Source organism: Hyperoodon ampullatus (assembly GCF_949752795.1).
Source record: "Hyperoodon ampullatus genome assembly, chromosome: 19".
Classification (NCBI taxonomy): domain Eukaryota; kingdom Metazoa; phylum Chordata; class Mammalia; order Artiodactyla; family Ziphiidae; genus Hyperoodon; species Hyperoodon ampullatus.
This window is the reverse complement of record NC_136932.1, coordinates 18,004,707-18,056,013: the sequence shown is the minus strand read 5'-3', so window position 1 is coordinate 18,056,013 and position 51,307 is coordinate 18,004,707. Positions and strand designations below refer to the sequence as shown.

Here is a 51,307-nt window from a genome sequence, read left to right as displayed (position 1 = left end):
TTTCTAGGTGCTGGCCGGTGAAGGCTCCTTCCCGGTCTGGACCCAACAGCCTTCCACATAGGCCTCAGGGTATGGAGGCTGCCCCCAAGGACGGGCTTCAGGAATTCAGCACCAGGTGCTGTGGGTCAACTCTATTTCCCCTACTGTCTTTCTTCTTCGCATAATTCTGGAATGTAGGATGGTGGAATGAAGGAAAAGCCTACTGTTTTTGTTTCTCCAGACCCTTCCAGGGCTCTGTCACTGAACAGTGTATGCTGAAGACAAATGCACTGTAACCGAAAACTTTATTTCCTACCACTCCCAAACCCTGCTTTGGTTATTTTTAAAAACCAAAGAGTGGACAAAGTTTGTAAGGTATCATGCCAAACACAGGCCTAATATTGAAAAACCAGGGTTCCAAGTTTTTGTTTAGGATGCATTTAATACTTTTTTAGAAAACGTACAGTGATATCTGATGAAAGCCAAGATGCTGGAAGGAGTGTCTTTTTTTTTTTTTTTGAATTGCTTATTTCTTCTTTGGCTGCGCCACACAGGGTGAGCTTAATCCTGCTGCATCACATAGTACTGGGGGGACACACAAAAGGAATTTTAGCCGCAGCTGATGAAAAATGCCCCACAGCTATAAAATGTGGAGTGAGGTTTATCTCTTGGCTCCTAGGTTTTGACCAGGGGGCACTTTCAGCCAAAGTGTTTGGGCCTTATTTTTGTCACCTGTCCACCTTGTTTTAAAATATACAGTTGACCTTTGAACAACATGGGTTTGAAGTGCATGGGTCCACTTAGATGCGGGTTTTTTTCAATAAACGAATACTGTGGTACTACACAATCCGAGGCTGGCTGCAGAAACCAGAACCACAGATATAGAGGGCTGACTATATGTTTTTCTTGAATTTTCCACTGTGTGTAGGGAGGGTTGTTACCCCTAAACCCTGAGTTGTTCAAGATCAAGTGTGTATCTAAGAGGTCCTATTGTGCAGACAAACTCAGTACACTTTATTGACTTTCAGATGAGTAAGAATGAAAACAAGGACAAGACAATGCAAACAACCCAACCCCAAATCAAGTTGCTTTATTTAAAATGATGAACAAGTTTCATCCCAGTGAAAAGTTAAAAATGCCAATCCAGTTGCGGGCCCACCGGCATTTGGTGGCGGACCCCACGGGAAAGACCCAAGCAGAACTAGGAGGCGCTCAGGGGGCTCTACGTGACCCTGGAGGAGGCACCAGGCGCTCAGCAGACAGTCCCAGTTCCTCTGTAGTGTCCAGTCCCCGCGGGGAAAGCAGGCAGGCGGGGCCAGTTCTCCTGCTCCCAGGAGAGCAGAGGATGGGGCCAGATGCTCCAAGTTTTTGAACTTGAATCATGAGACAAAGTTGAGAGCCACCTCTGCAGTTTTGCTCTGTACAATGTAACATCTGTGTAACATCACGACAGAAGCCGGGGAGGGGTGGAGTATAAGGAGAAACCAGACTCCACATGGAACCATCAGCGGGACCCAGTACACAGCAGGAACGACTTATCTGTGGAAATGCTACATACAATTCAAGAAACCTACAGCTGCGTGCTTATACGCCTACTTCCTAGACAGTGCTTTTTACAACATTTACTGCAAAACCCCCGTCCCACCCCACACTCTTTTCTGGAGTCCTAAAGCATATCAAGGCGGAAACTCTAATAAATGTGTAAAGCACTTGCACCAGCAACCTTCTTGCTGATCCTTTGTTTAAATACCTTTAGCTGATTCACAAAGAAGCTGTGTCCTAAGTTAAAAATACAGCTATAATTATAATTATATTCTTTTATGAAGATCTCATAAACTTGCATTTAGTAAGGACTGAACTTGCTTTTCTGGTCACGGAGATGGACGTGCACGGCTCTACCAGCTCTGACCCGTGGCCCTTGTGAACAACAGCCAAGTTCACTGTCTGTGAAGCTCCACGAGGTCAGGGAGCTGGGTTTGTCACTGTGGCGTCTACAGCACCTAGAATAGTGTCTGGTGCTGAAACATTTGTTGACTGTTTTAATAATTAACAAATGGGCATCTGCAAGCGTGAGCAAAACGTGAATAACGTCCCTGCTTTTGGTGGCTCTCCCCTCAAAGGCATCACCCTCAACACAACAGCACTACTGACCCCAGAGGCGTCTGTGTGCAGCACTGGCCACCTCGGGCTGACAGTAAAGCCTTTGGTACCTCCCTCATCCCCAAAGACCCAGAGCCCTCCTGAAGTCCTGGGTCCCCCCGCTCTTGTCTCGTCCATCCCACACCTCCTCTACAGTAGTTATTAGTCCAGATCCTTTCTTCCAGGACCCAGCTTGTTGGTTTTAAGATCTGCTGTCGTCTCAGAAAATAATCTCTAAAAATAGTTTAATGTTGTATCTTTCTCCTTACCATCCTTGACACCACTCAAAGGAGTAGCTCACGCCAGGTGGGTAGAAAGGTTAACTTTAGAACAGATGGACGCTTGGTTCCTGCTTCCTACCTCACCGTGATCACCCAGCCACACTCCACTGCTTTGTTTTCCCACCTCGGCCCTGCTCTGCTTCCACATGGTGTGTTTGCCTGGCCCACAGTGACAGCAAAAGGGGGGCTGCTGAATCTCTGGCCTGGCTAAGCCAACGAAAGAGTGTCCCACAGTCATTCGTGTGGGGTGGCGAGACCCAAACGTAATCCGTGCTACCCAGGCACTTTCAGGAGCGGTGACTGCGGGCCTGTCAGACGGGCTGGATCCCTTATATCTGGGTATTGTTTTTCAAACAGGAATCACTTTTGGCATCTGGGGAAGTAAAACTGGGTGGCTTAGTCTCTCAAACCAAACTTCCACTTTACCATCCCTCCTGCTGCAAATGCATCCCACCACGCCCCCTGGTGGCAAGAAGCCTGTTTGGTGGTTTCATCGTTTAAACTGAAGTGGAGGGAGGCGCAGTTGGTATGGATTTTAGAGGAAAGGGAGTGAGTGTGACAGCCCGGTAGCAACACTGGGAAAAGGAAAAAACTATTTTGAAGATGTCAAGAAAAGCTTTTTAAAAACGAGGAGGAATGCCATTCAAATATGAATAAAATCTCTCAGGGTTTGGATCTGCTCACAACCACAGACACTGGAGCCAGAGGGCCAGGGAGGGGGAATGGCAGGTAGAGCGATGCTAGGAAATGAGCAGACGGTCCATCCAACCCAGACGCGTGTTTTGGTTGGCATTTCAGAGTGCAGAAAACTGGACGAAGACAAAATAGGGGACCAGCCTTCTAGAGTAAAAGCCACACGACCGACCCAGAGAGTCAGGAAGTGATAACTGGTCTATCAAACATGGAACATGTGGCAAAGAAGCGACCAGGGTTCCCCTGATCACACCCGCTTGAAGGGAGGATTTTTTTTTTTTTTGCGGTACGCGGGCCTCTCACTGTTGTGGCCTCTCCCATTGCGGAGCACAGGCCCCGGACGCGCAGGCTCAGCGGCCATGGCTCACGGGCCCAGCCGCTCCGCGGCATGTGGGATCTTCCCGGACCGGGGCACAAACCCGCGCCCCCTGCATCGGCAGGTGGACTCTCAACCACTGCGCCACCAGAGAAGCCCTGAAGGGAGGATTTTGAGAGACAACACCATACAACTCCAGCCACCTGCCCACACACCTCTGCACCAGTGAAGCTCCTTGGCTCCAAGCTGCTGGTGCCCTTCCCTTCCTCATTCCAGCCCAGAAAATGCTTTTCACGGGGGCACGCCCTCAACAACCCCCTCTTAGGGTGAATTTAGGGACAGATGAAGGCAAGCAGGTGAACTGACAGGGCAGGAGATGGAACCCGCTGGGCAGTGCCTACCAGAGTTAGTTAGAAGCCTAAACAGATCCCAAAGGCCAGAGGTACCACCTCTGCATTTATTCCCAGCAGGTAACACGATCCCCACCTAATGTCTGCAGGTCCAAGAAGTGGGGACACTATCATGAACCCTCTTACAGAGAGGGAGCTTCTGACTCATGGATCACGTGGTGGGAATGATGGCGACACATCTTTAAGAACTTGGCCCTGTTTATAATTTAAGTTCTGTGATGACAAAATTATCCCTGGACTCTAACAGCCTCTCTCATTGTGGAGAAAAAGCAATGAATCCTAAGATAGCACTAGGCAGTGGTGAGTGGCCGGGTTACTGCCACCGAATGCGTTTCTGGACGGACGACGGCATACAGGAAGGCGGCACACTCGTGGTCCTTCTTACACGTAATTGCTTCACACAGAACTCACCGCTCACCCCTCTCGGCGTCTCTGCTTGCGTGCAGCCGGCCACGTGGACAGCTGGAGTCCCTCACCAACACCAGCGAGGCAACAGATGCAACAGGCATTCAAAGGACCAAAACCCTCCAGCCTTGCGGTCGACCAGCTTGGTTTTAAAGGAGAAGCACGGCACCTTCTCGCCTGACATCACGGAGGCCTTCGGTGCTTCACTAAGCATGCGGAGTTTTTTAACTTCTTGACAATCTAGTCTCAGTAAGCAGAAAAAAACAGCATTTGACCGGAGACAGGAGCTTGGGCCAGAGAGGATTATCCAAATTCAAAGAAGACAAAGGAGAAGGTAGGAGCAGAAGGCAGGAAAACTGAGTTGGGTGGCTGCCAACAGCTCACGTGGGAGCCACTTCAGGGAGAACTTCTGCTCAGGGGTGAGCACGGCCTCCACAAGTGTCCCTAATCCTGCCAAGGAAAGTACAACTGCCTGTAATCAGCATGTAGACAGCACAGCTTCGGCAAAGCTGGAAGGACGTGTTAAAAGCAGGACCCCCAGGACCCCAGGTTGATGTAATGGCAGGGCTTTCTCTAAAAACTTTTCTCACAAAGTCACACCCCAAGGGCAGATATAAGTCTACAATATAGAAAAAACTTTAAAAAGCAAGAAGAGAAATCTAAGTATGCCTGGGAAAAGGACGATTTGTGTTGAGAAATGCACAATCTAGTCTGATAAATCCACTTGATTAATGAGACACCCGAATTTCCCCCACGGAATTCCAGCCAGACCCCAGAGAATGAGGAAAAGATGACAGAAAGGAACGTAGGTCCTGTTCATCACATTTAAGCAAGCGCTAGGCTGCTTGGAGATACAAAGAACGTAACAGGAACGTCAGCTGCAGCAGTCAGGGACGTCAGACAGAATCCCACAGGCTTCAGTATTTCAGTATCTTCTTTGAAACCTCACTTTTTTTTTTTTTTTTTTTTTTTTTGTGGGCCTTGCTGGGCGGCATGCGGAACTTCCCCAACCAGGAATCGAACTCGTGCCCCCTGCATTGGAAGCTCGGAGTCTTAACCACTGGACCACCAGGGAAGTCCAAAACCTCACCTCTTAATGCTACCTGTAGTTGACACTTCAACTAGCAGCACATGGACGACAGGGTTCTGGGGTTTAAAGACCCTGGATGCACGCAGAGTCACCAAACTTCAGTGGGAGCCTGTCGTGTGCCCAGCACCAGAGCAGTTGCTTGCAAAAAGATTAGCTTATGGGGCTTCCCTGGTGGCGCAGTGGTTGAGAGTCTGCCTGCCGATGCAGGGGACACAGGTTCGTGCCCCGGTCCGGGAAGATCCCACATGCCGCAGAGCGGCTGGGCCCGTGAGCCATGGCCGCTGAGCCTGTGCGTCCGGGGCCTGTGCTCCGCAACGGGAGAGGCCCCAGCAGTGAGAGGCCCGCGTACCGCAAAAAAAAAAAAAAAAAAGATTAGCTTATGGATTTTTATCTCAAGTTTTAATTTATTTAGATCCTATAGGGTTTAAAACAAAAACAAAAACCCATTGGAGACATGATTAAGATTTTATAAGGAATTTGCAAGCACTCAAAGCAGCAGTGGCAAACTGGGAGAATAAGCAGGAGGCCACGCCTCAGGCTCTTCAGAAGATATGGGGTAACTTCTCAGCATTCTCTTCCTTTACTGCGGTAACTATCACTTCCCCATCAAGGGCACCCACCAGCGGAATCACCATCTCCTTCCAAGATCATGACAAGAAGAGCAACAAGGGGAGATTCTGGTATTCTCCAGGAAAAATATTTCCAAGATATAAAATGAATTTAACTTTTATTATTAAATAATGTAAAGGGTTCCCTTGGCACCATCCACGTAGATTCTCGCCCTTATGCATAAAACAAGCCACGTTCACTTGCATCAGTAGCGGAGAAAAAAGCTACTGTAGCAAATGCTAAGTGACTGGACTCCCATTCCCAGAGCATCCTCATTCTCTGGCTTTCGCTGGCCCTCCCGGGTCTGCAGGATCCACAAGGCTGCCCCCCAGGGCCCTGCCGCAGGCTGCAGGCACGTCCTTGCACACAGACGACAGCCACGCGCAGTCACCTGGAGGAGCTGCGCTCTTTGCTCACACAGTCGTCCTGGGAGGTGGTGTCCCCGTTTCCCACTGCGCTGCACGTCCTCCTCTTCTTCCTGCGGTGCATCGTCCCCTCGCCTTCAGAGCCGGACTCACACTGGGCACGGGAGGAGAAAAACAGGGGTTCGGTCAGATGCAGCCCAGTTCTTCGCTAAACGAACCTCTGCCCTCAGGAGACAGCACGATACTGTCTGCTCCTCCCTGAGGCAAAAGGGCCATTTAGGACACAGTTGGGATATCCATCTCCTCAGACCCCAAGGGTCCCTCCAGTGTTCTCTAACAGAAGGGTTGTTTGTTTGAAATCAAGATCCCCCTCTAAGACTGTGTGAGAGCCAGCACTTTGCGATGGCATCGTGGAATTTCACCGCACAGCACTTAACACTCATAAAACACATGGCCTCCTCCAAAGAGGAGGCAGGATCAGTGGATCACAGTCATGAGACAGGCATTTCATCTCCTAAAAGCACAGATGCTCTTACCCAGTGTTGTGTTAGCTTAAACAAAGTGACTGAATTTGCTGAGTTTCTAGGCTTATAATTTACTATCCACGGGGTAGATTCCTAATGTGGGCTTTGAGTTTGGAGAATTCTTGGAGGTTGAATCCCGATACCACTGTCCGCTAGCTGTGTGATCCCGGGTCATTTACAGGATCCCCAGACACTCCTCTCACCTCTAGAGATTATTGTAACGATTCACTAATATGCGCAAAGCTATAAAATGGGCAAAATTCACCCCACAGCAAGAATGTGGGCAGCTGCAGTTCTTGGAAGAAAGCGGAACACGTTCCCATCGTCCTCCCTCCCGGGTAGGAGGTGGGAAAGTCACAGCTGGTTTTCAGGGCGACCGGTCCCGGAGGCCCGGGCCGCGAGCACGGACTCACCTCTGAGTCCGAGTCAGATGAGCTGGAGCTGGAGGAGCTGGACGAGTCGCTGGAGCTGTCGGAGGCGATCCCCGTGGACTCCTGCAGGTCGACGGAGTCAGCCAGCACTGCCAACTCAGGGTGCTCCTGCCTCAAGATCCTGAGAGACAAGACCCGGGTCCTCAGTGCTGGGACAGGCAGCGACGCCCTCACGCAGTACCCCAGACTCAAGAGCTGAGCCCTGTCTCTCCTAGACGCGCCTGTACAGCGGTGAGGACACGCGGATCCACAGGCTGGGGAAGAAACCCCCCAGGCTGCTCAGGCTTTCCTGAAAGGAAAACTAGCCATACACAACTTGCTACCCACTGTGCAGACGAGACAGACGTGCTGCTGAGACGTGAGGCAAATCTTCCTTGAGTTAGTCTTAGTTCTCCCCTCGGGAGAAACAATCTCTCTCGCTCGTAGTTTTCCCTGAACCTTTCCTAGCTGCTGTTTTTTAACCTCTCCTTTCCACAGCACAGTACTTAATGATGGGAGCTGGGCTTGGTGACATTGGTTTGTAAGAGACAAGAAGTATCAAGCAACAGAGAGGGTCCCCCCTCACTGGAAGATGAAGCTGAATGGGACTGTCGGGGCAGCAGGCAGCCCTCCCCTTTGGAACCTATTCTGGCGGCCACTGCAGCCAGGGACAAAAGACCTGCTGTTCAGGACGGCCTTCAGCATGACCAAGTGGCAGCACGCAGCAGCCTGCTGGACAGAGTCAGTGGGCCTCGGATGCCCGAGAGTCTGGGGAGAACAAAGCCACCACCCTTGCTGGCCCTCTCAGCAGGGAGGCTGAGCACTGAACAAGCCAGAATCCCTCTCTTACCCCGAGAGCTGGTCCCTCCAGGTCAGGGTTGGGACACAGTGGCACGGGGTGGCTGGGGGTGGCTTGCACTGCCGCTGCCCGTGCTGTATCTGTTCTGTGGATAAACAGAGGAGCTAAGTCTCCAGGGCAGTCACCTCGCTCACAAGAACTGAAGGTCATAAGTTCAAATGGGAATAATGCTTTGCGGTAAGAAAAAGAAATAACCAAAATAAAACCCAAATAAAATGGCTTCCTTTGCTAGTGCTAGCTTTGGGAAACAAAACACAAAAACAAAAACGAAAACAAAACAGAAAACGAGGAACAATCCCAATTGTGACCATGTTTTGACTGACTGGCTTCAATCAAACATGCAGTCTTACCCTGTCACCTCAAGGCTGACAAATATCCTGAGAACTAGCCCTGACCTTGGACCCACTCTCCTCTACCCGTGAGGTTTTGCGGCCCCAGCTTTTCCCAGGCCTGTCTAAAATCAGCGCATGTTATGGCACCAGTGGACTCTTTCCATTTTATCTCTGGGGTAGAAGTTGGAACAAAGCAAAAATAAGAAAAAGTCTCTCACCTATACCATTTCCTCGATAACTTTGGTCTCCCTCTTACCGTCTTGTGCCAGACAACAGGGAAGTTGGTGCTGCTGGCAAAATTCTGGGTAATGGCAATGGTGGTGTCAAGGTTGAGGACAACGTGCCACCAGCCTCCTGAAATCCAACAAGTAAACAGTTAAACAGGATTGGTTCTACACACAGTCGCTCCATGACATAAACTTCACATAACAAATAACACAGACTTCAGAACCTGGGGATTCCTGTCCACAAGGGACAGCTTTAGAGACACAGGACCCAGCGAGGTAAATGCTCCTCCTGAGGGCAGGACTCACCAACGACCTGTTTGTATAAAGTTTTACTGGAGCGTGGCTGCACCTGTTCATTTATGGATTGTACATGGCTGCTTTCCTGCCACTTGGGCAGAGCTGAGCAGTTACAACACAGACTATCCAGCCCGCAGTGCCTAAAATATCTGTTCTCTGGCCCTTTTACAGAATAAATGTGTCAAACCCTGTTAATCCAAAGCTGTGACCAAAACTGTAAAGGCAGCAAGTTCTTCAGTTTCTAGATGGAGGATGCCCATCTTAAACACCCTTACTTCCAACACTCAACCTATCAAAACAAAGTGTAGTTTTCAGGTGTAGGATTTCCTGCCTCTTGGCTCTTAAGTCACTATTTCCTGACTCAATCCACCCAGTGCTACACTGATCAAAAACCCCATTTCTAGAAATAAGCACAAGTCACTGAACATATTCAATAAACAAAGACACTAAGTATCTACTAGGAATAAAAATGAATAGGCTCTCTACATACAGGAAGTTTATCAATAGTCATTATACATTCAGGTTACAAGAAACGTGGACAGCAGCCCCCTGAGCACGTGACCACACAGCAACACATCACGGTCAGAGGCGGGAACCAGTCAGTTCACCCAGAGTCAGCGTGCAGAGGGATTTCTTTGACTCCCCCTACATAGTTGTGTTCCAAAATTACAAATTACTGAAATCAAAGAATGTACTTTCAGTTCATCTGTACCTGGTACAAAGACAGTCTCTCCTGGTTTTTGTAAGATTTCCAGGGGTTTGAATTCGGGTGGCCAGGTTGGAAGCTGTGTCCGGGGATAGATGATATTAAACCAAGTAATAGCTTCATCTTGCTGGTTCCCTCCTTCTTCTCGGGTCACCTTGATGAGTTCCCTGGGCGTGCTGGTAGGGAACAGGCACCAGCGCTTGTGGCCCTGGACTAAGGCATTCCAGGCACTGGTTCCCAGAGGGTCGATGTGAATTCCGGTTCCAGAGCGTGGTGGCCCCATCACAAACCACCTAAAGGATGGAAACATCCAAGATGTGAAGTGTAATTTAACCACACATACACACCACAAAAGAAGCTTTAATTTTACACAAACATGTTATCATTATTTCAAAGACTACACAAATTCTGGTACACACAAATGCTGAGGGAATTGTGCATGGACTGACCCCTAACAGAAAAAGGAAAAATCACCGACATGTCTTACTGCTGGACTTGAACTATAAAAACGTCCCTTAGAGATCACTGGTTCAACTTTGGTTGCACGTCTGAATCACCTGGGGAGCTTTCAGAAATCCTGATGCCCAGGCAGGAGGCCCTGGGCAGGCACCAGAAGCCCTCTAAGTAAGTGCCATGTGCAGCCAAGAGAGAACCACTCACTGTTTTGGAAATAGATTAGCTGACTGCGCTCAGCTGCCCCTGCTGCTGTAGACAAGATTATAACCACATCACTGCCCAGCATTTACCTGTAAGGGGGCCTGCGCTTCTCCCCCGCATACTGGAAAAGGTCATCGGTGAAGAACTTCGGCACCTTGTAGTCTTCCAAAAGTTTCCTTCTTTTGGGGTGCTCCCCATAGCTGCTGTCAAAGATGTAAAGGGGGCTGTCATCTCGGGTGCTCTCCATGTACTCGATGTAGTATTTCATCTTCATCTTCACGGAATAGCCGTCGTTATCCTCACCACACTTGAATTTTTGGTTCCGGTATTTCCTTTTGAGGCGCTCCAGAGTCCATTTCTCCTGCGCGGACCAGCCCTCTTGGGCATTCAGCAGAACCACGGGCTTGTATGGTCTTTCGTAACGTTCCACAAATTCACCCACCGACAACTGTAAGGCGTCTGCCCTTTCCACATTGTCCTGAGGGAATCAGAAAAGACCTATCGCATTAAAGAAAAAAAAAAAAGTCCGGCGGCAGTTAAGGGTGTCCCCCAAGGCCAATTAGCAATCACATACCCAAGGAGCCAGATTCTATTTCCGGCTCCTCTTAGGGAGGGGAAAAGGACCTGCGTGCGTTCGGGCACTGCGCACCCAGCGCCATCAGGGAAGGGGGGCTTCGCGTCTTCCACTCGTGGCTTTTGACAGCCAGGGTCCCAAGGGCCCCGCCGCCCAAAGGGATGCAGGGGTGACAGGCGTCGTGAAGGGCATCAGGGGCGTGGAACTCCAGCTGCCTCGGCAGGCGCGTTTGCGGCGCATAGAAGGAGGCCCACCCTGGGATCTGGGCCCCGATGACCCCGACCTCCGCGGGGTGCGGGCGAGCCCATCGTAACTCCAGGGGCTGTGCTGGGCGCGGACCCCGGCCCCGGTAGAGGTGCGCAGCTCCCGGGGATGCCCGTGCCCCGCCCGGCCCGCGATCGCGGCCCGCTCACCGCCACGGCCGCCGGGTTCAGCGAGAAGCTCTCGTAGTAGTTGTGCCGGATCCAGTCCAGCGAGTCCTTCAGCTCCGGCCGCGCACTCCGCTTGGCCTCGCGGATCCGCTTCTTGCTCTTGTGGTTCATTCTGCAGGGTCACCAGCTGGTTCCGCGACGACCCCGGCGCAGCTCGCTTCCTGCCACCAGTGCGTCCCCCACCCCGACCCGGGCGGCGGCGGCGGCACCAAAACGTCCTTCCCTCCAGCCCGGCGCCTTTAAAGTCGCCTTCCAGAAAATTCACTCCCTAACCACCTCCCGAGCCTCGGGTTGGGCCTGCGTCGGCCGTCTTCTCCGCCCCCCACGGCCTCTTGCGATAAGCTATTGGCCTCCGAGCCTCTGGGGTCCTCCCTCACACACGCCGGGTCTCGCCATGTTGGGAAGGTCAAAATGGTCGAGGCACCACCTCGCTGCGGCCCCGCCTCTCCCGCACCCCCTTGCGGTTCGCGTCACTTCCGGAAGCCAGCAGTTCCTTCGTGGCAGGTTTCCGTCCCGCTCACAGCCGGGGCCTCCTGCACTGTGTGTCGTTGGCCGGGTTTCGGGTCTGTTCTCGCCACGTGGCCATTTCGTCGCCCGAGGTGTGCTTACCCCCTTTTGCCGTCGGGTAGTAGCGACCCGACGTGGCGCCGGGAGACGGCCCTAGCCGGTCTGAGAGCACCTGCGTGTGCAGCTTGGCAGCCTGGCGACCCGGCGCACTCCCCTGCTCCCGGCCTGCCCGGGGGCCACCGACTCCCCTCCGACCGAGCGTGGCCTCCGAGGGCATGTGGTCCGGGCGAAGCGTTTTCGGTTCTCGGAGGAGCCGGGCTTGGGAGCTGAGGGGGCCGTGCTGGAAGTCTGCGTCCCGCAGGTGCGTGCGGAGGCACTCGCCGGGAAGCGCAGTGGGGCTGGAGCGGTTCTCAGCCGACCAGGGGCTATAGGGAGGGGGGTCCGCGGCTTCCCGCCTTAGGGTGGACCACAGAGCGAAACGGTTTGGTATGAAAACGTTTGGCAGATTAAATATCTTTCAGTAAGAAATTTGAAGACCCTGCTAGGAAGGAGGCCTTTCCATACCTAATATTTCTTGCCAGAAAAGTGGCATTCTTGACACCTAATATTTTTTTGATCTTGTTGAAGGGCTTCTTAATTCAGTTTCGGGGGGGGGAGGGGAAGGGATTTCCAGCCCTCACTAACCAAATAAAGTTTATCAGGCTGGCATTGCTTCCTTTCAGCTCATGGCTGCCCCCGAACTCTCTCAAGAGCAATTATATTTTATATACCTCCAGTTTTTCAAAGCACTTTCACATTGCAGTATTTCATTTTTTTTTTAACATCTTTGTTGGAGTATAATTACTTTACAATGTTGTGTTAGCTTCTGCTGTATAACAAAGTGAATCAGCTATATGCATACGTATATCCCCATATCCCCTCCTCTTGAGTCTCCCTCCCACCCTCCTTTTCCCACCCCTCTAGGTGGTCGCAAAGCACAGAGCTGATCTCCGTGTGCTATGCGGCTGCTTCCCACTAGCTATCTATTTTACATTTGGTAGTGTATATATGACAATGCTATTCTTTCGCTTCGTCCCAGCTTACGCTTACCCCTCCCCGTGTCCTCAAGTCCATTCTCTACATCTGTGGCTTTATTCCTGTCCTGCCCCTAGGTTCATCAGAACCTTTTTCTTTTTTTTTTTTTAGATTCCATATATATGTGTTAGCATAAGGTATTTGTTTTTCTCTTTCTGACTTCACTCAGTATGACAGACTTGGTCCATCCACCTCACTACAGATAACTCAATTTCATTTCTTTTTATGGCTGAGTAATATTCCATTGTATATATGTGCTACATCTTCTTTATCCATTCATCTGTCGATGGACACTTAGGTTGCTTCCTGGCTATTGTAAATAGTGCTGCAATGAACATTGTGGTACATGACTCTTTGAATTATGGTTTTCTCAGGGTATGTATATGCCCAGTAGTGGGATTGCAGGGTCATATGGTAGTGTTCTATTTTTAGTGTTTTAAGGAACCTCCATATTGTTCTCCATAGTGGCTGTATCAATTTACATTCCCACCAACAATGCAAGAGGGTTCCCTTTTGTCCACACCCTCTCCAGCATTTATTGTTTGTAGATTTTTTGATGATGGCCATTCTGACCAGTGTGAAGTGATACCTCATTGTAGTTTTGATTTGCATTTCTCTAATGATTAGTGATGTTGAGCATCTTTTCATGTATAACAGCACCTGGTGGTGTAGGTATTGGCAGTAGCAGTTTAAATATGAGAAACAGCTTAAAAGGAGGAGTGGAACCCATTTCTGGCAGTTTCTAAATGCCTGCACGTTGAAATACCCCTTTGGATTTTTTTTTGCCGCGCCACGCGGTGTATGGGATCTTAGTTCCCTGACCAAGGATCCAACCCGTGCCCCTTGCAGTGGAAGTGTGGAGTCTTAACCACTGGACTGCCAGGAAAGCCCTCCTGACCTCCTTTGGATTTCTTCCCAAATTTAGGGAGTGGGTGAAGATACGCCTTGTGAAAACAGATACACTTTTTTTTTTTTAACACCTAAATCTGCATAACTCACTCCTCAGGTCAGAAATCCTTCATTGTACTCCTGGGTAAAATCCACCAGGGCAGGCATTTTAATCATGCCTAGCATATTTTAGGCACCAATATTTTTGTTGAGTGTATTGAATGATTAGGTTCAGACCTTCAGTTCCTTCACCTTTGATATTTTTACCTCTTCAGCCTCCTTTCCTACCTCCCCAGGAGGGGCACCCTTTGCTCTAGCAAACAGTTTTCATTGAATCTTCCTAACCTTTCTATGAAGATAGTATTTTGCAGTTGAGGAAACTGAAGCACAGAGGTTAAATAACTTGAGTGAGGTCACACAGCTAGTAAATTATAGATCTCAAGTTGGAATTCAGGCAGGCTCATTCCAGAGTCCTGAGCTATGTTACCCTGTCTCCCTAAATACCATGCTCTCATCATTCAGTGCCTCCCCAAAGGCTTTGTAAGTTGCCTACCTTCCTAACTGCGGGATTCAGCTCTTAGTCAAACCTCTTCTAGGATGTCATCCTAGAACCCCACTGTTCCTCCTTAGCATTACCAGGTTATGCCTGTGCTTAAAACCCTCCAGTATCTTCTCACTGCACTTAAATAAAAGCAAAGCTTCCCGTGCCCTACAAGACCTCACAAGTCTGGCCTCTGCCTTCCCTCTGACCTGTGCTTGTACTACGCAGCCCTGCCTCCAGCCCTCAGGCCCACACTGCCAGGGCTCTCTGTGCCCAGCGAGAGGCTTTTCAGTTCCTGCTTCAGGGCCTTTGCCTGAATCATTCTCTCTCCCTATCTTGAGGAGACACCTTGTGGTCACTGCCCACTCCCATTTCTCTCACATTACCCTGTTGTATTGTGCTTGTTGCAACCAAAAATATCCACTTGCTTACTTGTTGCTCGTCTCTCCCCAGTAGGAGATAAATATATGTGTATGTAGTTCATATTCCAAGAGAGTTACATCCTCAGCCTATAATAGCCACTAAGCCACTCAGGCCCTGGATAAACTCTTGTTGAGTAAATGAAGGTATGAAGAATGCTTATCACATGGTATTGCAATTTTATATCCCGACCCTCCCCCCACCATAGGATGCAAACTGGAGAGAGGGAACTGTTGTTTTTGTAATGGATGCCAGGGCCAAGCGCTCAGTAATTGTTGTATAAATATTCTTTTTTAAAAAACAAATTTATTTATTTCTGGCCACATTGGGTTGTCATTGCTGCGCATGGGCTTTCTCTAGTTGCGGCAAGTGGGGGCTACTCTTTGTTGCGGTGCTCGGGCTTCTCATTGCGGTGACTTCTTGTTGCGGAGCACGGACTCTAGGCTTGTGGGCTTCAGTAGTTGCAGCACACAGGCTCAGTAGTTGTGGTGCACAGGCTTAGTTGCTCCACAGCATGTGGGATCTTCCTGGGCCAGGGCTTGAACCCGTGTCCCCTGCCCTGGCAGGCGGATTCTTAACCACTGCACCACCAGGGAAGCCGTGTATAAATATTCTGACTTCCAGCATGAGTTATTTATGGCATACAAAAAAATTCTTTTCAGGTCCTGCATCTTCAATATGGAATGTATGTTTGGCCCTGTGCTGTGGTCCTGGCCCAGTACCTGTGGTTTCACAGAGGATCTCTGCCAGGAAAGGCTGTCTTAGAGGTACAAGTGCCCTTGAGGTTTGCGAAAATCCTAGATTATTTTCCAGTTTAAGTCTATATGCTGGTTATTGGGTTTTGTTAGATATTTTTAAGTCAGGGATGATCTGGCCAGCTTGTGAGGCAGGTGAGCTAAGAATGTTTTTTAAAGTGTTTAAAAAGAAAGTATGCGCCAGAGACCATATGTGGTCCACAAACACTAATATTTACTGTCTAGCCTTTTAGTTTTAAAATGTATCCCATGCTCTTTCTCACCACTCCATCTGGCTCGACTGCTTAAGGCTTACAGCAGAAATACTATGCTTAAACCCAAAGACTAAATACAGAAGCTTAAGAACACCTCTTAACTTTTGCAAAACCATGTAAATGAAATGGAAGGCATTTGGTGCTTACTTCTGGCCCAAAGTAGTGATGATTGTCAGCAATTGGGTAAAGGTCGGGAATCTCTATGCCCATCCTCAAACAGGAAGCATGTGTTTCAACTGATATGAATAGTAGTATTTATGAAGGCACCCCTTGGTATTATTCCTTAGTATGTTTAAGCTCCTTGCTGCTCTCAAGACCCAACTGGAAAATCCCGTTAAACATAAGAAAGTCATGTTGCAGACCTGTCAGGTTTTAGCCACATGAAAGCTATTTATAATTGGTAGTAACAACTGAATGGCTGGTTGTGCATCCACATCACCCACTGAGATTTTAGAGACCTGGTGTCGTTTATATTAGCTCCTTATAGATCACAGACCCTCACAGTTCAAACCCGTTTAAGGGTTAACTGTCAGTTGCAGAATTGAGGGCCCTTTAAAATGCAGAAACAGACTGTAACTCCTTTGACCCAATTAGAACTGCCATGACAAATTTGGAGGAAGCTCCACATAGTAAAGCAGTGTTAAATTATGGCATGTTTTATAGATATGGCAAACTATCTTTACACATTGACCAATGCAAGCATGAAATGAGAAATCATTTGCCAAGATCCATTAATTCTTTGCAGTTCTAAGCAAAACCTTTGTCATTAGATTGGAGCTGGAGTGAGCCTTCCAGGAATCATGGCTGCAAAATGTGGTGCTGAAGTAATACTGTCAGACAGTGCAGAGCTGCCTCACTGTCTAGAGATCTGTCGGCAAAGCTGCCAAATGAATAACCTGCCTCAGGTGCATGTTGTGGGACTCACATGGGGTCATGTATCTCGGGATCTTCTGGCTCTACCACCACAAGACATTATTCTTGCATCCGATGTGTTCTTTGAACCAGAAGGTAAACCTTTTTTGCTCTTCTCAGTAGTAAATTTAGTCAGAGATACAATGGAATTAAAGTCTATTAAGAAGTTTTTTCTTCCCAGACTTTGAAGACATTTTAACTACAGTTTACTTTTTGATGCAGAAGAACCCCAAGGTCCAATTGTGGTCTACTTACCAGGTAAGAAGGTAAGCCTGAAGAATCCTGCTTTACTCCCAATTTTATTAAAAGTTAACCCAAGCCTTATTACTATACTCATTCAGTGTGTAGTTTAAGGATATAATGAGAATATATCTAAAGCAAAACAGGAAAAGCTTGGTTTTTAAAAAATAATTTATTTTTTTCAGTGCTGACTGGTCACTTGAAGCTTTGCTCTACAAATGGGACATGAAATGTGTCCACATTCCTCTGGAGTCTTTTGGTGCAGACAAAGAAGATATAGCAGAATCTGCCCTTCCAGGAAGACATACTGTTGAAATGCTGGTCATCTCCTTTGCAAAGGACAGTCTCTGAATTATACCTAAAAGCTGTTTTGGGACAATGTCAATACTGATTAGCAACCTGGCAAGCCAACCGTGTGACTCAGACCACTTCAGCTTGAGTACAGTGGATCTGAAGATGGTCAGATCTGTTGGCTTTAGATTGTGATGGGTCACATAACCATTAAAACAAAAATTAAAACTCCTATAAGAAAAAGAACTTCGATTGTTCCTAAGTCATTAAAATAGGGCATAAATTAGGTTATGAGAAGGGGGTTACTCAAAACCTTAACAAAGTGCTACCTTAGAGCATTGAGGATAGTAGGTACTGAACTGGCATTTCCACTTTATAACTTAGGGGGAAAAAATCAACTACTAAACATTTCACTTTCATTCTATACAGTCAGCAACATTCACAAGATAATTGCACAGGTCTTTCAAATAAACGGGGGAAAAAAGACCAAGACATATTCTGAGAAAAGCTAACACCAAGAAAACGTTTTAATTAAACTACAGAAACAATGGTTATAGTACAGAATATTCATGAGCAAAAAGATACACCATGTTATAAGTACTTACAAAGTTACAAACCATTTGTTTCCTTAACATTTTCCACATTTTAAGTTCATACATGAAGATGATCGGATTTACCATTTTTGGGGGGGAGAGGAAGAAAAAAAAAAGGTGTATTTATCATCGCTAGATGTGCTCACTGTATGCTCCGTTATTTATATGCAAGGCCCGGGTGACTGGAAGTGCAGTTGTCAGGCATTTTAATAAACTGGACAGCCATTTGTTTCTGCACGACAAGGCATCTTTACACAGGAGCAATCAGGAGAAAACAGGAAACAGCCAAGCACTCTGCACTGCAACACGCCACCTTAACAGCTAACCAGCATTACTCAACTGCTACACAACTGCGCCTAGTGCACAAAAATACATAAGAGAAGAGATTAGAATTGTGTTTGGTAAACAATCCTTTAAAAAAAAAAATCAAGTCTTTTCACCTGAAAAGTCTTTATACAAATTTGGGTTCAGTTTACCATTTAGACCTGAAGGTAAATAACATATACAAACAATTTACACCAACTTTCGTAGGTTTTTAATTTTAAGGTATGAAGGCAATGTTGAGTCAATCTCGACAGCTTTAGGCTGTGTGTAATGGCTGCACACGTTTCCTTAAAAGTCAGGAGGCCACAAATTAGGTTACCAATCTGTTTAATTTCAAACAAAAAAAGTCAGCACTATATAAACAAAAAGGAAATTTTACCTCAAATATCCAAGCCAATAATGAAATCTGAAGTCGTTCACCTCACTAAATTACAAGAAATTTGAATAACAGCAACAAAATGGCACATAAAATGAGTTTGCCACCTGAGGCAAAGCTTAAAACAAGTAAAAAGTTAGACAAAATGTTACAAAATAACCTTTTCAATAGCCAGTTGCTTGTTCCAAGGACTCTTCAGTGGACTGAGTACTACTGAGTACGTGGGTCCTTTTCCCCCAAGTCTTCCTTTATGTTGCTTGTCGACACATCTAGGTTTGAAAAAAAATAAGTTCAGTTCACCTTCCATTATTATGAAATCACCAAAGGTGCACATGGTTTTAATTTCAGTACTTACTAAGGGTCTGGTGAAACCAGTAGGTTACAGAAAGGTTCCAACCAGCCACTAATCACAGTTTTTTAAAGGCCCAATTAGGAAAATTTCACAAAGGCTACCATCAGCATTAAAAGTTTGTGTTTATGTATTCTTGGCCAAATAACCCAGATGAAAAATGGTAAGGGGGGAAAAAAGAAAAGAAAAAAAAAAGAGGGCTGTATCCAAACAAAAGCAACTCGAGATCAGACAATTAGTCTACATTTTAAGTTTTTAGTTTCCAAATGAAACATTTGGCATTTCAGAATGCTTTAACATCTGAGCTACTTAGGGCCCTTTCCTTTTAAAAAATAGGACCAAACAATTTGAGAGTTAAAGACACACTATCCTTTCCCCACCCAGTGCAATCAATACCTGTAAACTTTTGGTTCCAAAAGTTCATTGCTTCGTTTTTGCAATTCGTTTGCGCCACATCCATTAGAATATGAAGTCCCAGTCAGCACAACAATAGTTGAACTGATCGTTTTCTCTAAGAGGATAGTGCATCTTTAACATTTAAAGACAAACCTGCTCCAATACACGCCCACAGAAACTGGTCCCTGGAGGATCAGCCAAATCAGTTAAAATCTGCAATACTGGCCAATATTCTTTTATCAAACAGGAGACCGCAGCTTTAAAGGGGAAAATGCAGACGTTGGATAAAAACAGCAAGAAATAGTCATTTTCATTAATAGGTCTCAAAACAGTTTACGAAACAGCCATTATTATCTAAGCTTCATACACATCCTTTCTGCAGACCCCTCTCTTCAGTTTTACTCCCAAAGCCGAGTTAGCTCAGAGCAGCACTCCTAACATGAGGAGTCACTTTTATATTAATCGGATCAAAACAACTACTCCAAACCCCATTTCTGAATTCGGGCCATGAGCCTCGGAGCCCCGCAGACATTACCATTTGCTTAAGAGGACACCGCTCCTTCCTCTTCAGGAGACTTGGGAGGACTCTTGGATCGCGACCTGGACTTGGATTCCCTCTTGGACACGGGTGGAGGACTCCTGGACCTAGACCTGGACCTGGACCGCGAGCGAGATCTGGAGACAGACGAGGACTTCGACTTGGACCTTCGCGCCGATCTGGACTTGGAGGTTGATCGCGATCTTGAGCGAGTACGGGACCGAGACTTGGAGCGGCTGTAGCGAGATCGACTCCGGGACCTGGACCGGCTCCGACTCCGGGATCGGCTGCGGCGACGCCGTCTAGGGCTGCGGACAGGGACGGCAGCGCGTCAGGGTTGCGCGGCCCCGCCCGCCCGCCCGCCCAGACCGCCATTATCTCGCCGCCAGACGCCATTTCCCTGGTCGCGAGAAGAGGGCCCCCGCCCTCTCGCAGCTCGCCGGCTCTGCCCAGCCGCCACCACGTGTCCCCGGCAGGCCTTTGTGAGTCACCCAGGCCCTCCTGGAGCCCCGGCCGCGACGCCCACCCGCTTACCTGCGGCTCCGACGTCCGTAGCCACCGCCGCCGTACCTGCGGGGCGGGGGTCCCCGGCGGCTATGGTGCGAGTCCGGGGGGCGGCCGTAGCGCGCCATCTGCACCCGCAACTCGCGGCCGTCCAGCACGGCCCCGTCCATGGCGTCCATGGCGTCCTCAGCGTCGCGCTTGTCGTGGAAGCGGACGAAGGCAAAGCCGCGAGACTCCTTGGTGTAGCGGTCCCGCGGGATGTACACGTCGCCGACACGTCCGTACTTCTCGAACACGCGCCTCAGGGTGTCTGGCGAGGTGCGGTAGGTCAGGTTGTCCACCTTGAGGGAGGTCATGCCCTCCACATCGGGAGGCGGGCGGCCGTAACTCATGGCTCTGAAGAGTCGGGCCGGGGCCCGTGACTGCGCGCCGACGGACTAACGCCCCAGCGGGCTCGCGCGCTCGGCTACGGCGGCGGTTTCGTCAGACTACCTCGGCTCGACGCCGCGCCTCTCCCCTGCCGGTTGGTTTCCGCGTGGAAACGTTTGGAAAGGCCTGACCAGGACAACAACTGAGAAAGCGCCCCGCGCCCGCCTCCACCAGAGAAGCAACTGGGCCGGCGGCCGGCTCCAGTGCCCGTTTATATCCCTCCTCACAAAATGGCGCCCGCGCCACCCGGAAATGAATCCTCTGATTGGCTCGTCTCGCCCCGCCCCGTAACGTCCCTGCCGCGCGCCCCGCCCCTGTCCGGCGCGCCTGCGCAGAGCCCCGCGGGCGGGTCGAAAAGCGCGCAGTCACTGCCGATGGGAGGGGGAGCGGGATTCGCCGGCAGTTGGAAAGCCCGCGAAACGCTCCTTCCGGCTGCGAAGCGCGCTGTGACGGCAGGAAAGGGAGGTGCTCCCCTACTGGGCTCCGCCTTCTTTTCATGCCAATTTCTAAGCTCCACGCAGGTTTTCTGCTCGGACGTCCGCCCCGCCTCTGTCGGGAGGCGTACTCCTTCGCCTTGTCCCTCTGTGTTTCCGGCCTCAGACCGCGTCTCCAGGCCCCCTTCCGCAGTTCCTGTCTCCTTCGCTGGGTTCCGCTTTTTAGCAACCCCTCCCTTGCCGGAGCCCACGAGGTCGGCCCCGCTCCCCCGGAGCGGGTGAGGGAGCCCTAGGGGCGCGCTTGCACGTCCCGGGTCGCCCAGGACTACATTTCCCAGCAGGCCCAGCGGCCGGCGCCGCGGCTGCGGTCAGGTGACCGGGTCGCCTGACCTGCGGTGAGTCAGGGCAGGGAGGGCGGGGCCGTGCTGGCCGCTGCCTCTGGCCCTTGGCCCTAATCCCCCTCTCGGGCCCCTTAAATTGCAGCTACAACGTTCTTGGCGCTTCTCCGGGGGTTGGGCTCTTCCCTACTCGGATCGTGTCCTAGGAATGTCCTAACTATACCCGTGGGGAGAACTTCACCCTAAGCCCGGGATTCCACTCCAAGACCTGGAAGTTGACACCTTGGCTTCCCCGCTCCTGGATTTGCCTCCTTCTCTCACCATATCATTTCTTCTCCCAGGATTGCAGTGGGTCCCCCCCGAGGAGAGCTGACTGCCCTCTGCTGCTGCCGACCTTTTGGCAGAGTTAAGCCAAAATGTCCCCGGAATCTAAAAAGCTTTTCAACATCATTATTTTAGGAATTGCCTTTATGTTTATGTTCACCGCCTTTCAAACTTGTGGAAATGTAGCGGTGAGTTGGAATTTGATCTTCCTCCTTTGAAGTGCTTATCATGATGCATTCCAGAAATGATAATCAACGTTATGTCTAATGCGCTTAAGTTGCACCTTTTATTTTGTCACCTACGCTTCCTCGTTTTCCATGATTAGGTTTGATTTCATGTGGCAGGCGTTTCTTGTTGGGGTCGTTTATTTCTCTTAACTTGATTTGGGGTTTGTATGCTGACCCATTTATTTTATTTTTTATTTATATTAAGGACTACATTAGTACTTGGAGAGTTGAGGAAATAAACCTAAGGCCTAGTTACAGATGGTCTTCACCCCGCCCCACACGCCCCTCATTGGTTTGCCTTCTGTTCTGTAGTCCATTCTCTTCTCTCGTGTTAGAATTTCAGTGTTAAGTATTCAGCATCTTGAATTTTTACTTTGTTCCAAGTATTTGGAGAGCGACTTTCTGGGGTGAGGGCAATTACAAAAAGTTTTCATTGATTAGTTTTATCTTCCACACAGCAAACTGTCATCAGGAGCTTAAATAGCACAGATTTTCACGGCAGTGGCTATACCAGGTATTGTACTGTATGATTGGTTTTACTTTGTATATCACAGATGTTGCTTAATTTCATCAAAATCACAGACAACGTATTGTAATTAGATTATTAGTGATTTTTTTCTTTATCTAGACTATTTAGGAGAACATAATAGGATGAAGGTGATGAGTTTAGGTTTCATATAGAATTAGACACTGGGTTTGAAATACTGGCTTCAAAACTTAATTACTGCGATATCTTAGGAAGTTGCTTCTATGAGCCCAGTTTCCTTGCTTAGATCAATGCGTGTAAAGCGCTTGGCACAGTGGCTGGCATTTAATAAGCACTCAGGTATTGTCATAATTACATCTTCCAAATCCTAAACAGAGGATGTTTTATATGACTCTCGAAATATTTGGTCTTCCTGTTTTTGTGATTTCGTAATTATTAATATATTGTCATCAGGAGCTTTTAGCTTTTTGTTAAGGTGTTTAGTGCCAATTTTACAGGTGGAGAAAATGAAGTGAAAAGATCTTCATAAGTCACTAGTACGTTGTGCTTGAAGTTGGGAATGTAAAACATACCTGTATGTAAACACTAACAGATTTCTTACTTTCTCTATGGTTAAATACTAGATTGTGGCCAACCCCTTACCCCCTTCCTCCCCAACTGTTCTTACTTGGTTCTGTGTTACCTAACCTAAATCTGACCTTATGTATGATAATTGAGAGTAAAAGGATGCTAATGTCCATTTTTTCAAGTGATTAATAATAATACCACATTTTTTGTAATGTTTTGTCTTCATGTATACTGTAAAGAACAAATGAAAGAACATTTGATATTTGAGAGATTCATAAAGGCCAAAGAATAATTTACTGGGATTTATAAATAGTGGCTTATAAATGACTCTTGAAATGATTTTATTCACACTTTGCTACAAGACATATATACTGGGGCCAGGTCTACAGTAGCTGAATAATGTTCAAGTGAGACCGTTAGGTTGAGTTAAATAAATTCTGGTTTAAGCAAGTTATAACTATGTGATTATTTATAGCAGTGAAATTTCATGCTGTTGCCAGGAGTTGTAGGCTAAATTTGTAGAGCAGATTGGTTGACTAGGGCCTCTGGAGTCAGATTCCCAGGGATGGGATTCTGGCTCCACCACTGACTAGCTATCCAGCTGGACTTTTGACACGTTACTTACCCCTCTGTGTTTCAGTTCTCTTTTCCATAAAATGAGGATAATAATACGTTTTTCATAGAGCTGTGTTAACTGCTATTATAATTTACTGGTACATTAAAAATCATATTGTCTAAGGCAGACTGATTCAAAGAAACATTTGACAAGACTTCAATGTTTTCTACAAGTGAAAACTTTAATATGACATTCAGTGTAAGGATATAATTATAAATTCTGACTAAAGAATATGAGTGCTTATTGCAAAATAAACTATAGACTAAGTGGGTTTGAAAAAGTGATCTTTTGAGACAATGTTTCAAGAGTGTTGTTTTTTTCCTTTTGTGTGTTATGTGTGCAGCATGGCAATTATTTATGGAGTGTTCTCTGCTTCAAATTTGATTACACCATCAGTGGTTGCCATTGTAGGACCTCAACTCTCTATGTTTGCTAGTGGTTTATTTTACAGGTGAGTAGTCCAATTTTCTTTCATTTAATTAGAACACCTTCAGCTTCTTTCAAGCACACAGTAAACTTTTAACAAGAACTTGCTGACTCGGATCGAATAGATTATAGGAGGTATTTTAGGGATTTGGTTCTCTACTTGATGCTCAGGGATACCATTGTTTTAATGTGATGGAATTTGTGTATATTTGCTTTCATTTTACCACCAATAAAAATAGCATCCAAAAACCTTTTTCTACAAGAGTTGAAAAGAACTCATGAAATAATCTTATTTTGTATCAAGTTGACTAATGGGAATTAAAATGAAATAACTGAACTTTTCTTCTGGGCTATAGAACTGCAGTCCCACTGTGTACTGAGCTGTTGGCAGAGGCCAATTGCAGACCTTTATTCAATGTCTCAGTTCACAAATTCGAAATAGTACGTTAAGAAATGGATAGGTCACATTTGTCCCCTTTTTTCCAGTACCAGAGAAGCCCTTTACAGGTTGAATTCTTTTCTCTTCTTTTTTTTTTTTGGCTGCGTTGGGTCTTCCTTGCTGCACGCAGGCTTTCTCTAGTTGTGGCGAGCAGAGGCTACTCTTCATTGTGGTGCACGGGCTTCTCATCACGGTGGCTTCTCTTGTTGCAGAGCACGGGCTCTAGGCACGCGGGCTTCAGTAGTTGCGGCGCGTGGGCTCAGTAGTTGTGGCTCGCGGGCTTAGTTGCTCCGCGGCATGTGGGATCTTCCTGGACCAGGGCTTGAACCCGTGTCCCCTGCATTGGCAGGTAGATTCTTAACCACTGTGCCACCAGGGAAGTCCTACAGGCTGAATTTTAAAAGGAGATCCCTCAGAATTGATTCCTAGAAGGCATAATTGGCATTCTGTTTCAGGTATTGTTTGACTATAATACATTGACCTGTTATATTTTAGCATGTACATTGCCGTTTTTATCCAGCCTTTCCCATGGTCCTTCTACACAGCCTCTGTTTTCATTGGAATTGCAGCTGCTGGTAAGTATTTTGATGTTTATTTTCCCTATTTTCCAGGTCTTATCTAAGAGTATTATTTATATGTTTAATATATAAAGCTAAAAGATTTCATTCCCTTGATAAACTTTTGGTTTGAATTTTAGTACTTTGGACAGCACAAGGAAACTGCCTGACAATAAATTCAGATGAGCACACTATTGGGAGAAACAGTGGAATTTTCTGGGCACTCCTACAATCCAGGTAATAATCCTTATTGCTCAGTCTTTCCTATAATTTTTTTTGTCACACCATTTTTTAGACCCTGGTTGTGTTGAAAACTCAGATCTTCTTGTTACATGAGTTAAGTTTGTAGGTACATGTGATAGAGATTTAAAATTTTATGGGATTACTTAAAAATGCATGGACCTACCTCATTGGAATTTATGACTAGTAAATGGAAAATAATATTAACCATAATGTATTTAGCACCTGCTATACTTTAGGTACTACTGGGCTCTTGAATTTCAATAATCCTCACAACCCCCTACGATAAGAAGGTACTAGCTCCATTCTACAGATGAGATAACAAAGGCTTAGTTAAAAGTTAACTGATCCAATCATCTGGATTCCAAAGGCCATGTCCTTCCCACCCAGCTATGCCACCTGATAGCTGTTAACTATTAAATTTCTAAAGTGAGACTAACTCTATAACGATACAGCATATTATATATTTCCAAGTAAAAAGCAACAACAGTCATTCTGTCATGGAATCTGTCCTGACGATTTACCCTCATGAATCCTAAACGCCTAAAATTTTGGCCATGATAAGTCTTAACAAATGCAGACGTTGTTTTAAGAGATTGTATATTCTGAAACTGGAGTGTAAGTGAATGATTTCTTCCCTAGGAAAATACTAAATAAAGTATCTCATTAGATGCAGATAACTGAATCATGGATTTTTTTTTTCACCGATTCTTTAAAATATAGGATTTTAGAGGTAGGGTAAACTTGTTTCCAAGGAGTCATTTCCAGAGCTTCAATAAGTCACATGTTTCACAGTGAGTCAGGTCTTTGGAGGACGGTCTGAATCAGGCTTCTCTCATGTGGAAGGAGACAGTTCCACCTGGCTCAGTTGAGTTTTTCAGAAAGAGGGTGAAGTTGATGTTTTTACATGACTTAGGGCAGGTAGGTAACTTCTTTAATTATGTAGGCCTCTCTTTCTCTTCTTTTACAGGTAATGGAAAAATTGTTTCAAAACCCATAAATATGAAAATAACTTCCCAATATCCTCTCCCTCCTTTTCTTCCCCCAGCTTGTTCTTTGGAAATCTCTACATATATTTTGCTTGGCAAGGGAAAACTCAAATATCAGGTTTGTTTTATTCACTGTGCTTTATTCAGATAAGTTCAAAGCAAAATAGCTGTTCCACAAAAATACCCCATATTGCTTTGTTCACATTGTTCTAGTGAACCGTGGTACCCTAAGTCCTCTCAGATTTTAGCTTTTAGTAATCTTTTCCCTTGGATTATGTTATTATACTAAGACTACAGTTTATGACTGCACTTCAAGCAGCATCTCAAAGTGTGGGAGAAGGTTATGCTCTGTGTGAGGAGACTAGTCAGCTGTCAGAAGACTTTTTAATTCAGTTGTTTTGTCTGTTCCCTTCTTTGATTAAAAGAATATGATTAAGTTCTTGTGCTGTTTTTCTTTTGGCTTATTAGTATTTCTCTGACTGAAAGAAAAGGGAGATGTATCCTATTTTTCTCCTTGTCCTAGGTTTTTACTGATGCAGTAAAGTAAGATTTAATGACAAAGTGTGTTGATGGCTGTAAACAAACATAGTACTGAACATAATACTAACTCTGGAATTGTTTGTATGGCCAGTACTATCTACTTTTGTCTTTGTTTTTCTCCCTAGAGAGTGACCGAAGAACAGTGTTTATTGCCCTGACAGTGATTAGTCTTGTGGGGACGGTTCTCTTCTTTCTCATTCGGAAACCAGATTCTGAAAATGTCCTGGGAGAAGATGAATCTTCTGATGACCAGGACCTGGATGTCAACGAGTAAGAAGTTGGAAACATTCCTTTCTATTTTAAACTATATTTTGAATAGGTCTAGTCTAGGAATTACCAGCCTTTTGTAGCCCTAAGTGATAATCCAGTGCTGGGCAGACATGAGGGAAAAGTTTTAAAGCAAATAAGCAGAGAAAGAAGATAAAGGGGAGCTGTCGGGGAGGAGGAAGGGAAAGGAAGGTAGCCAGAGGCGGGGAAGGTAGTGAAAAGGTTTGTGGGGGATTTAAGTCTAATCCCAGGTCACCAGCTGTGTGACTGTGGACAGTAGCAATGTTCCCCTGTGTTTCTCTAGGTCTCAGTTTCCTCATTCAATTCAGCAGACATCTCAACGTGTTTCAATGTGTGAGGATATAGGCTCATAAATTTATATAGAAAATAATCCTCAGTTACCGTTTCTTGGATCCAGCCCTAAAATTTTCCGATCATGTGGTACAGTGAGTGGCAGGGCCATCAGCAGTCATTATAGATGAGCCATGGTTACACCCATGCACTGGATTTTTTTTTTTTTTTTCCGGCACACGGGCCTCTCACTGTTGTGGCCTCTCCCGTTGCGGAGCACAGGCTCCGGACGCACAGGCTCAATGGCCATGGCTCACGGGCCCAGCCGCTCCGCGGCATGTGGGATCTTCCCAGACCGGGGCACGAACCCGTGTCCCCTGCATCAGCAGGCGGACTCTCAACCACTGCGCCACCAGGGAAGCCCCATGCTCTGGATTTTGCACTAACCTGTGCAGGTAGTTTTCCCCGATGTAGTCCCTACTGGGAAACAGTTACATAGTCCTGTTTTTCTAAAAATTGTGAATTACCTTGAGCATATTTCTTTTATTTTATTTCTTTTATTTTTTTTTTTAACAAAACTTTTTGTTGTTGTTGTTGTTGTTTTGTTTTGGCTGAGCTGCATGGCACACAGGATCTTAGTTCCCCGACCAGGGATGGAACCCGCTCCCCCTGCAGTGGAAGCGCAGAGTCTTAACCACTGGACCGCCAGGGAAGTCCCAACAAAAGTTTATTTTTAAATGTACAATAGGCTCCAAAACAACACTTCATTCTAGCTGTAGGTGGCAACAGATGTTATGACTGGGAAATCCAGATGGTTAAACAGGAATGGAATTAAGGACCATCATTGCCTCAGACACAAAGAACAGCTTACTTTTGGCCATATTTCTTTTTTTTTTTTTTTTTTTTTTTTTGTGGTACGCGGGCCTCTCACTGTTGTGGCCTCTCCCATTGCGGAGCACAGGCTCCGGACGCTCAGGTTCAGCGGCCATGGCTCATGGGCCCAGCCGCTCCGTGGCATGTGGGATCTTCCTGGACCGGGGCACGAACCCGTGTCCCCTGCATTGGCAGGCGGACCCTCAACCACTGCGCCACCAGGGAAGCCCTGGCCATATTTCTTAATTCCACCTCTGGCCAGGGGCCCTTCTCTGAGGCCTCCTCTTTCTGTTTCTGCTTAAATGTCTTATCTTCCTCATCCATCTCCTTGTCCTGGTCCTTGGGCTGCTTCAGGGGCTGCTTCTTGCCACCTTCGAGGCAAGACATGGCTCCTTCCTCCCCTTCCCCAGACCCTGCTGCTGGAAGTAGGGACCTATTTCAATTTTAAGTAAAACTGTTTGAAACATCACAGATGATTTCTCTGCAGGTTATCATCTAGATTTGAAGAAAGGGGAATGAGAAATCTTTGCCACTCTTGTTTTGCTTTGTGAATTGATAAAATTATGCAGCTTGCCTTATAAGCATTTTACCTATTGTTAAAAATTTTGCATCGGACTTTCTGTGCTGCCTTTTTAAAGCCCAAAAAGGGCATAAAATTCTCCAGTCATAGGATCATTAAGCATTCAAAATTTGCACTGTTCAGAGCAAAAAAGACATGTTTATGTAAGTATACAAATATTTATGTGTATATGTACCACATATTTTTTTAAGCACAAACCAATGGATATTGGAGAAGGGGTCTATGAAGATGAATGCCACAAATTCAACAAAAATTAAACACCCATTCATTCAGCAAATGTTAGGTGTTGGTGCTGTGAAGACAAATAAAACCTGTCCCTGTTTTCAAGGAACTTTTCTGATAGACAAGGGATCATGTAACTGTCATAAGGTGCAATGCTGAGGCGTACCACTTAGCCTTTTTTAGCATTCTCTGTTTCTGAATTGTCTTCCAAACTTGAAACTTGTGTCTTTATTCTGTAAATAGCACCATGTGCCAGCCATCTTCTAAAGGGGAGGGAAGGAGTAATGAACAAGACAGAGAATTCCCTGTTTTTATGTAACTTAATTGTAGAGGGGCTGGTAGACGATACCCCATAAGAAAATAGCAGAGTAAGTGCTAGAAGGTGGTGAGAAAGGGGGAGGTGGTGGAGAGCTGGGAGGTGAGAAGGTGTGAAGATCTACTGATGGCCGTTGCAGCAGATGCCAGGGGTGGAAAGGGGTGTGGTGGGCACCAGGAATGCCAGAGGCCCCTGGGCCTCTCACAGTGCAAGTAGGAGTGCACTGTGAGAGTAGTGCAGCAGACAGAGAGTTGATTACATAAGGATACAGCAGGAGTTTGGATTTTATTCTTGGTGTGATTAGAAGCCACTGAGGAAGTAAGTAGGATCTGATTTTAAAGGATTCCACTTTGTGGAATCCACTTTGAATGATTTGCAGCTGATAGTAGCTGAGTTGATTATATTTTAATAGTCTATAGAGTACAAATCAGTTTCTACTTATTTGGGGCCTTGAGTGTGAAATAGTATAATCCACACCTGATCCTGTCCAAGTACTAGATGAGGGTACTGTCATTAAATGGCATTTACATAGTATTTGCTTCCAGGGAAGGCATGAATTTTTATGGTGGGGGAAAAAGTTTTCCTGTTGGTCAGAAGATACTACCATTTTTGTGTTAGTAATTTATTTAAGTCAACTAGATCCCCTTTAGGTTTGTTTTTTGTTGTTCTTGCTTTTTTCGGTTTGTTTGTTTGTAAATGATATCCTTTAAAGATCTAGGAGGAGTAGACTTGGCTGGTAGGGTAAGAAATGTAATTTCTTAAAAACTTTCTTACCCTAACCTTATAACTAATTACACTTAAGTTACTTTATCTCAGTTAATTCTCACAGGTAAGTGATAGTGTCCCTGTTTTGTAAATGAGGAAATGAAAGTTAGAGAAATGAAGTCATTAGTCTAAAACCACACAATAAGTGGCAAAGCAGGACTCAGCCTCAAAGCCCACGTTTTTAACCCATAGATGATATCGCACCCAACCCCCTACCGCCAATGATGGCGATGCTTTTCAAGAGTTCTCACACTGAATAACCACAGACTAGTTTTTTTTTTTTTTTGTATGTGGGCCTCTCACTGTCGTGGCCTCTCCTGTCGCGGAGCACAGGCTCCGGACGCGCAGGCTCAGCGGCCATGGCTCACGGACCCAGCCGCTCTGCGGCATGTGGGATCTTCCCGGACCGGAGCACGAACCCGTGTCCCCTATATCGGCAGGCGGACTCTCAACCACTGCGCCACCAGGGAAGCCCCACAGACTAGTTTTTACAGAGTTGGAGTGGTGGAAGATTGAGCCCTCACAAATTGTTTTTACAGTTTGGAAACAGTGTAGAGGAGATTTCTGTCCTGCCTGAAGTATCATTTGTGAAAAAGACGTGCAAGACTCCGTGCCATAAATTTAATGTGAGGGAATCGTGCTCCACGGTGGCACTTTAACCACATCATTCTCTGAAGCAAGGACCTGAGTCATGAAGGGACACCCTGGAGCAGGGAGCATTGAGGCCACTGAAAGTGTTTGCCAGACCACGTAGAGGACAGAGCTTTTACAGATTTAAGTGAAAATGTGATAGTATTTTTGTTCTCCTTCTCCATTTTCAGGGGAAAAACTTTTTTCTTTTTATCTTTTCAGGTCTGCCCAGAACAATATGACAAAGGCAGTAGATGCATTTAGTAAGTATTTTCTGTGTCTGAAATGCAGGAACTGTTCAGGAACAACTTCAGCATTTGCCTTTCCCCCTTTCCCTGGTAACTTTGGATTGACGATACCCCAGTATTTTCATGTTTCCAGGTATGCCGCTCTGAAATATGCTAGTCTTCTCAGTAAGTATCTCTGTAACGTGGGGGATGTGAGGGATGGAGGATAATTCCGTGCCCTGCCTGAGCACGTGTGTGAGGGGGGCCTGAGGAGGAGGAGGCAGGGGGTTAGGAGTTTCCCCGAGGAAGTGAGGACACAGACCATTTCTTCATATGCATCGCTTGTCACTCCTCAGAGCAGCGCAGGAGCTTGGGTGACTCAGTAGCGTGTAAGGCCAATCACGCTCATCTGTTGAGGGTTCTTCCTGACTAAACCTCTCGATGTGCTTTATTTTCTTTTGTTCTCACAACAATTCTGTGAGTATCATATAACACACACGTATTATTATCTCCATTTTATAGAAGAGAAAACTGAGGCTTAGAGAAATCGTTTACCCAAGATCAAACAGGGCATTCCTTTCTTGTTATCAGAGGCCTAGAAAGCCACGTTGGCTTCTTTGGTGAACATGGAGTCAGGCAGAGGGAGGCTGATGACCTTCAGGCTTATGGGATGGTTCGTCCAGCCTTAGTGAGGCTTGATGCGGCCTCCCTGCTCTATTACTGAACCCCTCTCTGGATGTCTCTTGATATTAACCAGTGTCAGGATGTCCTTCCTAGGCAGTTGCACAAACTTTGCCTCAACTTCTCTGTAAAATGAGACACTAACACAGTTAGGGCCTCATGCCTTTTATCACGGAGCTGGTTGGTTACTTGGTGTAGGGTTCAGTAGTAATAAGAAACTGGGCTGTCAGGTTTGAATGGGGAGAAAGAAGGCAGCAGCCAAAAAAGACAACACATATGAGGTGTTATAGGGCAAGAAAATTTAAATTTAGGTGATGATTCCTGGCAGCTAGGGAGAATGTGACATTATGAGGTGGCAAGGAAGCTGAAGGCAAAGAGAGAAAGGAAAAAGAATGTCCAAGCTTTTTTGTCTGTGAGCCGGTGGTTCATTTATTATTTAATCATGGCATTCCTTCACTTGGTGCCATAGCAGGTATTGTACAGAAAGGGTTCTTGCTTATCTAAAAGGCACTTAATTCCTCAGTTGAATGTATATGTTTAATGCGATTCTAGAAAATTTCAGTAAAATTTTCTTAAATTTATTTTTTGGTCCTGATGAAAGGTTATTAAAGTTCACCTGAAAGAATAAACGTCTGTCAATAGCCAATATAATTTTTAAAAAGAACTTTCCCTAATATCAAAACCTGTTATGAATCCATTTGAAAACATTGGGATACAAAGAGCAATGGAACTGAAGTCTAGACCCACAATAGAATATGGAATACGGTAAAATAGTCTTAAAAAGCAAGGCCAGACAGCTGACTGCATGGAAAAAAATGTAGTCTGACACTAAAATTCCAGGTAGATTAAATGTAAAAATGAAGCCATAATAGTAACTGTAAGAAATTAATTTGGGGGCTTCCCTGGTGGCGCAGTGGTTGGGAGTCCGCCTGCCGATGCAGGGGACACGGGTTCGTGCCACGGTCCGGGAGGATCCCACGTGCCGCGGAGCGGCTAGGCCCGTGAGCTATGGCCGCTGAGCCTACGCGTCTGGAGCCTGTGCTCTGCGGCGGGAGAGGCCACGACAGTGAGAGGCCCGCGTACCACAAAAAAAAAAAAAAAAAAAAAATTAATTTGGTAGAGGAAAGTCTTTCACGCAGGTCTGTCAAACAGTAAGGGAAAAGAATGCTCTTTGGGGGACTTCCCTGGTGGCAAGTGGTTAAGAATCCACTTGCCAGGGACTTCCCTGGTGGCACAGTGGTTAAGAATCCACCTGCCAATGCAGGGGACACGGGTTCGAACCCTGGTCCGGGAAGATCCCACATGCCACGGGAGCAACTAAGCCCATGCGCCACAACTACTGAGTCTGTGCTCTAGAGCCCGTGAGCCACAACTACCGAAGCTTGCACGCCTTGAGCCCGTGCTCTGCAACAAGAGAAGCCACCGCAATGAGAAGCCTGCGCACCACAACGAAGAGTAGACCTCGCTCACCGCAGCTAGAGAAAGCCCACGCACAGCAACGAAGACCCAATGCAGCCAAAGAGAAATAAACCAATAAATAAAATTTTAAAATAATATTAAATTAAAAAAAAAGAATGCTCTCTGGTTACCTAAAATATAAAATTTCAGTCTCTCAAAATCTAATGAGTTAAAATGACAGGGAAAATATTTACAGTATATGATAGTTATGAACCAATAAGAAAAGCATAAGCACTCCAGCAGAAAATATTTATTTTATAAACAAAGGAGAATTATTATAAGCTAAGTATAAGAAATGCAAATTAAGTTTTCTATCAAATTTCAAAAGATAAAAAATAATTCTAAAAAAAATAATAATAATAATTCTCAGTATATGGGGCATAGGTACATGCGTAAGACCACAACGCTAAAAATGTACACTTGTATTACTTTCTGTGATTTGTCAATAAGTATCAGAAACCTTAAAAATGTTTATAGCTTTACCCCAGCAATTCCACTAATAGGATTATCCTCAGGAAATAATTAAGAATTTTGGCCAAGATTTAACTACTGTTTATATTAGTGAGAAATGGAAATAATTTAAATATTCAACTACAAGCCATCTATCCAATAGATTACTGTAGCCATTAAAATGATCACTACGAATATTAGAAAATGTTTGCTCTGTTATGTGAAAATAAATTATAAAATAGTATAAATAGTGGAATTTCTTTTTAATTAAAAAAAGCACAGAGAAAGTCTGGGAAGAGACCCATTAAGGTGTTAGATTATAGTTATTTTCCTTAATAGAATAACTTTATTGAGATGTGGTTCATAGTAATATACAGTTCACCCATTTAAAGTGTATAATTCAGTGGTTTTTAGTATATTCACAGAGTTGTGCAACTGTCACCACAATCAATTTTAGAACCTATTCAGGGAGTTCCCTGGTGGTCTAGTGGTTAGGATTTGGTGCTTTCACTGCCATGGCCCAGGTTCAGTCCCTGTGCGTGTGGCCAAAATTAAGTTAAAAAAATAATAATTATTATTTTGGCCATGCCATGCTGCTCATGGGATCTTAGTTCCCCGACTTGGGTTGATTTTTCATTTTCTTGATGGTATCTTTTGAATCACAGAAGTTTTAAATTTTTGATGAAGTCTGATTTAGCTATTTTATCTTTTGTTCTGTGTGCTTTTGGTGTCCTAGAAGGCTTTGCCTAACTCCAGGTCACAAAGATTTACTCCTGTATTTTTTTCTAAGTCTTTTATAGTTTTAGCTTTTACATTTTGGTCTGTGATCCATTTTGAGTTAATTTTTATGGATATTGGGATGTAGGAGTCCAACTTCATTCTTTTGCACGTGGAGATCAGTTGTCCTAGCACCATTTGCTGGAAAGACTATTCTTTCTCCCATTGAATTGTGTTGGCACCCTTGTTGAAAATCAATTGACTGTGAATGTAAGAGTTTATTTCTAGATATATGTCTATCCTTATGCCAGTACAATGCTGTGTTGATTATTGTAAATTTTGAAATTGGAAAGCATGAATTTTCAGCTTTGTCCTTTTTCAGTATTGTTTTGGCTATTATTGGTCCCTTGAATTTGCATATGAATTTTAGGATCAGTTTGTTGATTTCTGCAAATAGATTATATTGGGTTTTTGTTTTTTTGTTTTTTTTGATAAACGACTTTTTTTTTGCATTACACGGGCCTCTCACTGTTGTGGCCTCTCCGGCCGCGGAGCACAGGCTTCGGACACGCAGGCCCAGCTGCCATGGCTCAAGGGCCCAGCCGCTCCGTGGCTTGTGGGATCTTCCCGGACCGGGGCATGAACCCGCGTCCCCTGCATCGGCAGGCGGACTCTCAACCACTGCGCCACCAGGGAAGCCCCTGATAAACGATTTTTTAGAGAAGTTTTAGGTCCACAGCAAAATTGAGAAGAAGATACAGAGATTTCCCATATATGCCCTGCCCTCACCCACACATAACCTTCCCCATTATCATTGTCCCTCACCACAGTGGTACATTTGTTACAATCAGCGGACCTACAATGACACATCATTATCACCTAGAGTCCATAGATTACATACATTAGGGTTCACTCTTGGTGTTGTACATTTTATGGATTTGGACAAATGTATAATGACATGAATTCACCATTATAGGATCATACTAGATTATGTTTTAAAATTTCTTTTCGTTAGCTAAATCTTCTTATTAGTCAAAAGCAGATATGCTTTGCTAATGTAATGTTTTTAATTAAAAATATTGTTTTAAACTTTATTGATCATGTATTTTTTTCCTGGAAGTATGTGAAAATGGTGAAAATATCTTATTGCTTTTAGTTTCACTTTATTTTCGTGAAATTGGAGAAGAAAAAAAAAAACTATCTTCTTTTGTATATGGAGAAATTCAGGACAGAGTGTTTGTGATTTATGTGAGTTTCCTAGTCAACCGTTGAATAGGAACTAAAATCTGGATCCTCAGGCCAAGGAGGAGCTGTAGGGGCCACACCACCGCCTCCAGGGCTGAACTGAGGCCTGAGCGCTCCTGCTGCAGAGCTGGCCGCACCAAATAATGTCTCTGTGAGACTGGAGAACTTTCATTTATTTCCAGGCTGGTTCTGATTTGGGGTGGATTTTGGTTTTGTTTCCCCCGCCGCCTTTTTAAAAAATCTGCATCTGCTATTAGTTTAGGATCCTAGATAAGTGGCCTTAAATTATGAAATGTGAGCAGGTTCAAAAAAGTTAAAATGTGCAGTTTTTAGAAATGCATTTTCCATTGCAGATTTCAACTAAGTTGAACAACATAAAAATAAATATTAAGGGGATCAGAAACAAATAGAGAGAACTGAAGTTTCAGTCCTCAGATCCAGAGAGAGAATCTCAGGAAGCGGCATCCCAGCTTCTGGTGGTCAAAGAGCTCCGCTGCTGATTCTGACCTAGAGTCCAGTGTTAAATCTGCCCTGTGACAGTTCCTTAGGGAAGTCAGCACTTTGCCAACTTCTGACTCTCTTAATAGCCTAGGCTTTAATCAAGTCTGTTGGAATATTCTGTTGTTTTGTTTGGTTCTATTTCTTTTCTCTGTTTCATGTTTTGTTCGTTTTCATGAGAGCTGGAGAATGTGTTAGAGAAAACACAACTCTAGACTATATTTACACAGTTGAAATCAACATTTTTTTTATAGGGCAGATTTAGTTCATACCTTAACCATTTTAATCTGAATCATTAACCTCTGTCCCAATGTATTTGTTTATTGGCATTATTGACAAGAGGTGTTTTGGTTGAATGAATGTTTTAGAATTTTTGTTTGATTGATTAAAATCTAGTTAAGTACTCCTAAATTTTTTTTTCCTTTTTTATAGAAAAGTCTCTTAAGTTATGTGTCACCAAGGAGATGCTCCTTCTTAGCATTACAACTGCTTATACAGGTAATGGGATTAATTATGGTTTTGGTTTTCTGTGGCTGCATGATTACAGTAAGGGTTGAAAACAGCAACTGTGTTACTTTCTCACAATTCTGTGCATTGACTGGTCTCAGCTAAATGGTTTTTCTGATGGTCTCAGGGTCTCTTGTGGCTGCTGTTAAAGGGTGGCTGAGGCTAACACTTCCAAGAAGTTTCATTTGCATGTCTGAAGGGGTCTGATGCTAGCTGGGTCTCAGATTTCTCCTGGTGTCTCAGCAGCTATGTGACCCCCTCCCACATTGGTGAAAGCAAATCATAGGGCCAGCCCAAATTCAGTGTGGGAGGATTCTACACAAGAATTTGCAAACTGGGAGGCCTGGTTCATCCCAACCAGTGATTTTAGGGCAAAATAGAACACTACTGAAAATAATCATGAGTAAATCTGTGTAACTTGGCATGAATTAAGATAATTTTTAATGAAATGGAATGAGTTCTGTGGCTTACAGTGATAATGTGATGTGATAATAGGTGGAATACTCTTAGGTCTTAAGGAAATCAGTTTCCTTGTAAAAATTGCTCTAAGGTGCCAATTATTACTTTTGCCATTACAGTTGACCCTTGAACAATGAAGGGATGGATTAGGAGTGCTGACCTCCCCCGCAGTTAAAATCTTCAATAACTTTAGTCAGCCCTTTGTGTCCGTGCTTCCTCATCTGCAGATTGAACTAGCTGTGGATCCTGTAGTCTATATGGACCCACACAGTTTAAACCCGTGTTGTCCAATGTTCAGCTGTATGTGCCTCATCGGTATAAACGTCTTATTTTTAGGTCAAACAATAAATATTAAACATCCTCAAAATTCAGTTAAGGTTTTGTAGCATTAAGGAATCAAGTCTTATACGCATTTGCTCTAATTTTCTACCCGAATTTTTTGAACTTCTTTTCCTAGGACAGTGTGTTTAATTAAAACTTTTGACTTTAAACAAAAGTGGATAGTAGATATTGGTCTTACAAATGTATATCCCTGTTCCCTTGGGAAGCTATTAATAAGGATAATGAGCACTTTAGTTTCACTGTTCCAAGTTTATGTTAATTATGTTCTCTGTTCATCCCCTGTCTGCCCACAGAGTGACCATTTTTAACATAGGATGTCTTCGCTTATTTGAGTTGTATGCTTTTATCTGAAATATGTGACAACTGCCATCTTGTGGCTAATTCCATGTCATCAGTTAGGTCACGTAAAATTATGCTGTGCTTGGGGAGTAACATTTCAGCCTGTGTGAATTTTGTTTTATGCGTGTATAGCTCAAATACTACTAGTCATGAAGAAAAACCAGGAAAGGGAGACTGCATTTTTTCAATAGTAAATCCAGTGCTTCCCAGTCCATGGTTGGTTGAATCTGAGGCTGCAGAGTCCTGGATATGGAGGGCTGACTATGGGACTTGAGCATCTATGGATTTTTATACCTAGGGACAACTGTAATTTAAATCTCATTTTTTTCTGAAGGTCTGGAATTGACTTTCTTCTCTGGTGTATATGGAACCTGTATCGGCGCTATAAATAAATTTGGAACAGAAGAGAAAAGCCTCATTGGACTTTCTGGCATTTTCATTGGCATTGGAGAAATTTTAGGTTGGTTTAAAAAAAAAAAGTTTTTGCACTAAATCAGTTTGTTATAGAAATTTTAAATGTACTTCACCTCTCTGTCCTTGAATTTCTGTTTCCTTGCTTTTATACAAATGGGTATGTCTTTTTTTTTTTATCACTGTTCTAAAACTAAATTACAAAACAGTTGCCAAATAATTCAAGACAAAACCATAAGTAAGAAAACATATGGTCTCTCCCAGCTTTTCCTCTTAAAATACTTAGGGAAGGTGTATTAGAATTCCTGGATTTTTTTTTTTTTTTTTTTAGTGTGTTAGTTTCTGCTTTATAACAAAGTGAATCAGCTATACATATATCCCCATATCTCCTCCCTCTTGCGTCTCTCTCCCACCCTCCCTATCCCACCCCTCTAGGTGGTCACAAAGCACTGAGCTGATCTCCCTGTGCTATGCGGCTGCTTCCCACTAGCTATCTGTTTTACATTTGGTAGTGTATATATGTCCATGCCACTCTCTCACTTCATCCCAGCTTACCCTTCCCACTCTCCGTGTCCTCAAGTCCATTCTCTACATCTGCATCTTTAGAATTCCTGAATTTCTTATTCTCTGAATCTCTGACACCAGTTGGATGTGCAACAATACAGTTCAATTCTGACACTCCTGGAGTTAGCATCGGACTCCACAGGTTCAAGGGTATAGTCCTGTAAGATCAACCTTACTTGAGACATCAGTTGTTAAGTCCTGGGTCCCAGGCTACCTTCCCTTCTGTCCAGCTTGGCTACACATTCAAGGATTCCCACAACACCCCTGGAAAATGCTATACTTACTGTTAAAGTTTATTATAAAGGATGCAAATGAACAACCGGATGAAGAGGTACGTAGGGCAAAGTCCAGAAGGGCCCCTAGTGTAGGAAGCTCTGTCCCCATGGAGTCTGGGTGTGGCACCCTCCCATCATGTGGATGCAGTCATCACCAGGAAGCTCTCCCAAACCTGTTTTGTAGGGATTTAGGGAGATCTCATTACGTCACAGGTTGATTAAATCATCCACCATTGGTGATTGGACTCAGTTTCTACCCCCTCTCCCCTCCCCTGAGATTGGGGGGTGGGGCTGAAAGTTCCAACCCTCTAATCAAGGCTGGGTTCTTCTGACAACCAGCCCCCATCCTGACTATCTAGGGCCACCTCCAGACCCCCTCAAGGATCACCTCATCATCATAAACTCGGGTGTCGTTGGAAAGGATTAGTTAAGATAACTAGAGACATTCCTTTCACTGAGAAATTCCTAGGGTTTTAAGAGCTCCATGCCAGAAAGTGGAGAGGAGAGGAGGACAAGGCAAAGACCAAATCTCTTTTTATTATACCACCAGGTATTCCTCATTCAGCAATGACCCGTTCAATACTTGCAGTATATTGGGTGTTTTGTCACATATGAGGAACTTTCCAATTCAACAAATATTTGTTGTGAATCCATTGTATGAACAAAACATGGAGCTTATATTCTTGGGGAAGAACACAGACAATAAAAAACATTGGAAACTTAGAATGTCAGACAGTGATAAGCACTATGGAGAAAGCAGACTTTGGTGTATTTTTGTTCCCTAATTCAGCGGTCCCCAACCTTTTTGGCACCAAGAACCAGTTTCGTGGAAGACAATTTTTCCGTGGACGGTGGTGGGGGGGATGGTTTCGGGATAGCTCAAGCACATTACATTTGCCATGCACTTTATTTCTATTATTATTACATTGTACTATATAATGAAATAATTATACAACTCACCATAATGCAGAATCAATGGGAGCCCTGAGCTTGTTTTCCTGCAACTCGATGGTCCCGTTGGGGGTGATGGGAGACAGTGGCACCTGACGTGTGTTGCTTATGTCCAGTCTACTCCATAAAATGCAGCTTAATTGTCACGTGCCACTCACTGATAGGGTTTGTTTGTTTGTTTTTTTCAGCAATTGATATTGTCATATTTTTGGAGTTTAGCAGTCCTAATAGGTGTGCTGTGATATCTCATGATTTTAATTTGTAATTCCCTAATAGTATATGATATTTTTGTATGATTTTTACTATCTGTATATCTTTTTTGGCCAAGTGTCTTGTTCAAATCCTAACCCATGATTTATTTATTTATTTATTTATTTATGGCTGTGTTGGGTCTTCGTTTCTGTACATGGGCTTTCTCTAGTTGCAGCGAGCGGGTGCCGCTCTTCATCGCCGTGCGCGGGCCTCTCACTGTCGCGGCCTCTCTTGTTGCGGAGCACAAGCTCCAGACGTGCAGGCTCAGTAGTTGGGGCTCACGGGCCTAGTTGCTCCGCGGCATGTGGGATCTTCCCAGACCAGGGCTCAAACCCGTGTCCCCTCCATTGGCAGGCAGATTCTCAACCATTGCGCCACCAGGGAAGCCCCACTGATAGGGTTTTGATATGAGTCTTCAAGCAACTGATTTATTATGGTCTCTGTGCAGACAAACCTCTCTACTAGTGATAACCTGTATTTGCAGCCGCTCCCCAGCGCTAGCATCACCGCCTCAGCTCCCCCTCAGATCATCAGGCATTAGATTCTCAAAAGGAGCACACAACCAGATCCCTTGCATGCGCGGTTCACAGTAGGGCTCATGCTCCTATGAGAATCTGATGCTGCCGCTGACCTGACAAGAGGTGGAGCTCAGGCGGTAATGCGAGCTCTGGGGAGCGGCTGTAAATACAGATGAAGCGGCTGGCCTGCTGCTCCCCTCCTGCTGTGGGGCCCGGTTCCTAACAGGGCACTGGTACCCCTCCCCTAATTTATTGCCAACACCTGGCATGTGTGTGTGTGTGTGTGTGTGTGTGTGAACATGCTAATACAGTTACAGTAATTGTTTTAATGTCTTTGCTCATTCTAACATCTGCAACAGTTCTGGGGTAGTGTTGTTGTTGTTTTTTTCTTTACAACTTTATCGAGATATAATTCACATGACATATAGTTCACCCATTTAAAGTATACAGATCAGTGTTTTTTAGTATGTTCACAGGGTTGTACAGCCATCACTGTAATCTAATTATAGAACATTTTCATCACCCTTCTCCAGGAAACTGCTAATCTGCTTTCTCTCTAGATTTGTTTATTCTGGACATCTTGTGTAAATGGAATCATACAATATATGTGGTCTCTTGTGTCTGGCTTCTTTCACTTAGCACAATGTTTTCAAGATTTTTCCATGGTGTAGCATGTATCAGTACTTCATTTCTTTTTCCTTTTCTTTATTTCTTTTTTACTTCATTCCTTTTTATTACCAAATAATATTTAGTTGTATGGATCTACTACATTTTATTTATCCACTTATCATGTCACAGACATCTGGGTTGTTTTCGCTTTTCTTTTTTTTCTTTTTTTTTTTTGCGGTACATGGGCCTCTCACCATTGTGGCCTCTCCCATTGCGGAGCACAGGCTCTGGACACGCAGGCTCAGCGGCCGTGGCTCACGGGCCCAGCTGCTCCGCGGCATGTGGGACCTTCCCAGACCGGGGCACGAACCTGCGTCTCCTGCATCAGCAGGCGGACGGACTCTCAACCACTGCGCCACCAGGGAAGCCCTGTTTTTGCTTTTTGGCTGTTATGAATAATGCTGCTGTGAACATTTGTGTATACTTTTTGTGTGAACTTATGTTTTCATTTCTCTTGCATGTAAACCCAGCACTAGAATTGCTGGGTCATGTGATAACTCTGTGTTTGACTAATTTGTCTACTTATGATGGGTCCTATTTTCCTGTTTCTTTGCATGCCTGGTAATGTGGATACTAGCCATTGTGAACTGTACCTTGTTGGGTGCAGGATGTTTTTTATATTCCTGTTAATGTTCTTGAGCTTTGTTCTTGGATGTGGTTCATTTACTTGGAAACAGTATGATTTTTTTTAGGTCTTGCTTTTAAAATTTGTTGGATGGGATCAGAGTACTGCTCAGACTAGGGCTAATTATCCTTCACCCCTGATGGAAGATCCTTCTGTGTACACCCAGTGCCTGTGAATAATAAGATTTCCAGTCTGGCTGGTGGGACCAGGCACTCTTCCCTGCCCAGGGCAGGGCACTAATACCTCTAATCCTCTTGGAAGTTTCTTTCCAGGCCTCTGTTAATTTACTCACATCCTGTGCTGATCAGCTGTCCTTTCTTATACTCTGTCTTGGGGACTCAGGCACCTTATCTCCCCAGACTCTCAGCTCTGTCTCCTCAACTCAGGGAGGCTGTGGGCCTCCACCTGCCTTCCCTCCTCTTCTCCCTCTCCCTCCCTGCAGCCCACAGCCTCTCAGTCAGCTGGGGCAGGTGTAGGCCTCACCTCATTTGTTTCCTGTCTCTCAAAGATCACTGCCCGTTGTCGCCTGATAATCTGGCATCTTCAAAACCATTGTGTCATATTTTTGGTACTTTTTTTTGGCGTGTGGGGGTGTGGGTCACCTGTGTGCATTTTGTGATCTGTTTTATCTGTTTATTTTTAGTCCATTTGCGCAGCCGTGGCATTTTTCTACAGTAACTACCTTCTCCTTCATTGGCAACTCCTGGTCATGGTGATGTTTGGGTTTTTTGGAACTGTTTCCTTCTTCACTGTGGAGTGGGAAGCTGCTGCCATTGTAGCCCGGGGCTCTGTTAATAACTCTGTTTCAACAGTTATTTCTTATTTTCTATATTTGTGCCTTCTTTCTTTCTTTCTTTTTTGATTAAATTAGCTATTGGTTTGTCCGTTTAATTTATTTTTTCAAAGAGCTAAGATTTTGATATATTAACTTGGCCTTGGGTTTTTCTGTTCTCTACTTCATTGATTTTATAGGTGGAAGCCTCTTTGGCCTGCTGAGCAAGAATAATCGTTTTGGTAGGAATCCAGTTGTGCTGTTGGGCATCCTGGTGCATTTTATAGCTTTTTATTTAATATTTCTCAACATGCCGGGGGATGCCCCTATTGCTCCTGTTGAAGGAACTGATAGCAGTGCTTACATCAAACCCAGGTACAGTGACTCTCCTTTTTCTAGTAATTTAAGGAAGGGCGGGAGGTAGAGGGTGGCTAGGAATTTAGAAGAGCAGTTAATCCTTTTCTGCAAGTCTGTTATCTTTATAAGGTCATCTGTCAAGTGTTAATGGAGCCAGAATGAGTTTAAATAGGAATCCATAGAGAATCCCAAGTTATTTTTCTAATTGCTCATTTTAACCTTTCTCCCCACTAAATCTTTTTCTTGATCTGTGAAGGAGCACATAAGTATCTGATGTGAACTTTATATCTCTGCCTTTCAACCAGTGAAATCTCTAGAAGTTTGGGCCCCGAGGAAGAGCAATGAGGAGCGAGGGGTGATCTGCCAGCTGGGCCGGCCACCCCATTCTCTCACAGTGTCCACAGGAGTTTTGAGGGTGTCATTTTTTTGCACTCAACTCTCAAAGTCATTGTAGATGTGAGTGTTTATGTCTAGATCCACAATCCAAGAGCAGCTCTGCCCCAAACACAGTGTTTGCTTCCCCAATAGTTAGTAGACCAGAGTGTGCTAGACTGCGAAGGTGAGTGCGTTTGAGCATAAATTCTGACTTTGTAAATTCCAGTATTTATTCATACTTGTTCATACTTGTTTCATAGTGTTTACAACTTGAAAGTAAAATGCTTTTGTGGGTGAGTTGTTTTTACATTTTAATCAACTCTAACAAATATTGTTAATGCTCACTCTAAATGAATTTTGTTTTATTCAGCAAAGAAGTTGCCATCTTCTGCAGCTTCCTGTTGGGTCTTGGAGACAGCTGCTTCAATACCCAGCTGCTTAGTATTCTAGGTTTTCTCTATTCTGAAGACAGTGCACCAGCTTTTGCAGTCTTTAAATTTGTGCAGGTAACCTCTTCTTCAGATTGTGTTTAAAGCAGGGTCTATTTTTTTTAGTGCTTTAACTTTGTTTTTTTAATGTTTCTTAAATGAAAGTCAAGGACAACCTTTAAAAGGATTTGTGGGACTTCCCTGGAGGTCCAGTGGTTAAGACTCTGCACTTCCAATGCAGGGGGCGCAGGGTTGATCCCTCGTCAAGGAACTAAGGTCCCACATGCTGCATGGCGCGGCCAAAAAAAAAAAATTAAAAAAAAAAAAAAATAGGGCTTCCCTGGTGGCACAGTGGTTGAGAGTCCGCCTGCCGATGCAGGGGACTCGGGTTCGTGCCCCAGTCCGGGAGGATCCCCCATGGCGCGGAGTGGCTGGGCCCGTGGGCCATGGCCGCTGAGCCTGCGCGTCCGGAGCCTGTGCTCCGCAGCGGAAGAGGCCACAGCAGTGAGAGGCCCGCGTACCACAAAAAAAATAATAATAAATAATAATAATAATAAAAGGATTTGTGATTAGAGTTAGGAAGTAATGAGTAGTGTGATCTTTTTTGCCCTGTCACTTGTATAAGAGATTTTATGTTCTGGTCTCTCTGTGGCTCAGACTTCCTTAGATACCAGAATTCATAGTATACACATATAACAAGAGTGTTTCTCACTGTTCATGCACATTATTTTATAACTCCTGTTTTTTACAAAATACTATTTTAAATAATAGCTTACTTGATTGTTCCCAGCTCTCAGCAGGAGTTTGTGGTGCATGTTTATGAGCTAGTGACCAAGGAAGATGCCATCTAGATGCAGAAAGACCAGGGAGCACTGCAAGGCACAGGAAGCCTTGGGTCAGAGAGCGGTGGGGCTCTTTGTGGAGTGGCTGGGTCACCTGTGTGCATTTTGTGATCTGTTTTGTCTTGTTTATTTTTAGTCCATTTGCGCAGCCGTGGCATTTTTCTACAGTAACTACCTTCTCCTTCATTGGCAACTCCTGGTCATGGTGATGTTTGGGTTTTTTGGAACTGTTTCCTTCTTCACTGTGGAGTGGGAAGCTGCTGCCATTGTAGCCCGGGGCTCTGACTACCGAAGTATTTGATGAAGGGTGCCCACGAGAGGAGGCTGCCTCTTCAGACAGCTCAGCTGGGCGGTAGGGCTCGGTGGAGGAGGCCCGCTCTCATCTTCACAGTACATTGAAGGATGTTTAGGATGGAAAATCAGAGATTTAAGACTGCTAAATCTGCCGGAGTTGGTATTCAAGTTTACAGATGTTAGTTGTTTAAAACTAGTGGAATAAGGGAGACTTGTACTGTCGATTATGATTGTTCAAAGATGTTTTTTCAGTTCATCTGTCTCGCGTTCCTTTTGATCATGTTATAAATGTGTAGGTGTTTTCTTCTCCCCCTGTTCTCTTTGAACGGTCAGGCTTTGATTGAAGCTACTAGGCCATATGTCATATAAAGACTCCTGCTGGGTATGGCGTATGTGTTACGTATATGTAATAAAAGGGAGCATATGCCACCCCACACGTGTCTGGCAATGACATTTAAATAAATCATGTGATGCTGAAATGGAATCTTTGAAAAGATTTGCACATTCTTTCTCTTTAAATGTTTTTGTTTGATAAAGTTTTCTTACCTTGTAGTTCATAGCAGGGGGGGGCGCTAATCAAGTATTATGAAATGAGGTAAAAATTGTCTTAAGTTTTAAAAACAGGAATCTAACATTTGTAAATGAACAAAAACACATTTACTGGGGGAGGATTTTGCTAGTAATTTTCCTGGAGGATGCAATGCATTAAAAAAACCAAAAAACCCCAAAACATGTAGTGAGGTCTAAGCTATGGTGGCAGGCTGCCGTCACTTATATATCTTCTTACAGCAGACACCATTCCATAAGCGTGTCTGGGAATGGAATGTAACTATCTGGGGAGATGTTTAAATGGAAATGTTAGCTTTAATCCATAAGAGCTTAAAACAATTATTTTAATTGAGGTATAATTCAGACACCATAAAAGTCACCATTATAAAGTATACAATTTAGTGTTTTTTTAGTACATTCACAAGGTTGTACAACTGTCACCATTATCTTTTTTTGTTGTTGTCTTTTTTTGTTGTTGTTGCGGTACGCGGGCCTCTCACCGTTATGGCCTCTCCCGTTGCGGAGCACAGGCTCTGGACGCGCAGGCTCAGCGGCCATGGCTCACGGGCCCAGCCGCTCTGCAGCATGTGGGATCTTCCCAGACCGGGGCACGAACCCGTGTCCCCTGCATCAGCAGGCGGACTCTCAACCACTGCGCCACCAGGGAAGCCCCTGTCGCCATTATCTTTTCCGAACATTTTCATCATCCCAAAAAGAAGCCCCGTGCCTGTTAGTAGTCATTCCCCATTCTCTGGCCTGGCACTAGCAGTTACTAATCTGCTTTCTATCTCTATGGATTTGCCTATCCTGGATGTTTCGTATAAATGGGAAAGCTCACTTTTAAAAGTCATGCTTAACTGTACAAATAAAGACTTTTATGGCAAAGAAAATTTAACCAAGAAGACAGACACTATTTTGTTTTCCATTGTGTTTAAAAACATGCTTAGAAATTTAGAAATTTTATGGAGTGTGATTTTCAGACTTGATGGCAATTGCAGGGAGTTGGAAAACTCTGTAGTTAGCTGGAACCCTTAGAGAAATTTCATTTGTATGGAACACTAAACAATTTTGCCCCAAGTTGTAAAGTTTTGGTTTTCTTTCTTGAAGTTGAGATAAACTCAGTTGTTAGTTGATTTTATATAAATAATTTGTAAGTGCTATTTCAGAATTAATAACAAATGATTTTATTATCTCCTTAAGCACATTATTGTTTACCCAGGTGTGTTAGTTTTCTATCACCACCATATGACAAATCATCCCGAAACTTAGCCACTTAAAACAGAACCTATGTACTTTCTCACAGTTTCTGTGGGTCTGGAATCTGGGCGTGGCTGAGCCAAGTCCTCCAGCTCAGGGTCTGTCACAAGGCTGAGGTCACAGTGTTGGCTGGGTGCCCCTGGGGGAGGACCTGCTTCTCAGCTCACTCGTGTGGTCCTGGACAGGAGGCAGTTCCTCGCAGCCTGTTGGACTAAGGGTCTTAGTCTCTCATGGCTGTCCTCAGGCAGCTGTCCTCAGCAAAGAAAGCAAGTGAGGAAAGCCAAAGGCAAGTGCCAGCAAGTCAGAAGTCACCATCTTTTATAACTTAATCTTGAAAGTGACATCTCATCACTTTTGCTGCATTCTCTTTACTAGATGCAAGTCACTAGTTCCTGGCCACACTCCAGGGAGGGGGCGGGGGTTACACCAGGGAGTGAGTAGGGCCAGTAGTGGATCCCCAGCACCATCTCACAAGGCTGCCTGTCTCACGTGTCAGCTGGGACCTGGGTCCTGCACTCCCATGTTGCTCATTCTCCCAGGCTCGGGCTCCCTTTGCTCATGATGGATCTGCAAAACTAGGCGGCGGAGGTTAAATAGCCTCTGTTAATGCCACTGAGTACATTCACCCAAGGCAGCTGTAGCCTCTTATCACCACTGGTAGGATTCCTGGTAACTTGTCAAAAGGGAAATGAAATGGAGTGACGTAAGTCAGTCAGAAACACAACTTCCGGGCTGCCTCCCTCCCATTGCTGTGTGATGGTATTCACTTTAAGTTCTGTACTCACATTTTGTGTTTTGAGGGTTTCGTTTTGTTTTTTACTCAGTTTTTGTGCCTATAAATAGTGTTGACCTTGGTGAGCTCTTTATTTGGTAACAGTAAGCTCATCTTTTAAATTTGTATCATTATTTGAGTTTAAAATGAAATATGATGAAATAAAGAGTTTAATTTTTATGCTCATCTTATGTACTCTGTCAAATAATTTATCTTCATGCCTCTAGGTAAGTAAAAGTCTTCACTTTGTCTCACATGGGTGTGTGTGTGTGTGTAAATGTGAGTGTGCTGCTCTTTTACTGCAAATTTCATATGGTATGTATTGAAATTTGGCTTTTATCCCTTGAGCAACCTTTATTGAGCCACAGATGTTTTTCTCTGTGTGAAGAGGTTCCCCTCCCACCCCCTATTTTCTTCCCATACCCAAAGGCTTGAAAACCTTAAAACCTAGGCTTTGGCTGTTTATACCGAGGGTTTCTTTCCTCTGGGAGTTTTGGCTGGTTGGTTGGTTGTTGATTTATAATACAGAAAAATCCCTTGGAAATTTTTAAGTTCTCAAAATACAGAAAAGTTGCCAATTAAACAGAAAAAAAGTGTTGGTGAGGATATAGAGAACTTCTAATCCTTGGTAGGTAGGAATATAAAATGGTGCAGCCTTTATGGAAAACAGTATAGTAGTTCCTCAAAAAACTAAAACTAGAATCACCATATGATCCATCAATTCCATGTTTGGGTGTATACCCCAAAGAATGAAAACAGGGACTTGAAGAGATATTTGTACAATCATGCTTGTAGCAGCATTATTCACAATGGCCAAAAGGTGGAAACAACCCAAGTGTCCATCAGTAGATGAATGGGTAAACAAGGTGTGGTCCATACATACAATAGTATCCTGCATGCTACTTAATAGGGGCAGAGCCGGTGCACGCTTATCACGCGGCAGTTAGCGCGAGACGCTGAGTGCGAGACCAGGGTTAGAGGTCCCGCTCAGTCAGCCTCGTTGGGGTCCTCAAGCAGAGAGTACGATGAGAGCTGATGGAGGCCTTCTCCCTGGGGCCCTCCAGCCTTGGGATGGGCGCATGAGGTGGGGTCCCACATAGCTCCAGAGCCCTCCCCTCGGCTGGCTGGGACCAGGCCTTGAAGCAGCAGCGAATCTTTCCCCATCTCTACCTCGGCAACCTGATGGCGGCGGCAGTCTCCATGCGTCACAGACCATGGAGGCCTCAGCACCTGGAGTATATGGACATTGCCATTAAGGTAACAGCTTCAGGGAATTCCCTGGTGGTCCAGTGGTTAGGACTTGGCGCTTTCACTGCGGTGGCCCAGGTTGGATCCCTGGTTGGGGAACTAAGATCCCGCAAGCCGCGCCAGAAAAAAAAAAAGGTAACAGCTTCAACCAGCTTCAGTCTCTCAGTTCAAGTTTCAAAAATTGGTCCAGCTTAGATCCGTTGTCTCCCGCTAGGAGGTGGCCAGAGGTCAGGGTTAAGTTGCAAGGACACTGCACATCATTACTTCAGGTCCACTTCTGTGGCTGGGGCTATTCTCAAGGACAATTGTTTGTGACCTGAGACTTCACCTGATGGGTATTTGCTACAACATGTATTCCTATCGATCCTATACAACTGATTCCCTCCAGTTTAAATGAGAAGCCTGAGTCCGGCTGGGTCCTGGGCCCCTGGCTCCCTCAGTGATGACGGCTGGGCAGGGTCTGGGGGCCTGGTCCCGAGGGCACTGCCAGATCTGTCTCCTCAGCCGGGCCTGGGCACTGACGGGAGGACCCAGACTGGGGTGCTGGACGAACGCTCCCAGGCAGGGTGACCGGCCTGTGCAGGGACCCCCTACTTTTAGCCGGGGCCTGGATCTCAGAGGGTGAAAGTTGAGCCTTGGGACCTTGCCCTGTCTTGTCAGAACAGAGAATAACATTTGTTTTGGTGGAGGGTTACAGGAACATGTGATCTGACCATGACCTGACCTCAGGAACAAAGGATCTGACACCAAGAAGTCTGCAACAACTAACCACGCCCCTCCCTCACCTTTCCTATAAAAGGGCTTTGCTGAAAGCTTTTGGGAAGTTGGGGTGGTTTTGTTTGTTTGTTTGTTTGTTTTTGCCCACCCCACATGGTTTGCAGCATCTTAGTTCCTTGACCAGGGATCCAACCTGGGCCACCGCAGTGAAAGCACCGAGTCCTAACCACTGGACTGCCAGGGAACTCGCAAGTTGGGAGTTTTTTAAGGCATGATTCACCCATCTCCTTTCTCTGCTCGAAACCCCAGCGTTTTGGTATTGTTTGGCTTCACCGTGCGTTGGGCACATGGACTTGGTTTGATAACACTCTAACATGGATGAGCCTTGAGGACATTATGCTAAGTGAAATCAGCCAGTCACAAAAGGACAAATACTGTATGATTTCACTTATGTGAGATCCCTAGAAGAGCCAAACTCATAGAGACAGAAAGTAGAATGGTGGCTGCCAGGGCCTGGGGGGCTGGGGGGAAACAGAAGTATTGTTTAGTAGGAGTAGAGTGTCAGTTTTGGAAGATGAAAGAGTTCTGGAGATGGATGGTGGTGATGGTCGCACAACAATGTAAACGTACTTAATGCCACTGAACCGTACACTTAAAAATGGTTAAGGTGGTAAATTTTATGGATAAAATTTTCATGTATTTTACCACATAAAAATAACAATAAAATTTTGTGGCGCTGCATGGTATGTCTCAGGGGACCCCAGGAGTTTTCCTAAATTGAAAGATTTGCTAGCAGGAATCAGGGTACTCCCAGGTAGGGTTCACTACAGTGACATGGTGAGGATATACAACCAGGTCATCAGGGACAGAGACCCGGGGGGAGTCTAGAGGAATCCAGGTGCAGGCTACCTTATGCTCCCTCCCTTCCCTGAGGGCTCACCTAGAGCTTCCTCTTCCCCCAGCATTGAAGATGCAGCAACACGTGCGATGTTTCTATCCAGGAAAGCCCACTAAAGACACAGCACCCAAGGGTTTTACAGGGGCTGGTTGCAGGCACCCTCTGCCTGGCATTTACCAAGATTCTAGACTTGCAGAGAGAAAACAGGCAATTATTTAGCACAAACCACATTTTTTGCACAGTCTAGACACAGTGAGCTACCCTTGCCCGTTAACTGTTGACTAGAACTGATGATCAACCCTGCCTGCTGTGTTTACCCTTTCATGCACAAGGCCAAGGCAGTGTTAAAGTAGCATCTTACAAACAAGGTTAGAATATTTCTTCCGCATCACCAATGACACAGAAAATCCTACAGAGGGAAAGGCCTTGAAGTGAACTAGCCCTGGGTTTATCGTTGTCAGGCATTTCCTTCAGGGCCACAATCCTTGGAATTGTTCTGGCTTGTTCTTGTGAGCTAGATGTATGTGACTTTCACAGATGGGAATCTCCAGTTTCCCCCATTCTGAGGCTTCCCTGGGGTGCTTTGTATCAGGGAATCTTAGAACTGTTCTCAAGGATGATGGTATTTCCTAAGCCCCTGTTGTTAGGCGTGACTCCTGTACCAGTGTCAAAGACCAGGATAGCAAGTGATTCTAGAAACTGTCATTGCTGTTCTTGGGACAAATTTTATGAAATTTTAGGTGAATTAAGTCATCTAAATAGAATATGTGTATATCCTTATTTTCTC

General features: G+C 45.0%; 4 protein-coding genes across 9 annotated transcripts; 2 read left to right on the top strand and 2 right to left on the bottom strand.

Annotated features, from left to right (window-relative positions):
• Window positions 1-4,636: 4,636 nt before the first annotated feature.
• On the bottom strand, window positions 4,637-11,415 carry JMJD6 (jumonji domain containing 6, arginine demethylase and lysine hydroxylase; the record flags this gene model as incomplete). Of its 3 annotated transcripts, none has more annotated exons than XM_079724608.1 (7): window positions 4,637-4,673; window positions 6,314-6,441; window positions 7,225-7,363; window positions 8,631-8,766; window positions 9,649-9,935; window positions 10,389-10,777; window positions 11,287-11,415. In XM_079724608.1, 7 exons carry the CDS (start codon window positions 11,413-11,415, stop codon window positions 4,637-4,639), a joined length of 1,245 nt encoding a protein of 414 aa, XP_079580734.1. The 3 variants fall into 3 exon arrangements, with proteins under 3 accessions (XP_079580734.1, XP_079580733.1, XP_079580735.1); XM_079724607.1 differs by lacking the exon at window positions 4,637-4,673 and adding an exon at window positions 8,072-8,160 and having other exon boundaries at window positions 6,024-6,441; window positions 8,669-8,766; XM_079724609.1 differs by lacking the exon at window positions 4,637-4,673 and having other exon boundaries at window positions 6,024-6,441.
• Window positions 11,416-15,412: 3,997 nt separating this feature from the next.
• On the top strand, window positions 15,413-17,555 carry METTL23 (methyltransferase 23, arginine; the record flags this gene model as incomplete). Of its 2 annotated transcripts, none has more annotated exons than XM_079726242.1 (4): window positions 15,413-15,484; window positions 16,514-16,751; window positions 16,837-16,921; window positions 17,081-17,555. In XM_079726242.1, 4 exons carry the CDS (start codon window positions 15,413-15,415, stop codon window positions 17,244-17,246), a joined length of 561 nt encoding a protein of 186 aa, XP_079582368.1. In that variant the 3' UTR covers window positions 17,247-17,555. The 2 variants fall into 2 exon arrangements, with proteins under 2 accessions (XP_079582368.1, XP_079582367.1); XM_079726241.1 differs by having other exon boundaries at window positions 15,418-15,501.
• A 135-nt stretch (window positions 17,556-17,690) lies between these two features.
• Window positions 17,691-20,658, bottom strand: SRSF2 (serine and arginine rich splicing factor 2; the record flags this gene model as incomplete). 2 transcript variants are annotated; one of them, XR_013811440.1, is made up of 4 exons in its annotated part: window positions 17,691-18,135; window positions 18,640-18,748; window positions 19,760-20,070; window positions 20,297-20,658. XR_013811440.1 is itself a non-coding variant. In XM_079726240.1 (3 exons), the coding sequence occupies 2 exons, from the start codon at window positions 20,656-20,658 to the stop codon at window positions 19,767-19,769; spliced, it is 666 nt and encodes a 221-aa protein (XP_079582366.1). In that variant the 3' UTR covers window positions 17,691-18,748; window positions 19,760-19,766. The 2 variants fall into 2 exon arrangements, 1 of the variants encoding a protein (XP_079582366.1); XM_079726240.1 differs by having other exon boundaries at window positions 17,691-18,748.
• Window positions 20,659-21,883: 1,225 nt separating this feature from the next.
• MFSD11 (major facilitator superfamily domain containing 11) lies at window positions 21,884-45,557 on the top strand (the record flags this gene model as incomplete). 2 transcript variants are annotated; one of them, XM_079726006.1, is made up of 13 exons in its annotated part: window positions 21,884-21,979; window positions 22,477-22,532; window positions 24,032-24,139; window positions 25,049-25,128; window positions 25,251-25,347; window positions 26,399-26,457; window positions 27,005-27,149; window positions 31,046-31,086; window positions 36,532-36,597; window positions 38,081-38,206; window positions 42,984-43,158; window positions 43,886-44,021; window positions 44,922-45,557. In XM_079726006.1, the coding sequence occupies 13 exons, from the start codon at window positions 21,884-21,886 to the stop codon at window positions 45,084-45,086; spliced, it is 1,350 nt and encodes a 449-aa protein (XP_079582132.1). In that variant the 3' UTR covers window positions 45,087-45,557. The 2 variants fall into 2 exon arrangements, with proteins under 2 accessions (XP_079582132.1, XP_079582133.1); XM_079726007.1 differs by lacking the exons at window positions 25,251-25,347; window positions 26,399-26,457.
• Between the last annotated feature and the right edge of the window lie 5,750 nt (window positions 45,558-51,307).